Source organism: Plutella xylostella, chromosome 20 (genome assembly GCF_932276165.1).
Source record: "Plutella xylostella chromosome 20, ilPluXylo3.1, whole genome shotgun sequence".
NCBI lineage: Eukaryota > Metazoa > Arthropoda > Insecta > Lepidoptera > Plutellidae > Plutella > Plutella xylostella.
In genome coordinates this window covers 1,590,020-1,645,875 of record NC_064000.1, presented here as the reverse complement: position 1 = coordinate 1,645,875, position 55,856 = coordinate 1,590,020, and the positions used below count along the sequence as shown (strand labels likewise).

General features: G+C 39.4%; 3 protein-coding genes and 3 long non-coding RNA genes across 7 annotated transcripts; 3 read left to right on the top strand and 3 right to left on the bottom strand.

Moving 5' to 3' along the window:
- Nucleotides 1-3,153: 3,153 nt before the first annotated feature.
- On the top strand, nucleotides 3,154-12,976 carry LOC105391229 (myrosinase 1). Its single transcript, XM_048628061.1, has 11 exons — nucleotides 3,154-3,185; nucleotides 4,127-4,227; nucleotides 5,276-5,423; nucleotides 6,902-7,068; nucleotides 7,365-7,625; nucleotides 8,142-8,230; nucleotides 8,548-8,688; nucleotides 9,111-9,287; nucleotides 12,003-12,155; nucleotides 12,349-12,440; nucleotides 12,729-12,976. Exons 1-11 carry the CDS (start codon nucleotides 3,154-3,156, stop codon nucleotides 12,814-12,816), a joined length of 1,449 nt encoding a protein of 482 aa, XP_048484018.1. The 3' UTR covers nucleotides 12,817-12,976.
- Nucleotides 12,977-14,621: 1,645 nt separating this feature from the next.
- Nucleotides 14,622-16,548, top strand: LOC125490093. Of its 2 annotated transcripts, none has more exons than XR_007267433.1 (3): nucleotides 14,622-14,760; nucleotides 15,780-15,901; nucleotides 16,436-16,548. It is a non-coding gene; the product is annotated as an uncharacterized LOC125490093 (long non-coding RNA). The 2 variants fall into 2 exon arrangements; XR_007267434.1 differs by having other exon boundaries at nucleotides 15,780-16,036.
- On the bottom strand, nucleotides 15,107-16,869 carry LOC125490091. Its single transcript, XR_007267430.1, has 4 exons — nucleotides 16,728-16,869; nucleotides 16,258-16,391; nucleotides 15,767-15,826; nucleotides 15,107-15,424 (listed from the first exon to the last, which is right to left on the bottom strand). It is a non-coding gene; the product is annotated as an uncharacterized LOC125490091 (long non-coding RNA).
- Nucleotides 16,870-25,016: 8,147 nt separating this feature from the next.
- LOC125490049 lies at nucleotides 25,017-25,664 on the bottom strand. The gene has a single exon (XM_048628060.1). It carries the CDS (start codon nucleotides 25,662-25,664, stop codon nucleotides 25,017-25,019), a length of 648 nt encoding a protein of 215 aa, XP_048484017.1.
- Nucleotides 25,665-29,871: 4,207 nt separating this feature from the next.
- On the top strand, nucleotides 29,872-30,292 carry LOC125490096. The gene is made up of 2 exons (XR_007267437.1): nucleotides 29,872-29,968; nucleotides 30,187-30,292. It is a non-coding gene; the product is annotated as an uncharacterized LOC125490096 (long non-coding RNA).
- Nucleotides 30,293-34,810: 4,518 nt separating this feature from the next.
- On the bottom strand, nucleotides 34,811-46,973 carry LOC105391215 (myrosinase 1). The gene is made up of 12 exons (XM_048628059.1): nucleotides 46,759-46,973; nucleotides 46,206-46,318; nucleotides 42,399-42,546; nucleotides 42,007-42,173; nucleotides 37,953-38,213; nucleotides 37,764-37,852; nucleotides 37,302-37,449; nucleotides 36,378-36,544; nucleotides 35,949-36,101; nucleotides 35,598-35,689; nucleotides 35,253-35,390; nucleotides 34,811-35,052 (listed from the first exon to the last, which is right to left on the bottom strand). The coding sequence occupies exons 1-12, from the start codon at nucleotides 46,806-46,808 to the stop codon at nucleotides 34,971-34,973; spliced, it is 1,608 nt and encodes a 535-aa protein (XP_048484016.1). The 5' UTR covers nucleotides 46,809-46,973; the 3' UTR covers nucleotides 34,811-34,970.
- Nucleotides 46,974-55,856: the final 8,883 nt, after the last annotated feature.

The following is a 55,856-nucleotide window of genomic DNA, read 5'->3' as shown; positions in this document are numbered from 1 at the left end:
TATTTAAATACGCGGATGGATGGATGCATTGTTTGTTTCTATTTCACGGGATTTTGTTAAGATAAGACGAAGTGATGCACGGTGGTAGCTCAGTCTGGTAAGCGCCCGCTGCTCACGCCAGAGAGATGTATACCATCGCTCTTACGGTGAAGGAAAACATCGTGAGGTAGCCTACATAAAATATCTAGATTTAGCACGTCTAGATATTTGAACCCACCAACCCGCAGTGGACCAGTGTGGTTGGAAATGGAAGGCAGTTTAGACCTTGGGGATATGCACAAAGGTTCCATTAGAGACAGCCAGGTGCAGGTACCTACACCCCCACAGAGAATAGAAGTGATGCACGCGGGAACTTGTGAGAAACCATAAATTTATACAGGAACACACAAACACATAGATAAAAATAAATAATTAACATAAGACTTTCCTCTTATACATACATAATATTAGGTACCTAACTTAAAATAATAATCCTACTAGGTTCAATAGAATTTCATGGCACTGACTGTACTATGTAATAAATAGTTCCTATATTTAGATACCTTTGAATTGCTTAATTGAACCAATATATTTTATGTGAATTTATTTGATATCTTTATTGTTTTCCCTCTTTGGTTAAATTTCAGAAATAGTAAAACTGCCAATTTTATATTGGGTGCAATAATATTTTTAAACGTTATCTTAGATTAGGATATGAAAGAATGATAACTGACTGAAGTTTAAATCCGCCCCGAGAAATGCACGGATTAACTAGTCAGTTTTGGATATCATACTCGCTGACTGCCCAGGGTACCTGGTTATTTATAAATCTTTGGTAGGGTAGGTAAGTACCTAACATAAGCCTTTCGTGCACCAGTATGTCAAATGCTGGAGTTCAGTTAATTAATTCACTAAAGACTGTGGTAAGACATAAAAAAACGTGTCACGCATAGTGCGTAAGTACAAAAATTCAAGTTTACTTTACATACATACATAATAATATACTAAGTAATTAAAATATACATTAAATAATAATAAAAAGTAGGCCTTTACCCGTACAGTCAGCTTCATATCTTCATTATGTGCGGTATTGGCAATAATCGTCCTGCTGATTTCCGTCTTGGAAGCCGCCGCTTCAGCTTAGACGCTGCTTCATAGATAAGTAATTCATTTATTACCTATACACAATACAAAATTAAATAAGGTACTCTTATTATTGTTGTTGTATGTTATATTTATGCAATAAAGTATATAAAGTATATATATATAAATAAATAAATTATGCCTGATATAGGTACTAACTCCCTTATGCATAGAAAAGTTATAGGATGTTTTAGGGGCCGTCCATTAATCACGTGAGGCTCAAAGGGGGGGGGGGAGGGGGTACTGAAAACCTCACGAAACATCACGAGGGGGGAGGGGGGGTTCTCGTTAGACATCACGTGTATATAAATTTTTTGTCAAAAATTAGGTAAGTATTTCTGAACCGATATTTTGGACGGCGCAAAAATTTTAACGATTTTTAGTATGACCTATATTTTTTCTAGTCAAAAATTGCCTTTACATAGACTTTCAAAAAAATACACGTGATCCAGGGGGGGGGGACGGGGGGTTGGTCCCAAACCTCACCAAATATCACCAGGGGGGAGGGGGGGGTCAAAAAATGAGAAAAACGACCTCACGTGATTAATGGACGGCCCCTTAGCTGTTGAACTGTTTTGTCCCTCTCCGTCAAATAACAAATTGTTCGTTGACAATTACAGAGGACAAAACAGTTCAATAGCTAAAACATCCTATAACTTTTCTATGAATAACGGGGTTACATTTTTTCACGAATTTTCAAATTTCGTAGAACAAAAGTGGTTCACAATGACCTCTTGAGTCATTTCCGTCTCACCTTAATAAGTATGTCACTTTAGTAGCACCCTGATATGTATAGCGGCTGCGGCCAATAAACCTTAAAGATTATAAGTATGGAAGGATGGATGTTGTATATCTGTCGCAGGCAACTGGTTTAATCTCCTGTTTGATTGAACCACTAGCCCGTTCATTGGATGGCGCTGTTCAGTTGTATGACTAGGCCGAACGTTGATTGTACAAGCATCACAAAACGTCCAACTAGTTAGCTGACTTAAAATCAGTCAGGTGGTGAATAAAACAAATATGGCGTCTAACAGCTAACAGCTGACACAAAAAGCACCTATATTGTTAGTTTTTTGCAAATAAATTAGCTTTAAAGTGCGTTATTTGTGTTAAAATAGTGTGCCAACATGGATTTACCTATTATTACGCCGCGGGCGGATAGTTTCAAAGAAAAATAGTGGCGAAACTGGATAATTATGAACAACAATATGAAGGAACGTTTATTGTTATTGTTTAGTTAATTAGTGAGATAAGTGATGATGATGTCCTCCTCATCGTGATCCGATGACGGCGACCTCAGGGGCTAGTAGGACTTCTTCGGCGGTGGGCGCGAATGTGACTCGCGAAACCCAGCTTCGTGGCAAAGGTCCGGTTACAAGCATTGCAGAATAGTTCGCCACGGCCGTTGTAGGTGTAGTTGTAAGTGGGCTTCGGACGAGTCTTGCGCTGCAGGCGGTTGGAGTCAAGAGTTTCTAGTCGGGCTTTTTCGAACTCATTTACTCTGGAGTGGACTGTGGAGCGCCATTCGTTGCGATTGTGGGCTGCTTTTTCCCAGCTGTCAGGTGGAATGCCAGAAGCTTTGTAACATAGTCTTTTTGTTGACTCTTGTCTGGTGATGTTCACCCTAATCAGACATTACAAAGTTGCTATACTACTTATATCCCATAAATCCCATTCAACGACTTCGCTGAATGACGTTCAGTCAAGACGTCGAACGTTACAATCAACGACTTGACGAGTTGTCCTTTAGTCATACAACTGAATAGCGCCATCCAATGAACGGGCTAGTGGTTCAATCAAACAGGAGATTAAACCAGTTGCCTGCGACATATCTAAGGATGTTTGTTACTTTCATGGAAAATCAGCTAGAGTTTTTTATTAAATTTGGCATGCTTGACTCGTAGGCTGAACCTTTTAAGATGCGGGAAATTTATAATGATAATCCGTTTCATTATCACTTCTCAAGGCGACTGTACCTAATCTTAATTTACATAGATCTCAGATTAAGATCAAATCTAATCATTCTGCGAAATGCTGACTCGCAGCGTGCTCGTATTAGCAAGGTGTGTTTGTTATGGTGTCGTTCATTAAATTGTCCTTTTAAATGCTAGCGACCATCTATCGGTATTGTACGTATCGGACAAACGGATTTTCATAAATGTATCTAGAAGCAGCTTCGACAAAGCCGATGAAGTGGACGCACTTGTGTGAATTTATACACAAAGAATAATGCATTCAATGCTTCCGTTGCGTACGATGGCGAAAGGTAGACGCTTACCTTTAACCACCAGCCGAAAAAGGCTATAAGTTTGCGTCGAGCTTATCACGTGGTAATGAAATAATAAGAAGAGCCGATTATAATTTAAGTTTGATCGAGAGATGACTGAAAACTATATGTGTCCTTAAATTATGTTACTTACATCGAAATCGGTTCAGCTGTTGTGGCATGGCAACATGTAAACCAACTTTGTGGGAAGTTGTTTAGAACAACAGGTAGGTGTTAAGGTAAACATAAGATTATTTTGATATGAATTCGTATCGATCATGTAACATTTTAACCGGCTAATCTAACATAACATTAACTAAGTACCTACATCGTAGAACAAAAGTTGTTCAGAATGTCACAAAACTATTTTTTTTTTGTTTTCTGCTGGTTAAGTACCTATGGGCCGGTTCGTAAGGACCCGGTTTTATAATTGGCAGCGGTATTATTTACTTATCTTATTCATGTTGCTTATCATTTACTAGATTGATCACACTTATTGAGTTGATCATGATCATTGTAATTACCTATAAGGAAGTCAGTAGTCAGTAGTATTAGCAGTAGTATGTAGTGATTATTAAATTTATTATTAGGTAGTTGCGTATATAATATAAAGTCGTAGTGGCGTTACGGATAAGGCCTCGTCCTCTCACTAAATTTTTAACGTCCAAAGCATCAAAAGCAGTACCTACATGATCACAGGCGACTATAAACTATAGACTGTTCTCCCCATCTTCTCAGTGTGTTGTCGTCAGCATGGGGCGAGCTGGCGTTCCCCCCCGGGTTCAGGTGGGGCGCCGCCACCGCCGCCTACCAGGTCGAGGGCGCATGGAACCAGAGTGGTAAGGATATAATTTTTTTTAATATAATATTAAATTGGTACTTACCTACTATTTATCACAATCCTACAATGTTTGTTTATTTCCATTTACTTAATTTAAATCGAGTATCGAGACGGTATCCTCGGCCCAGCACTCGTTGCGTGTTTTGAAACTATACAAGGCCAGAACGCAGAGGTTGGGACTGCTCGCGTATATTTTCAAATTAAAATAGTACCATGATTTACTTGAAAGTATACAAGGCCGTTACGCACTAATCGCGTATATTTTCAAGTAAGTTGGGCCAAAATTATGGCTTGAAAATATACTGTAGCAGTTACCACTGCGTACTAATCGTGTATATTTTCAAGCGCCAAGCAGCAATGCGAGCACTTGAAACTATACGTGATTAGTTACAAGGTAGTTATTTTGAAATGTTGCTCTCTCTTTCTTTCGTGCGAAATAGTAATAAGTCTATTGCTTTCTAAATATTGCATCATCATTCCGCACTTGGCATTGTTTTCGTAACGTGTTTTTTGTTTAAATCGTACAGTTAAAAAGTAAATTGATTTAAATTAAACTGTAGAACTGTTGTAATTAGTAAAAATGATCTCAGAAGAGGGTGTGGAACAATTCATAAAAGACAATTACGGTGAATTCAAAACTTGATGAAAAATATGTCTGTAACAGGTCTCTAGGGTAATACCTACTACACTCACGAGCAATGAATAAGTCCAAGTAGCAAAAAGTCAACACCAAATTTTTTTAAACATTTAATTAAGAATTTGATCAAAATTTACGTTTTTAGTTGTTTATAATAATAGCGCTGTTAAATGTACTTTAATATTGCCGACGGCGTCATTAAGCTAGTCTTTTCCGTTCAGGAGCTATCGTCACTGGAACTTTTTCATTGCTCGTGAGTGTAGTAGGTATTACTCTTAATTCATATAAATAATAAGATATTAGTATTGTTACTTGCAAGTATGATTGCTATAAATATTGCTAGCCGTTCATTGGCCGAGCATCAGCCGAGGATACTGTCTAGCCACTCTGACGTTCTCTCATGTCCCAGACAAGTCCCCAAGCGTGTGGGACCACTTCATCCACTCAACCCCTGACCTGGTGGCGGACCGCTCCACCGGGGACGTGGCCGCAGACTCCTACCACCTGTGGAGACGAGACGTGGAGATGCTGGAGGAGCTGGGGCTGCAGTTTTACAGGTTAAAGCCGAGTTTAACGGTAGTATGTTCGGCTAAGTCCGGTGGTAGAAAAACAGAGCGATCCAAATGTACCTACTCCGATAGAGCACTAGACTCTACTTTTTTCAATGGGCGAAGCAGATAAAGTTATATGCAGATATAGTTATGTAGGTAGTGAATAACAACTTTGACCAAGATTATGTTGTCAGTAAGTATATTGAATCTCTCTCTCTCTCTCTCTCAGCCTTCTGTAGTCCACTGTTGGACATAGGCCTCTCCTAACGATCGCCACCCCAAACGGTCACCCGCCATCTGCATCCAGCGGCTTCCCGCTACCTTCCGCAGATCATCAGACCAACGGGTTGGGGGGGGCGACCGACACGCCGTTTGCCGACACGGGGTCTCCACTCCAGAACCTTTCTACTCCAGCGGTCGTCGGCTCTGCGGGCTACGTGGCCAGCCCATTGCCACTTCAGCGTGCTAATCCTTTTGGCTATGTCGGTAACTTTAGTTCTCCTGCGGATTTCTTCATTACGAATCCTATCTCGCAGGGACACGCCTAACATAGCCCTTTCCATAGCACGCTGAGCAACTCTGAGCTTGTGGATAAGCCCTTTGGTGAAGCACCACGTCTCGGCTCCGTAAGTCATCACTGGCAACACGCACTGATTGAAAACTTTTGTTTTCAGACACTGAGGTATGTTTTCAGTGAAGATGTGTCGTAATTTCCCGAACGCTGCCCATCCGAGTTGGATTCTACGAGCTACCTCTTTATCGAAGTTGGATTTACCTAATCGGATCACTTGTCCTAGGTAGGGATACTGATCGACAACTTCGATGGTGACACCTCCTACAGTTACGGGCGATGATGAAACATGTTCGTTCGACATGACCTTTGTCTTGTCCATGTTCATTTTCAGCCCAACTTGTTTAGAGGCATCATTGAGGTCTGTGAGCATTTCGCCTAACTCCTCCAGCGTTTCCGCCATAATCACTATGTCATCAGCAAATCGTAGATGAGAGATATATTCGCCATTGACGTTAATGCCCAGTCTTTTCCACTCTACAAGCTTAAAAACATCTTCCAGTGCACAGGTGAACAGTTTCGGAGAAATAACATCTCCCTGTCTCACGCCCCTTTGCAACTGGATCGGTTTTGTGCTATGTTCGTGTAATCGAACTGACATTGTGGCAGCATTGTACATACATCTCAACACCTCGATATAGCGATAGTCTATATGGCACCGCTGAAGGGATTGAAGCATCGCCCAGAGCTCAATAGAATCAAAGGCTTTCTCATAGTCCACAAACGCTAGACATAAAGGTAGATTATACTCCTCGGTCTTCTGTATAGTATATTGAATGCCACGCGCAATTATCTTGAAACCCACGTGTCTGAAGTTAATTACAAAATGAGAGTTACCTATAATAATGGATTAATGTAAGTTGATGAACTAGGAATATTCTCTGCATTACCACTTTCTCCTTCCTGCTTCCAGATTCTCCATATCCTGGACGCGTCTGGTACCGAATGGATTCGCCAACGTGATCAGCGAGGACGGCCGGCGGTACTACGACGACCTCATCAACGGCCTATTGGAGAGCGGAATAGAACCCATCCCCACCATCTACCATTGGGACATACCGCAACGGTTGCAGGATTTGGGTAGGTTCTCATCAAAATCATAGTATTTTCTTCGGGTACCGAAGTTAATCATACAGTCATCATCCATTAATAGCTATGGACCTTCACCAAAGAGCCTTTCTCATGCAACTACTATCGCTCACCTAAAGTTCTAAAGACTAAAGTAGTAGTAAAGTCTAAAGCCCAAAGCCAAAATACAGTCGAACCGAGAGGATTCCTCTCATTTTTATAAAGTCTACTATACTATCTTGATTGGTACATCAATAATTGCCTACCCTCAATATCGAAAGAGTAGTCTTAAACATTTCATATTCCAGGTGGCTGGACCAACCCACTCGTATCAGATTGGTTTGCGGAGTACGCCAGAGTGGTATTTTCCATCTACGCAAACCGAGTCAAGTACTGGGTGACCATCAACGAGCCGTCAGTGTTCTGTGAGTTTGGATACGGAGCTGGTATGATAGCCCCAGGGATCAAAGACCAGGATATCGGCAAGTACATGTGTGTCAAGAATGTGCTGATGGCCCATGGGAAGGCGTATAGGGTTTATGAGAGAGAGTTTAAGGGAAAATATTCTGGTAAGTAACTAATTTGTTGTACCTACTTAACTAATCGTTGATTTCATCCTAACTAATATTATAAATGCGAAAGTAACTGTGTCTGTCCGTCTGTCTCTCTGTCTGATACTCTTTCACGCCAAATTTACTGAACGGATTTGAATGAAATTTGGTATACATACGGTCTAGACCCTAAGAAAGAACATAGGCTACTTTTTATCCCGGAATTCCCACGGGAAAACTTTTTAAGGCGAAGCGAAGCGCGCGGGAACAGCTAGTATTTTATATTACTTGATATTGTAAGCTGTGGTTACCTGTACTATCCTTTTAAGCTGTGGTTACCTATAAGTGGATGGTCACTTGGCCTGAAACATCTATTGTTAAATTAATTAAGCAGTTTTTCTAATGTTATGTGTACCATCTGTTGGTGATCCTTAAATAAATAAATAAGCATTTTTTTACTCTAGACTATTGAAATGTTATGCTAGAAGAAGTTGCCATAATTTCCAAGACAATTTAAACATTTTTACTTTTTAGGAAAACTATCGATGGCTAATCACTTTATGTGGTATGAAGCTGAGACGGAGAAAGATTTGGAAGTAGCCGAACTAATAAGGCAGTTTCAGGTAACTAAGTTCTGTTTAACTACCTACTTATAAATAAATTAAAGATATCATAAGAGTAAATTTTAATACTTACCTGATATGGAGAATCTTGATATACCTACTCCTACTATAGCATAGATATATTAGCCGCCGCCGCCTTACCTGCATTCCATAAATCGCTTCTACAGCTTTTCAAAGTGGCTAACTTCGGAGCACAGCAAGACAATCATTTTTAACTCTCAAATATAGACGATGTACTTACTTATTGATCATTACTTATTAAATAATTACAGGAACAAAGTAGTACTACTACCTACTAAGGGGTTATTTATTTCCAGTACGGCCTGTACTGCCACGCCATATACTCCCAGGAGGGCGGCTGGCCAGCGGCGGTGGAGCAGCAAATCGCCGACAACAGCTACAGAGAGGGCTACAGTTTCTCCAGGCTACCGGGGTTCACGCAAGAAGAGAAGGAATTGGTCAGAGGTAGATGCCTATGCGACAATAAAAACATCACCTATTTGAGGAGACCAATAGCATTCATCAAGTTCTTAACCAACACATTGGATGATTTCTCTGCTGGACAAAGATACTTCTCCTAAGAAGCATACCTCACCCTACGTTCAGAGTTCAGACCTGTACCTACTTGCGTTAATTCCCCCATTGCTCAACGGGTCTTGATTATTACGATGTGTAATATTGATATGATACTGATGCATGATGTCGATTCTGAAGACAGAAATTCTAATTTTAGAGCTGTCAATACCTTAATTTCTTTAATGAGAATTCGATTCTATGAGTGTCCTCGTAAATGACATTTTCAGCTAGCAAAATGTATAGTTAGCAGCGTTAAAAATAGAATTTCTGCCATCAGAATAGGTACCATTGGTATGTACCATAGTTGTTTCCAGGTACCTTCGACTACATGGCAGTGAACCACTACAGCAGCAGGACAGTCCGCAAGCAGCCGTCAGCGGAACACATTCCTGCTTCCAACCAGTTCACGGCGAATGCTGAGTTTAACGCCACCTATGAGGGCAAGGAGGACTGGCCTAAAGGAAACTCCTTTTGGTTCTTGGTAAGCCTTTAATAACTTATACCTTCCCGAAAGTTTTACTAACTACTGATCACAGGTCACAGGTCTTTCTCTAGGAGCGCCACAGCATTTTTCCACGCTATTCCTTATCCAACCACCACTGGTGTAATCAGTTCGTGAGAATGCACTCGGGGACTCCCTAGAACACCCAGATTACCTAGATTCTGTAAGAAATTCCACTTGAAAACACTTAACTAATGAAGTTTTATATAAACTTAGAGTCTATAGCTGATCGGCCCCATCATGTTATGTTAGCGTCATAACAGCAATTACTTAACTGAATTTAAGAATAGAATATTATAGCTGTTCTCTGTTCCTCTCTATCAGAATCAGAATCAGAATCAGAATCAGAATTTATTAATAAAAAAGAAATTACAACACCAATTACAGTGGTCTCCACACTAGGCTAAATGCCTGTATAGTGGTGACCCGCGGAAGATATTATCAAAAACGATTTACATAGCGTGTAGGTTACATTTAGTATTCTGTTTTTAAACTAATTAATAGTAATATTATATAAAAGCAATTTTGACTTAAAATTAAGATGTTTTAAACTAGTAATAGGAACATAGAGTTTATAATTTAATTTAACTTAAAAAATGTGATGCATGTTGTGTAGTTGTGTAGTGGGTGTGTTTGAGTTCATGTGAGAGTGTGTGGTTGTGTGTATATGAGTGTGTGTGTGTGTATGAGTGTGTGGGTATGTGTATATGAGTGTGTGTGTGTGTGTGTATGTGTTTATGGGAGAAGACACTATGAACTATGAGGAAGTTTCGAGGAGAGATTCTGTTGTTTCATAGTCAAGTGTAAAGAGGTACTTTTTTAGGTTTATCTGTGCCTCTTTAATAGTGCAGCCAATAAATGGGCACACTTTTATGAGCTTGTTAAGCAAGAAGGGTTGCAGAAAAGTTGAAAAACGTTGGGCAAAAGTGGTTCTGCATGAAGGGACAGCTAGGCGGATAACACGTTTATTCAGGATTTCAGAAAGGGTAGGGAGCGACAGCAGGTGTTTGTATGCTGCAGTTGCAGACTTTGCAATGAAGAGCTGCCGAACAGTTAGCACCTCGAAGTCCCGGAAAAGATCGAAAGTTGGGTGTTGAAAGTGTTTTTTAAGGAGCACTTTTAGAACACAACGTTGTGCCCTCTCTAATTTCAAAAGATGTGTCTTGGCGGCGCCACCCCAGCATGAAACACAGTACCCTATGATTGACTCACAGAGAGCCGTGTACACCAGTTTATGAATGGTTGTGTCACTTAGATCTCTGATCTGTTTCATGATGTATATCAATTTTCTGCATCTGCCAACCACTCCCGATATATGCGCGTTAAAGTTGAGGTTCTGGTCAAGGATGACACCTAAGTACCTGAGAGACTGAGCTCGTTCAATATTGTCCGTGCAAGAACATTGGTGAAAGTCGGTAGGGGAAGAGCAAGTATGTAACCTAATGCTTTGAAGTGTTTCATCTGGAGCTGATGCCTTCGTTTTGTGAAAACAGATAAACTTTGTTTTGGTAGGGTTTAATGTTAGAAGGTTGTTCTTAAGCCATGCTCCTATATCAGCCATTCCCAATTCTGCTTTGGCTAAGACGCTTTGCCAGGTAAAATCGTTGAAGATTAAGGCTGTGTCATCGGCATAGCAAAACACCCTGCATTCTAGATCTGCGTTAAGTGACTGGTCGATGTCATTAAGATAGGCTATAAAGAGCGTTGGTCCTAGAATGCTGCCCTGCGGCACTCCAAAGGTAATTTCACTGGGGTCACTACAGCGTTCTCCTATTCTTGTTAGTTGTGTCCGGTTCGTCAGGTAGCTGGAAAACCACTGTAGGGCGACACCTCTGACTCCCAATCTAAACAGTTTCTCTTGGAGAAGTGGTATCGACACGGTGTCAAAAGCTTTGGCGAGATCTAAGAAAACGCCAATAGAGCATTTTCCAGTGTCGAGGTTGGCTGTAACAGATTGTAAAAGTCCGGACACCGCGTCTTCAGTGGATTTCCCATTTCTAAACCCAAATTGATGAGGGGAGAGTAACTTTTTAGCCTCTAGGTATTCCGTCAGTCTCTTGTTAGCAATTTTTTCCAAGAGTTTTGAAAAGGCATTTAAAAGTGATATGGGTCGATAGCTGTTTGCAGATGTTTTATCACCAGATTTATATATTGGAGAAACCAGGGCTGTTTTCCAACATCTAGGGAAAACCCCTGAAGACAAACTTAGATTAAAAACGTGTGTAAGAGGTGTTAATAGGGAGTGAAGGTTCTGTTTTAAAATATGGTTTTTTATTCCATCAATACCTGGAGCGCTGTCATTTTTAAGTTGCCTTATGAGAGTTGCTACTTCCATATGGTCAGTAGGTTGCATAAAAAAGCTGTCTTTTGTTAGTGGGACGTTTACTTCTGTGACTAGCTGCTCTTGAGTTTTGTTCAGTTGAAGCAATGTCTTTTGTGCCAGATTTGGCCCAACAGAGACGAAGAAATTATTACAGTTATTGAGAGAGGCTTGGCTGGGTTGTGAGGATGACAGTAACTCAGTAGCGGTTACGCTATTCTTTTTTGACGGTTGGTCGCACAAAGTTTTTATAGTTTTCCACAGACTTTTGGGGTTATTTTTGTTTTCTTGCATTTGCTGGTCAAAATAAGCTTTTTTTAACTTCCTAGTGAGAGAGTTACAGAAGTTGCGATACCTGGTATAAGTATCACCAGATAAACCCGGCCGGCCTGCGTGACCTGCTGGTGTGGCTGCGGACAGAGTACGGAGACCTCGAGTACCTCATCACAGAGAACGGGTACTCTGACGTCACCACCAAGATCAATGACGATGATAGGGTCGACTATCATAGGGAGTATTTGAAACAGGTTACAACTTCAGCTAATTCATACATCTTATGGGCGACGGTGTCATACAGTATAGGTTTGCTTTGTTATGGTTTGTTTGCATGGTATTTTTAATGTCAGTAAGTATATAGTATGTTCTGCCACCTTACCACCATTGCTGGTAATTACTCATCATCAATTAAACATTATATCTACCCTTTTATGTTGCCAACAGGTTCTTTTGGCCATAAAGCAAAACGGAGTGAATGTGACCGGCTACACCGCGTGGTCTCTGATGGACGACTTCGAGTGGGTGGAGGGATACACGTAAATAAATATACATACCTACAGAATAATAATATACTTAGAAGTATCATACTATTGTACTTACCTACTACTTTACAAACCCTATAACCCGACATTTTTTGAAAACATGAAAATGCATCAGGGAAATTGTTCGCTGCCCACTATCGTTTTAGTATGCCGAGTGTTTACAGTCTGCCAACATTTTGCTCACTGTACGTTCTTACCTCCATCATTTTCAGCGTACGGACGAATCATTTACCTACTGGGGACACAGCTTAGACCCGGTCGTTAAAAAGGCTTTACTTTCAGTCTCGGCTTCGGCCTCTACCACGTAGACTTCAGCCGGGCGGAGCGCCACCGCCGTGAACATAGCAGCAGAAGCAAATTTTTTGTATGAGTGAATTTGTTTTCATGATCATGAAGAAATAAGAAAAAGTAGCAAAATTCTGTTATCACTACATGCTAGGGGATGCTGCAATGAACCTATATACATATTACACATTTAACAGTGTGCTCGAAATTAGTCAAAATTATTAATTATAAGGACACTCAATACGGCCAAATATTATTCATGATTATGAAGAAATAAGAAAAAGTAGCAAAATTCTGTTATCACTACATGCTAGGGGATGCTGCAATTAACTTATTAACTACTATTACACCATTCAGAGTGCTCCGGCAGATTAATTACATTACAAGTTAATGTCACTCATTAAAAAAAAAATTACAACTAAATCTACCCACATGAGTGTGTAAATAACGGATATACGATGGTAAATACATTATAAATCTATATATGTCATCTTTGTGTTTGCTCAATTGACTTCAAAATAATCAATCAAAGAGAAAGCGCCTGAATACATTGTACAGCAAATTGCGCAAAGAAGCCGTAAATTTATCGTGGTGTAATTAATCTCTCGGAGCACGTTGGTAAATGTGATATATGTCTATAAGTTCATTGAAATATTCTCTAGCATCTAGTGCTAACAGAATTTGGGTAGATTTGCTTGTTCTTCAAAATCATGAAAAAATTGTCGCTCATATTTGCGGTTATGTCGCTATATAATGTAATTAATCTCTCGGAGCACGTTAGTAAATGTGTTGTATGTCTATAAGTTCATTGAAGTATTCTCTAGCATGTAGTGCTAACAGTATCCCGCCACAATGGGTTATTTCTTCATAATCATGAAAAAATAGTCGCCCATATAGGAAAATATTATGTTATGTTAATCAAGTGAAAACTTGATAAGAACTAAATCTACCACTCATCGAGTGTATGTAATGGATAGACGATGGTATATAGATCGTAGCAATAACTACTTTATGTACGTATATGGTCAAGGGACTTCAAAATAATGAAAAGTGTAAGCATCTGAAATATGTATTAAGTAAGTTGTCGGCTAGGGAATAAAGTGAAGGAATTTTTCACTTAAACAATTATCAGCACCTCAGCCCAGTTGGTTACAGCCTCGAACTAGATCCCTGTGGTCTGTGGATCGAATCTAACTAAAGCAACTAAAGATCTTTTTTCTTTTTTTTATTTTAATGATGGTTACTTTTAAAAATACATACAGTAATGAATGTAACCAGTTATATTACAGACTTATTTTGGGTTCTTAATATGTAGGTAAATAAAAGATGCCAAGACAAATTTATTTTATTTTAAGTATACAAATCCACATTAGAAACTACATCAACACAATCATGTTAAATTATTTTATATTGTTATAAGTAGGTATGATTAAAATCACAATGATATTTCTAAATTTATTATTTATCAATCAGAATATGGATACAAGTAACAGTTAAAATCGATAGCTTGAATTATACCATAGCTCTTTTAAGTAAGAGCATACTTTATTAAATAAAACAGAATAAAATGTGATCTACTAATAAACCTAAACTTAAATAGAACCTATAAATATTAAAATAACTAACTCATTGTTACTACTACTCGACAACAGGTGTCGCTATTATTACCGCTACTCGGCAACAGATGGCGCCATGTGTCCAAAGAGTTAAAATAAATACAGCTGTTTTCATTTTTATAAACATACGTATTCTTTAGGGTTTTAATTTCTGTCTTGTTAAATATTCTGCTAATTCAATTATTAAACTACAATATTGGAAATAATTAGTGCGCATGGCATTAATGAAGGTCAATGCGCATAGTCAAAACATTGCGCATTCGCATTCGAGTCGATCGACCTGCGAACGGAACGGAACTGTCAGTGCTAACAAGAGCCTCTTCGTTTCGTTGTGCTGTTTTTGGTGCTGAGTGTTTGTAAAAAGTTACTAGCTTTTGGTTTTGTTTTGGTGCTTGTGTACAATAGAATTACAGGTAAGTCAATACAAAACTTAATAGATAATATCCAATTTTTACATAGCATTGATAAGATCTTTGTAATTTCCCCCGGTTTAATTTTTGAGAAATGCCACATCAGTTTCGGCTATTGTGGTTATAAACAGTCATTCCCTTTCTTATATGACTGTCTCTGAATATGTAGGACTTGAGATATGTGTAGGAATTTGTTTACCTACGTTGTAAATGCTCCATCAATTCTGACTGTCCCTTTTAATTCCGTGCCTTATCATTAGCAAGCAATTTGTTCACCAACTATAAATACAGGCTACTCCCACTATTGTACCCATAGGTAGAAATACATTATAACAATAACATGCAATGATAAAAGATAGATAAATTATTTTTCATTATTACTTGCCTTATCTGGTAACCTGTATGATATATTTTGTTGATTATGTTTCTACCATTTCTTTTGGGATAGGTGTTGGTTTGTTTTATTTAACATGCTCTCGGTTTTATTTTCTAGTAACTGTTAAAATAAAACTTAGAGCTAAAAAGTTTTCTGGTAGTGATTCTAGGATTTTTAAAAAGTTGCCTATCCAGGTTGTCTGTTGATCAAAATCCATTTAGTAGTTTTGTCGTCACATTCGCTGGGTACTTCGACATGTCGATGTTGCATCGTCATCTTCACCCAGGTGATCTGTTGGCAAGAAACGATACATTAATAAATAGGCGTGCCAAATAAATAACATTGCTGTGTGAACTAAAAACTATAAAAGTTTCAGTTTTCTCGCATACAAAGTGGCGCCTCTAGCGGAAACTATCATGAAACTTTTTTTGACAGATAATCTATGCAGGTGACAGAAGAAAACAAAAAAATTTTCGTTTACGTAAATTGCAAAACCCGTACTAGAGGCCCTGATACAGGATGTGCTGCACCATGATTTTATTTATTTGGCTTTCCTATGCATTATGCTGGTCTTCAGTTTCAATATCATTTAAATGACTTTATTGTTTTAAAATAATGTATTTCTACACTTACCTTCTCATTATAGAGGCATGGCCCGGGGGCAGCGGCGGTATTCCCGAAAAAATAGGAAAGCTGAAATTTAGAAGAAAAAAAATATTAAATAAAGATATAAGAAGAGATGTAAGAAGGCAAGCTGACAATGGGATGGTATGTCTGCAAAGCCAATCATAAAGAACCAAATAAACTGCTTATGGGCTTATGGTTATATTAAACCGATTGCATGTATCTATATACTCTAAGCATGTATCATATTTGTTTTCTCAGCCTCACACTTTAACTCAGGTAAGTTCTGAAGCACATTTACTGATTCTACACTATGTTTGAATTCAGTTTCATGAAATTGATTATTCAGTAGACTGTGAGGATCTACACCTCTTGACAGACAGTCAGCTGGATTTAATTCAGTAGGAATATAGTTCCCTTTTTCAGGTACCTGCTCACATTCCCAGAACATATCTATTTTCCTATTTAAAGACTCTGTTGAGACAGCCTCAGATACTGACTTGCAAAAGTTACTTGGTAGTGATGAACATCCCTCGCTGTTCAATGGTGCAGTGCCAGCAACAATGTAGCCGAACTGAGTGTTATGTAGAAACAGCTGACCTGGTATCACTGGCAGTCTCTCACGCAGTAGGATCTGAAACATGATGTCACATCCAAGTAAAATATCTATATTTCTAGGTTCGCTGAAGCATCGGCAAGCTGAATGTGAGATGGTATGTTGATGTCCTGTACATTGACACGGAAATGAGGCATTGAAGATGTTATGTTGGGGACAATGCATGATAGAACAGTGAGTTTATAATCACTGTTGGCTGACTGGATAGCAAATCCAAAGTTTGAAATGTGATGAATTGATGATTAGAGATGAGAAAGCGTTTAAACTGAATAATGGTTAATTGATAAAGGATAATATGAAATATTATAATCATTATATCAAGATTTATAGTCATCAACAAAAACTAGGAAATACCTGGATCCTCCAATCTCCATTGGCCCACAGACATCGGCATGTTTATTACATCCAGGGGTCCACTGCTCCTTGCACCGTTGTGACCAAATGGCAGACGAGACTGCTTTCCTTCACAGAATACAGGCATAATAATAAGGCATTAGTTTTCTTCACTTGCTGCCAAGTCTGCCAACTGATGATCTGCTTCGCCGCCATCTTGCCGCTATGATGGCATTTTTATGGCAATCTGTCGGGTGTGCCAACAATTTCTGCCAGTATCATGTAATGACATTGCATGTGTATTTATTTATATTGTAAATATTGATACCCCTGTTCTTGAAAACTTTACGAAATGTTATATTTAAGCTGTGAATTTTATTCTTAGCAGTGCTGCAAACCTTATATTGTTGACTGTGCTACTCTCTGCTCAAAAAAGCACTTCCTAGCTCGGTACTATTGTAGTTTACTGCAAGATCTATCAACTTTGTCGTCACTACGTCATAATGTACTCTGTAACTACGTCACCCGTAATGGTGATTCCCGAATTTTCTATTACCATTATCATAGGGAAGTATTTTTTGGCAAACCCGCTAGTATTAGGCATCCAATCCACTCGTCATCCACTTTAAAACCTGTTCCAGACAATTTCTACGCCGCGCCGTTTCCATTATTAGATTAGCGTCACATAACTAATTCATAATTAATAAATAAGGTTGTCTGGTAGAGATTGCTATAAGCAATAAGGCCGCCTTTTTAATCTGTTTTTATTTTTAAGTTTAATTTTGTATGTTGATCTATTTTGGTGCAAATAAAGAGTATTGTATTGTATTGTATAATTCGTCATTGACTCGCTGGTGTCCAGACGAATTGATTTCAGGTTTCGCAATAAAGTTATTCTTCGAGAGAATCCGGAATCGTCGAACATAGTTCTCGACATCAGAACCATTAGGGCCGATGTAAAATTTTTGCGAAAATCACTTTTTTAAAGATCCTTCTTTCTTTTAGTCTAACACACGTATCTCTATCTCTTTTTGTTCAAAACTTCATTTTCCTAAAAGTGGTCGCATATCCACAGTACACTGGAACCATACGGACTTTTTATAATTTCAGACGTTATGGCTGTACAAATATGAAAATAATGTTATTTTATATACGGTCGGTTGTAAACAACAGTTCAAAAATACCTGCAAATAGTTCGTCCCATATCAATAACGTACCCTTTTGTCCAACTAAATATTACTTATATGCGGTCAAATTTTCACGTCAGACCTTATGGTTCGAAACACATTCAGTTAAGTTCATACAACCCCGAACGGCCCTCAGAGTCAGGTTCTGCTGTAGCTGGAGCTTCTTGCAGTTGGTCATCGAGCATAGTGCGTACCACGCCGGAGCAGCGTAGGTAATACGGAAACGCATGTATGTTTTAAAGATCCTCAGCTTCTTGCGCAGGGGGAGTCGGGAAGCCAACATGGGACAGAGCATAGCCCGTGCGGCCTTCGCCTAGTAGACTGAGTTGACCGCTTGCACACTCATGGTGAGCGTGCGCTCGATCGCCACCCCCAGGTACTTGACTGAGACGAAATGACTTCGGAGTTGCAGCTTCTTAGCCAGGTGCGGCGGACAACATCTCGGTGCCCACGTTGCCCACCACTTTTCCAGCCATTCCGGCAGGTGATCCAGTTTTGATACGGCCAGGTTTTCGCCGCCTTCTTGTTTTCCGAGTTTCGCATTAAAGTCTCCCATCACCACCGTGAAATTAGTAGTGAACTTACGCAGGGCAGACGATACGTCTTCATACGCAAGTTCGACCTCATCATCGGTGTGCTTAGATGTGGGTGCGTAAACCTGTATGACCTTCATTGAGTATCGTTTAGATATTCTCAGGATGAGGTACGCAACCCGTGTCGACACACTTCCGATTTCAACGATGTTGTTGACGAGGGACTTGTTGACGATGAACCCGACACCCCCCTGGGACAGTTGGTCGCCCTCCCGGTGGTACAGCACGTTTCCGGACTGGAGAATTTCCGTATCCTCTCCCTCTCGTCGGACTTCGGATAACCCTATAATGTCCCATTTTAATTTGCTGATTACCTCTTCCAGCTCCTCTATCTTCACGTCTTCCCTCAGTGTCCGTGCGTTATATGTTGCCAGGTGCAAGGGTCGGTTGGGCTGGTAGCCGACTCTCTGCCGGAGATTCTTCGCACCCCCTGCCCCGCCGTTACCGTAACCGCTACCGGAGTCCGGGATAGCGGGGCTGCCGGAGACTGGGGGCCGGGGCTTTGTTTGTTCCATCATAAGGAGGTGTGTTTGCCATAATCACCGCGCTTGGCAGGCGTGTTGGTGATTCTCCTTTTTTACGGCGGGAGATCGCCGCCTCTGCTAGGAGAGGAGGTCGGGTCGATTTACCGCCGCCCGACATTCGGCGTTGTCACTCGTTAGCACCACCCAGGGGACACGTGTAGGGTAACTAGGGTTTGTACCTACGGACGTGAGCGACAAGCCCCCCTATGTAGACATACACAAGCCAAAATTCAACTTGAATACTATTTTCCCCGAACCATACAGTCTGTGGTTATAATACGCATTTTTTAAAGTTAATTTTATTTTCTTGACCAAAAGGTCCGATGTTAACAAAAGCCTTGCCTTTTAGTCTAAAATCTATACAGCCGTAAAGTCTTTTATTGACGTGAGCCTCTAAGTTACTATTTATATTTATAGTCGAAAAATGGGGCTGATATCCATACTCAAAGATACAAAACTAGATTTTTTCGCTAATATTGCATAAATATTGTCTTCAAATGAAACGATTTTGTATTTTCATTAACTAGCCGAGCGAAATAATGTAGGTATTTCGACTCCAAAACAAACATCTTTGTTTGTTTTAACGGTGGTAAAAGTTTATTTTGGCTCTACTGAAAAGTTTCAAAAATGGACATCGGCCCTCTTGGTTCTGATGTCAAGAGTTTGTAGTTTCTTCCACAAATCCTTCCCTTCGTACTCGTAGCACTTTTGATGTGGATATACAATGACGGGTCGATCATTAAAATTAACTTGGCGTTGGTGTAGGTATAGGTACAATGTACAATGGGGGTCGCTAAACATATCACTTTGGACTTATTTCGTTCGTTAAATAAATAGATCACCAATCGCATCACAAGATTTCTTATATATTATATACCTATGAATATGGTCACTACAAGCTTATGTTGAGTTAAGGTTTTTTCATTACTTAAAATAGGAGAACCCTTTAGTAGGTAGAAACAGAAAAAAGAAACCGACTTTTTTACGTTTGGGAGACTTGGCATTTTTTACAAGTTAGGTATGTTTTTGTTTTGATGGCATTATGCTTTGTCCCGCTCATACTCTGTGGCCGTCTCTTTTTAACTCGGTTACCGCGCTATCGTTGTGTAAGTGAGCCTGACTATGTGTGCGTGGGCTGCGTGGCTATCGCGCACCGCCGCCGCCGCCGCCACCACCGCGCCGCGCCGCCGCGCAGACAATGTATTTTGCCGAAATACCTACCTACCTACTTTGTAGTTGGTCTGAGCTTCCTACCTATTTGATGTCGAGAAATTTGACAGTAAGAGAGTGAAAAGTAATATATGTTTGATTTTGTTTTAATTATAATATGACCTACGTAAGTACCGAAGTTCAGCAATTTCGTGAAAAAATATTCAGCTCATCCCTACTTTCAATAGTACTCACATACCTACCTACCTGTAAATTAATAGGTTCCTTCATTAACATACCTACTTAACTAGAATAGAACCGTAAGTATTTATTTTAAAGTAGGTACATCAGCATGGTCATTATGTATGTCGTTGATAACTCTTTTCACCGTAAGCAGACTGTCAAAAAGCAAATTTTGATACTATTCGCATTATGTAAGTCCGGTTGGTTGCCAATAATGACGTCATCATGGGTATAGACTTCAATCCCCACCGGCCGCCATCTTGTTAAAATTATATATATTATGCGAATATTTCATCGAAACCCGAGATTGGTATTTTGTATTGGATAGTTGGAATCATAAGTACAAATTTGGGTGGCCCAACTGTCTTGTCTTGGGCAACTAGTAAACAGTAGCTTTTAAATAAAGAATTAAATTGCTCATATTATGTCCAAATGTGAATTTTATGAGACTAAACCCAGAATTCATAAGTATATAGTGGCTCGTGCATTCGTAATGTGAAATTTGAAACGATTTTCTCCTAGCTTAGCGCGAGACTATTATTATTCTAAGGGAATTTTCTATGAAAATTATGAACATAATAAAACTTTTTTCTATTTAGGTAATGCATTCATATGTGAATTTGAAATTAATATAGGTAAGTAGTTAGTTAATTATGCACTTATGTGGTACTTCATAAAAATATGTATATCTCGGTAGTCTCGGTACCCAAGTGCATCATGGAATCTATCATCATTCATCATAATATTCATAGTCCATAGCTGGATTTATGTCTCCTTATAGGAGCGGAATAAAATGTTGTCCTTCATCTTCCTTTAGGTACCGGTCACCTACCTATATGTCGGAAATCCAGCTAGTCTACGTGATCAAGACAACTACTTATATGTTTTTAGATAATTTAGTTTACATGTAAGTACTTGCTATACAGTGAAGGTAATATCTATGGACAACATTTCAAAAAACCTAAGCGGCTATAAATCGAAAACCATTTCGAGATTTAGCTTTAAAGGCCACAAAAAAAATATTTTTGAATTTTTAGGATATATCATTTTGGAGAAATTCATAAAATAGTCTAAAAGTGCTGATGATGTCATTCATTAGGTGCGATGCATTTTGTTGCTCAAAGCCTATATAGATGAAAAAAAAAAATAACTGTCACTTTCATTTTTAATTGACGTTGACGTTTTATCGTGACGTTTTGTTGTTTATTTGGGTCATTTTCATAAATTCTGTTCTGACACTTTTAGACTTTTTTTTATTATTGATCATATAAAATGGTTAGTACGCATTAAGAGATGACCCGCTATACAGGGTGACTGTTAAGTCGATGTATTCCTTTAAATGGGTTATAGACGGAGGCATTTCCAGTCGATTAAACCCCATAATGCACTATCCGAAAGTTAACCATTTCTGAGTTATTTAAGTTTTAAGTTTTTTTTAGGTTTTTGCCGAAATTTATGTTTAAAAGCAAAATATTTAAAAAATTTACCATTCTTTTAATACTTTTTTGATTGTTTTGCATCGATGACACCTTAACCAACTAACTATAATCATTAAATGCGGAATATTCAACTTAATTTAGACACAGTGCTTCAAAATAGTTGAAACATTAAGAAAATGTTAAGAAAGGTGAAAACAAAAATGCTAAATTAAAAAAGAATTTTATCTGAAAAATTTTCAGGCACTACAGCTTAAAAACATAGTTAATTTATAAGCTTTAAAATGACATATTCAAATCTAAAATCGATTAAGGTATTTCCAAGATATAGCCAAAAACAACTGCATAGGCGGACAAATCTCAGTAGGGAAACGAACAAGATTTGTTCCAGTTTTAAGGTAAAATGTCTTATAACTGGACTTTGTAGAGCTCTGAACCTTTTACTAATTATTGTTCTCCGATAACACGGATCCTCAAAAGCACAGATCGACGACAATGTTGCTTCACCGAAATAATGGTTGTCCGATAACTCGTTAGCCGAAAGTATTATTCAGTAATGTTTGGTAAAACAAATTAATTCTTCACAACCCGGTTCCCCAAAGCTACTGTTTGACGACGGTTAATTCGCCGAAAACATGATTTTCCAGTAGCACTGACCGATAATGATTGTTTTAACTTCACCGTGTTCAAACACTGTGCCAAATGTTTTAGCTGAAAAGTTTCACCGAATAGTAGGTATTATAGGAGATGTCATTTTTCGGTTAAACAATTTCACATGCTGTGCTGTCGAAAAAGCATTCTATCGTTACCTTAATCGACTTTAGATTTGAATATGTCATTTTAAAGCTTATAAATTGAATATGTTTTTAAGCTGTAGTGCCTGAAAAATTTTCAGATAAAATTCTTTTTTAATTTAGCATTTTTGTTTTCACCTTTCGCTACATTTTCTTAATGTTTCAACTATTTTGAAGCACTTTGTCCTAATTAAGTTGAATATTCCGCATTTAATGATTATAATTAGTTGGCTAAGGTGTCACCAATGCAAAACAATAAAAAAAGTATTAAAAAAATGGTTAGTTTTTTTAAATATTTTGCTTTTAAACATACATTTTGGCAAAAACCTAAAAAAACTTAAAACTTAAATAACTCAGAAATGGTTGACTTTCGGATAATGCATTATGGGGTTCAATCGACTGGAAATGCCTTCGTCTATAACCCATTTGAAGGAATACATTGAGTTACCAATCACCCTGTATAATAAATGTCCCAGAGCATGCCCCGGCCTACATAGCTGAAAAATTTTGGGGTATATTATATTTATTTTAAAATAGTAATATATTATGAATTCAATTATGCTTGACTTTAATGCTTAGTAAAAATATTATTTCATGATAAGTATTTTTTTATCATCAGAAATATCAATGTCACACTTTTTTGTCATTTGAAAATGACCCATTTGTTGGTTGGCACGTAAACAAAGTTTATGTCACTTGTCAGTTGTCAGTGTCATTAATGTTTTTTTTTCGAGACTAAGGCAAAGGACTAAAATCGAAATTGAGCCTAAAATGCCTACGTCACTTCCGGTTTTAAAATAATAAAGTTTTAAGTTAAATATAACATGGAAAAATAAATGTACATGAAAAATAAAAAAATACAGGTCCTCTAATTTTTAACAAACTTTCCGAATAGCTAATAAAAATATAGGGTAAAAAATGAAATGTTGTCCATTGAAATAAAATAATAACACAATTATTGATTGTGTGTTATACTTATTTATCAATTCATTATGACTGACAAGATATTTATCAACTATCTACCTACACACAAAATCAACACATCCGCAGTGAATTAACTATGATCAACACATAACTGTCAGCGGTCAACATTTATTATTTTCAACATTTATTCGCCATTTCTAACTAAATAATGCGGCAAATTAAAAAGCCCTAATGTCAGTACTTGTAGTTTGAAGTGAAATGAAGTTGTCATTTAGTCGGTTAACCAAATCACAGAATATTTTCATAAAAATTTTTCAACCTCTAGTCTAGTGTATCGATAAATCTCATACCTATTATTCGTTTAGTGATCATGACCGAGATAGCCGATGCCAAAAAATGGTTAGAAACCCATCATAGATTTATACGGTTAGTAATCGCGAATCTTTGACACCCGAGTTACATAATGGCCCGGCTGTTGCCTATTATTCGTTTAGTGATCATGACCGAGTTAGCCGATACCAAAAGACGGTTAGAAATCCATCATAGATTTATACGGCAAGTATTCGAGAATAGTTGACACCCGAGTTAGATAATGTGGGTGCAGGCATAGGCACGTTGAAATGAAATCTCATCATAAAAATTGCCATGCGTAAAAAATCAATATCTACCATTAATTTAATCGCATTTTATGATTATAAAAGCAGTTCTTTACGAATCATTGGGTTTTATTTTTATTGATAAATAGGTACGAGAATTTTATCGATATTATAATAAATAAATGAAAATTTCAATAAACCAATTTATTCCAACAACTTATTTTGTGGGATTTAAAATCGATATTAATCTTATCAAGTATCGAGGAACGACTTTTTTATTCAACGTTGAAGAAAAAAACCATGTATGTGTGTAAGTCTTGTCACTTTTGACAGTTACTATTTTCTTTTTTCTGTTGAAAACTTTAGCCGAAACTGTCTGAACTGTTTGAACTGAAAAAGTCTCAAGAAGTTTCTTTTAAGTATCCAAAGTAAGAAAAATGTTGAGGATAAGTTGGGTCCATAAAGTGACGAACGAAGAAGTTCTGCGACGCGTCGGAAGATCCCGAGAACTCACCTTGACCATAAAACTGAAGAAGACAAGCTATCTTGGACATGTGCTCAGACACGATCGATACAGACTTCTTCAGGTCATTGTGATGGGCAAGGTAGAGGGGAAAAGACGTGTGGGCAGAAGGAGAAAGTCGTGGCTCCGTAACGTAAGAGAATGGACGGGAGTGGCCAGCGTAGAACAGCTGATGCGCTTGGCGAAGAATAGAGAGGAGTATGCAGAGCTGACTGCCAACCTCCAGTAGTGGAGAGGCACTAAAAGAAGAAGAAGATCCAAAGTAAGTATCAATATACCTAGATGGTTTGAATATAAAGATTGCAATCATCATCATCATCATCAGGTCCTGGGATCCCTAATCAGGGACATAGGGCTCGAAGTGTAGATTTCCACTTTGACCGGTCCTGTGCCACGCCTTCGACTTCGTGCCAGCTCATGCCGAGGGCGGCTGCCTCCTGCACGACAGTGCGACGCCACGTGGTTTTTGGCCGTCCCCTCTTTCGCTTGCCAGATGCAGCCCACTTTGTCAGGGCGATTTTGGGTGGATGGTCTTCGGATCTCCGCAGCGTATGGCCAATCCAACTCCACTTCTTAAGCCGGATTTCCGAGTCAATTCTCCTCTGGTTGGTCAGTCTCCATAACTCCGTATTCGAGATGGTTCGCGGCCAGAATACCTTTAGTATCTGTCTAAGGCATTTGTTGACAAACACTTGTAGCCTTCTTGTTAGGTCATCTCTTACGAACCACGTTTCGCAACCATATAAGAGTACTGACTTGACGTTTGACTCGAAAATCCGAACTTTAGTGCGGCGAGCGATGACGGAGGAGTCCCAGACGGGCTTGAGCTGCGCAAAGGCTGACCGGGCCTTGTTGATGCGGGCGTCGATGTCGGCTTCGGTTCCGCCGTGTGGGTCCACGACGCTGCCGAGGTACGTGAATTTGTTCACTCTCTCCACGGCCTCCCCGTTTACATGCACGGCGCAATCATCCGACGTGTTGAGACGCATCTCTTTAGTTTTGGAGCAGTTTATGCGTAGTCCATCCTTTTCTGCTTCTCTGGCGAGGTCGTCAATTTTGGACTGCAGGTGTTGGCGTTTAGTCGATAGCAGACAAAGATCGTCTGCAAAGTCGATGTCATTTTGCAATACTCAGAAGGTATTGTACCTAATATGAAATTTATTTACTTATGTCGAATTGATTTAGAATTACTACTGACAAAGCTATTTATGGCATTATACACAAGGCACATAACCTATTTCTCTACCGCGAGCCGCACGCACCCACCCATTCACACGCTGATTTGTCCGCGGACTTGTCGCCAGCGACAAATCCGCTGGATTGGTACGCCCGTGAATGGGAGCCTTTAGAAAGTTGTTAAAGCGGGCTGCTTTCTATGACTATTAATGATAGGGTAATAATTTGGTGCTACCCTTTTAATTACAGGGTGCTTCCCCTTGGTGACGAAGATGCCGCACCGCCACTGTGACAAATAGTGCTTTGCCCGACGGAATTGAAATTATGTGTAAGTGTGTATAATTATTAATGAATAAAAGTGTTATAGGCACTGGATAGATATAAGCCTTAGTATAGATAACAAAAAACTTTATTCATTTTTGCCTTATTCAGATTCTACTGAGAATGAAAAGAGCTGCAGCCCTACTCCCACTCCAGTCAAAAAAAGGGCGCCATGAGTATTAAAAATACAAATTATACATACCCTCTATGAGGGGCCTATGTCCAGCAGTGGATGAATATTGGCTGATGATGATGATACATACCCCTATACGCACTCACGCCTTGTACTAATGTACTCCCTTGCGGGGTAGGCAGAGGTGCATTGCTGCACCCACTTTTCGCCAGAGTGTTATGTTAGTCCCAATGTAATAGGGGGCGGGCCTATTGCCATGTAACGGGCACATCCAAGACCCGAGAACAAATATCTGTGTTTAAACAAATATCTGCCCCAGCCGGGAATCGAACCCGGGACCATCGGCTCAGTAGTCAGGTCACTAACCACTACGCCATTCGGTCGTCTGCCCTATATTCATAGAAATTAAAAAGTACATTATAGAATACCTATATAGTTACATCCATTAAACATCTTTCAAAATTTCAGGAACTCCCAGCGCAGAGGCTGAAGCCAAAGGAGCCATGATGGTTTTGCAGCGCGAGCAGATACAATGCGATAGCAAGAAGGCGGACACCATGGAAATGGTAGCTGCAGCAAGAAATACACAAACTGCTGTAAATTAGGCCCACAATGCCAGATGAATGGCATTCATAGAAGCAGGACTTGAGTTGTGGAAAAATGTAGATAGTATTCCTAATCGTAATTCATTAATGAATCCTACTTAATATAACAAAAACATGTCTTTAAATGCATCAACATGGTACCTAAGTTATATACTTTTTTCTAGGCTCTTGAGAAAAAGGAGGAATAGTTCTAAATATGTAATAACTTGATTGTTACTGAATGATTATGAGAATACTCAAAGACTTATATGGGAAATAAGGCTTTTATCATTAATATTATTAGTTTTATTAAAGCTTTGTTGTTTTCCAAGATGATTTAGTCAGCAGTGGATATCTGACTTTAGAAAACATATACTTAGGTAATTTGGTTATTCTAGGAAAGAGACTTAAATAAACAAACTGTGATTAATTTGTTGTTTAAATAAATATAAAGTGAATGTGTATAAAATGTGTTTAATTTAACAACTTACAATTTGAGGGATGTTGAAGGAATGTGCAAGTATATGTTTGCTTTCGATTCATCATGCAATACACCCTTATATGTATCTCTGACTACACTTAGGGTGGGTTGCACGTCAACTCAAATCCCTTGAAGATTGGTCTCTCTCGTCTCTCGTCTCTCGTCTCGTCGTAACGCCATCTGTTGGTCAGTAGCGTGCAACAACACTCATCGCAATAAAATAAAAATAATTTAATATGCTGATGTAGTTTCTAATGTGGATTTGAACAATATAAATACATTTTGTCTCGGTAACTTTTATTTACATACACTGATAAATAAAATTATTTTAACTAGCTACTGGATCAATATATAATACTTAAATGTAATTATTATTTCAAAGTAAGTTGTCATTCGGTATAGTTGATTTATGATGTTTATTGATACACTTAGTAGTTCATAGCATCATGATGCGTCATCAATTCATAATCAAATACGTAGGTTAGGCCTAATGCTAATTAGGGTAACGTAACGTACCTAGGGACATTTTGGACTACCCCAACTTTGAATAAAGCTATCGCAGCGTACAACTAAGATATTAATGTGAAATTTTCTTTATTCGGTAGGATATATAATCTATTATCACTAGTATTTGTGCTAAAGCTTTAGTGTGGCCAGATTTTATTAAATTAAGATAAAAGTAAAAAGGCTTGTTTTGACCCAAGGTACGTTACACGTTTGTACCTTGGGACACTGTTTCCTATAGCTTTGTACTATGGAAAATGCAAACTTCTAAATAACGCCTTATATCTCTGTTCTTATTGATTTACTGCATCTCTCTTCTGTCTAGTTTCACTCTGGCACTAATAAGAACAGAGATATAAGGCGTTATTTAGATGTTTGCATTTTCCATAGTACAAAGCCATAGGAAACAGTGTCCCAAGGTACAAATTTAATCGTGTCCCAAAGTACAAAAAAGCAATATTTAACCAAAATTTAAATATCATTATTTTTAATTAATAGGAATCTTTCAGATAATTGCCATGCCATAAAATTAAATAACTGAAAAGTTATACGTGACATCCATGTCTTTATTTTGAGCATGCCTCAATGAGATAAAGCAACACAAAAAACTATACAAAAGCTACTTTTGACTCCAAAAAACTTCATATTGTCTTCAACACACACTCGATGCTGGTATGATCACGAGACTCACTAGTTTTACCAAGCGAGTAAAATACTATACTTAGGGTAGAATTTTAATGTGTTTGTTTAGCCGGTTTTTTAAATATAATCAATGTCCCGAGGTACAAGCGTCCCAAGGTACGTTACGTTACCCTATCATTGCGTCTGCGTCATTTTACACATAATATGTATTAAAGAGTACAAGATAGTTAATTAAAATGTATATAGATGGCGCTTTTATGAGATGTGTCACCCATAAGTTATACTTAATATATAATTATGTTTGTACACACCCAGCTTGCTGATTTTTATTCTTATCAAGGTTTAACTTTATTTACAAAACATAATATTTTCCTATCTGCACCCATTAGCAAAATTAAATTTAATGTTGAGCAGTTTAACATGTCGAACATCCATCAAAAACATTAAACGTTAAATCCCAAAACACTGCACACTATCAAAATAAAATAAAAGAAGAAAAACGCTTTACACTATCAAAATAAATAAAATACAAAAAGAAAAACGCTTCACACTAATAACATAAAACAAAAGAAAGTTCCGCGGTGTGTCGCGAACCAACGACTGTTAAGTACAAACGTATAGATCTCTTAACCAACTAGACCACGGTACTGATAATTGATTCAGTGAAAAACTCCTTCACATTCTTTCCTAGCCTGACTATTTTTCAGTTACTTACAATTTAATTCATTATTTTGAAGTCCCTTGACCATGTACGTATGTAAAGTAGTTATTGCTACGATCTATATACCATCGTCTATCCATTACATACACTCGGTGAGTGGTAGATTTAGTTCTTATCAAGTTTTAACTTGATTAACATAAAATTTTCCTATATGGGCGACTATTTTTTCATAATTATTAAGAAAAATACCAATTCTACACGATACGCTTAGCACTACATGATAGAGGACACTGCAATGAACTTATGGGCATACAAAACATTTAACAGCGTGCTCCCGGAGATTAATTACATTACAATTACTTCGGCGTTATTAAAATCGCTGCCAGCCAGCAGCGATTTTGGATGACATGACGTCATCGTCACACACCCGCGCCTTAGGACATGCAGCTAGCAGTTTAGCAAAACTGGTAACTGCTGCTAGCTGCACTTTATAAGGCGCACGCCACGCCGTAAAGTAATTGTGACGTAATTAATCTCCCGGAGCACGTTGGTAAATGTGATGTATGTCTATAAGTTCATTGATATATTCTCTAGCATGTAGTGCTAACAGAATTCTGCTACAATTGCCTTTTTTTAAAACATATTCGGCCATACAAAAATTGCTGCTAGTTTTTGCTGCTATATTCACAGACCTCGGAGCGCCCGCGCACGCCGCGCAAGTCCGCGCGCTACTACGCCAGCGTCGCGCGAGCCAACTCGCTGGACGTGCCAGAGACTCAAGATGTCATGTTGTAAGTTTATTTGTGAATGAGCCACGCATTACATTAAATTTTGTACTCACTTGATAGGTTGCGAGCCGTATCGCCATTTTAGTACAATGCAGTTAAAGTACACCTTTAGATCCTCAGGGATTACAGTCGTGATGATGTAATGTAATGTAAAGTTATTTGTAAAGATTCCTTTCTGCTTTCACCTTTCTAAGGAAAGTAACTAGTTGTTTTCTTTTCAGGAACGGAGCATATTCGTTTATTTACCCCACTTGCACTCCAACGGTGGTCGTCGTGGTCGCATGTTACCGCATCTTTACCTTTTAATAAATTGTATAGGTTGCATTTGTACCGAGTTATATACTATTTAAATAAATAACTGCCAATTTTGTAGGTGTCCTCTGTGGGGTATTTGGATATCATTGTATGTGGGTACCGTATAGTTATAATAAAGTTAGTTAGCGATTACTGCTTGTTTCATTGACATCACACTGGCGACGGGAGTGAAAAATAAACAAATATTAATAAATACGCGTGTGAAAAGTGGTTATCAGAGTGATTCGTTGTGTAATCGGTACTTTTATTAACGTTATAGTCGGAAAGGTGACGATAATAATGCCGATCGGTAAAATTGAGCCATTCGATCTGAATTCCAAACAATGGCCGGCCTACGTGCGTCGTGTCAAACAATTCATTTTACTGAACGAGATAAAAGCCGAGTTACAAGTACCTATGCTGATAACGGTCGTAGGCGAAGCGACTTATGCATTGATGTGTGACCTATGTGCTCCTGAAGACCCTGAGACAAAATCATTCGACACATTGGTGAAACTCGTGACCGACCATCTTGAGCCCCAACGCTCGGAAATAGCGGAGAGGCACGTGTTCCGTCAGAGGCGGCAGCGAGCCGGCGAAACCCTCACGGAATATCTTCAACATTTAAAACATTTGGCGGTCACGTGTAATTTTGGCACCAAACTAGAAGAAAATCTCCGTGATCAATTTGTGTCGGGTCTCGGAAGTGACGTCATGAGGTCAAGGATCTTTGCCGAGAAAGAGATCGACTACAACAAGGCAGTGGAGCTAGCTCTGGCGCTGGAGGCAGCAGACAGGCACGCGGAGGTCGCAAGCACGAGTGGCGGCGGCGGCGGCGGCGGCGGCAGCGCGGCGGGCGAGGGCCTGCATGCAGTGCGGGGGCGGCGGGGCGGCGGCGGGGGCGGCGGCGCGGGCGCACCAGGCGCAGGCGTACGCTCCGCGCGCCCCCCCGACCGCGCCCCCGAGTCTTGCTGGAGGTGCGGCAAGGCGCACCGGTCAGATCGGTGCAAATTCGCAAATTACAATTGTGATGAGTGTAACCAGCGTGGTCACTTAAAGGTGATGTGCAATAAAGTGCGTTATCGGGAAAGTGCAAGGTCAGTTAAACGTCAAAATTATATGAGTGAGTGTTCGGATGACGAATTCTACCACATTAAAATTACTTCACAAGGTAATGAACCCTATTTTATTAAGCTTAAAGTTGACAATTGCATCTTAGATTGTGAAATTGATACGGGGAGCCGTATCTCGGCGATAAATTATGATTGTTATTTGAAGTTGTTTGGGCATAAGAGTTTACAATCAGATAATTTAATTTTACGTAGTTATGCCGGGTCACGAATTGATACTTTAGGGTTTATTTCTGTAACAGTGGAATTTAACGACGTCAAATCAAGTAATTTGTCATTATATGTAATTAAAGGTGGGGGTAGACCGTTGCTAGGCAGAGATTGGTTGCGAGCATTGAATGTAACACAGATCACTATGAATGAATTGGTGGATGATCCTTTCGTGAGCCGGCTAACTAAAGATTATCCAGAGGTTTTTACTGACAAGTTAGGGACTTGTAAGAAATCATTTCGTTTAGAGCTCTCAGATTGCAGCGGTGTGTACGTGCGCGCGCGGCCCGTGCCGCTGGCGCTGCGGGCGCGCGTCGAGCGGGAACTCGAGCGCCTCGAGCGGGACGGATCCATCTACCGCGTGGAGCATTCCAACTTCGGTACTCCGATTGTACCCGTCATCAAAGAGAACGGGGATATACGCATTTGTGGGGATTACAAAGTAACAATCAACCCTAAGCTAAAACGGGATTTTTACCCGTTACCGCGGATCGAGGAGCTATTCGCTAAGTTGAGTAACGGGGAAGAATACACAAAAATCGATCTTCGACATGCTTATGAACAAGTTATGTTAGATGACGATTCACAACCGTACACAGCGATAACAACACACATAGGTACATTTGTGTATAGACGTACACCGTACGGGTTGTCCTGTGTGCCGGAAAAGTTTCAGAAATTAATGGAGGAGACGCTGCACGGGCTGCCGGGCACGGTGGTGTTCTTGGACGATATCTGTATCACGGGGGCTGACCGGGAGGAGCACTTACGCAATCTGAGGGCTGTACTCGACCGATTACGTCACATGGGTTTAACCGTTAAGTTATCTAAGTGTAGTTTTCTACAAAAAAGTGTAACCTATCTAGGGTTTATTATTGATAAGGAGGGATTACATCCGGATCCATCCAAACTCGAGGCGATAACCAGAGTACCAACGCCGAATGACGTCACGCAATTAAAAAGTTTTCTCGGGTTATTAAATTACTATGGTAAATTTATACCTAACCTTAGTACTATTTTGCATCCTTTACATGCACTTTTAAAAAAGGACGTTCGTTGGACCTGGAGTTCGCAATGCGAGAAAGCATTTGAAGATGCAAAACGTGCATTATTGAGTGATTGTGTACTAGCTCACTACGAGGAGGGGCGGCCGCTCGTGCTGTCGGTGGACAGCAGCTCGTACGGGGTGGGCGCGGTGTTGGCGCATGTGTTCCCGGACGGGTCGGAGCGCCCGGTCAGCTGCGCCTCGCGCACGCTAAATGATGCCGAGAAACATTACAGCCAATTAGACAAAGAGGCTTTAGCCATCTTCTATGGTATAACGAAACATCACCAATACTTATTTGGTCGAAAGTTTGTGCTCCGGACGGATCATAAGCCGTTGACATACATATTTGGGGACAAACATGGCATTCCGCAGACAGCGGCGAGCAGGCTGCAGCGGTGGGTGGCGCGGCTGGCCGGCTATGACTATAAGGTCGAGTTTGTGAAGTCACAAGACAATGGTCCCGCGGATGCATTGTCGAGACTACCGTTACCGTACGAGCGGCGGCTCCCCACTGCACAAACAATTGATTATATATTTTTGATGGGAGAAATATTGCCAGTAAATTTTCAAGATGTTGTTAAAGAAACTGAAAAAGACCCAACTCTTTGTAAAATTGTGTCTTATGTAACATTAGGCTGGCCTGTTTCCGCGGCTGATTGTAAAGAGGGAGAAAAAGAGTTTTTTGATAGGAAAAACAATATATTTGTGAATCAGGGTTGTTTATTGTATAAATATAGAATTGTTATTCCGTTGTCATTACGACGCAAGGTGCTGCAGGAAATCCACGAAGGTCACTTAGGAATGAATAAAATGAAAAACATTGCTCGCGGGTATGTATATTGGCCGAATATAGACCGAGACATCGAGGAGCTGTGCCGCGCGTGCGAGGCGTGCCGCTCCGTGCGGGACGCGCCCGCGCGCGCGCCGCTGCACCCCTGGGAGTTCCCGCAGCACCCCTGGCAGCGCCTACACGCTGATTTCGCTGATTGTGCCGGCAAACGCTTCCTAGTTGTGGTGGATGCCCACTCAAAATGGATAGAAGTAGTACAAATGTCAAGTACCACAGCTAGTTTCACTGTGAAGGCATTAAGGTCTATTTTTGCACGATTTGGTTTGCCTGCGCAATTGGTTACAGACAACGGGCCGCCGTTTTTGTCAGACGATTTTAAAACGTATTGTTTAAAGAATTGTATCAAACACACGACATCGGCGCCATATCGACCGCAAGGTAATGGGGAAGCGGAGAATGCGGTAAAAACTATTAAAAAATGTATTAAAAGGGCGGTATTTGAAAGCGAAGACATTACGATCGCTTTGGACAAATTTTTGTTTAACTATAGAAACTGTGAGCACGCGACTACGGGGGTGGCCCCGGCGGTGGCACTGTGCGGGCGCAGGCTGCGGGGCCGGCTGGACGCGCTGCGCCCGGGCGGGGCCGCCGCCGCCGCCGCCGCCGTGCGCGCGCGCCAGGACCAGCAGGTGGCGGCTGCCGGCGGCCGCGCCGCTGACTTTCAGGTCGGTGAGTCAGTTCTTGCACGTGACTATTCACAGAGGGGAGATAAATGGGTCGAGGGTCGAGTGACAGCGAAAACGGGTCCGGTTTCGTATACAGTGGATGTCGGGAAGGGCGCAGAATGGCGTCGACATCAGGACCAGGTCATTTCGGTACAGAATAAGCATAAATATTCCTTGTCGCGTACTAGTACTGGTAGTGCGGGTTCAGACGGTACTTTGCTTGAGTCAGATGGCGGCGATGTCGAGTCGCGCTCGGCCACTGCGGGGGTGGATGCGGAGGGCGACACGCGCAGCGAGGCACCAGGCCCCGAGGCCCAGGGCCGCGCGGAGCCCGCGGGGGCTGCGGCCGCAGCCACCGGCCTCACTCCGCCTCCGCCTCCGCTGGGAGCCACCGCGCGCACACAGCGCGCATACCAACGATCGATTAGGCATAAAATATTAGAAATAGATTAAAATGTATTTGGTTAGTTATAGTTTGTATTAGTACTTAGTAGTTTATGTAAACTTATAAAAGGGGGGACATATGTGGGGTATTTGGATATCATTGTATGTGGGTACCGTATAGTTATAATAAAGTTAGTTAGCGATTACTGCTTGTTTCATTGACATCACACTCGTCAAAGAAAATAGGAATAAAATAACCGTGAGTTAATAAATTAAATTGATTATATTTATGACCACCATAGGCCTATACAAATCAAATATACTACTTACTTATAAGTAGCTAAGTACCTACCTTACTATGTAAATCATTGGGGTGATTCTTATTCTAAAGTACCTAAGTAGGTAAATAATAATTTTTTTGGTGTTAGGTATTTCGGAAGGTGAGCAATGCCATCAGCAGTACGAAGATTCGCGTGGAAGAGGTCCACATCTGGGAGGCACCGTTACTGAAATAAACAAAATTTTGATGTCCATTCACACAATCAAATTTTATATCATGTCATGCAACTCATGCATAGCGCCATAATGCATTGAGCTCATTGTGACCAATATTTGTTCTTAAATTTTGCATAATTTACTTGCTTAGTTGCTGAAATGAAAAGTATTCAGAAAAATAGTTACAAAATTAATCAGGTAAGTAGCTTACATCATAATAACATCTTGAGGCTCTGGCACGTCCAGCGAGTTGGCTCGCGCGACGCTGGCGTAGTAGCGCGCGGACTTGCGCGGCGTGCGCGGGCGGTCCGCCCGGCTGAAGTCCACCTGGTATAGGCCGAAGGTGCTCCTGGGAAGAATAGGTTAATATTTTAAGATGAGAGAGAGAGAGAGTATGAATAAGTAGAAGAACAATGCGAGGCCGTCATGTAATCCAATTTTGAGCATTTCAGTCATCTTCTCTCTCTGATTCTGAGCATCATCGTACAGCTACCTAATAGGTAGTCCTAAAAAGTAAATAAGTATGTGGTTTTTTAAGAATGTGTGTTAGCCTTACTTGTATCCTTCCACCCATTCGAAGTTATCCATGAGGGACCAAGCCGTGTAGCCGGTCACATTCACTCCATCTTCCGTTATTGCTTGATGCACCTGCATAGTAAATTAACATCTGGTTAAAGTTATGAATTGGTTAAATAGGTAAGTACCTACTTATATTGTTCTCGAGGCATGGATACGCCTGGTTAAGAGTTAAATTCGAGACATGGATATTTACAATAAGGCCTCTGTTACATTGGGTCTTAACTCATAGCACTCACACAAGTGGGATCAGCAATACACTTCTAAGTAGTTAAGTAACCTATTTCAATTAAGTATTCCTTAACCTAGGTTAAGAGCATTAGCCACTTACCTGCGTTAAATATTCCCTGAAGTAGTTGATCCTGACGTCATCGTTGACGACATCCGGCACGTCGGAGTATCCGTTCTCGGTGATGACGACCTCGTGGTCTCCGTACCTGGTCTTCAGCCAGGAGAGCACGTTGCGGAGACCAGCGGGGTTTATCTACGAAAAAATAATAGATTCAAGTTCGAGCAAGACCAATAATAGGGCATTTAAATTGGGCTACATAGTGGCATGATGACCTTCTTATTCTTCTCAGCATAATTTGGTCATCACTGTGGTGAAATGATTAACTAGCCAGTCAGATTAGTCATTGACTGCCAAGGCTGCGCCGCACTGCCTAGACTGTTTTATAGGTTCCTTATTTAAAGACGATGACGTAGGTAGATATTATATAATTTACAGGCCAACTATTGATGTAATAATTTTTTTCCTCACCAAGAACCAGAAGGACCTTCCTTTCTTCCACTCAGGCCGGCCCTCATACGTGACATTGAACTCGAAGTTGCCGCTGAACGGGCTGGACTGAGCCGCGGGGACCCTCGCCCGGTGCTGGCGGACCGCGCGGCTGCTGTAGTGGTTCACCGCTATGTAGTCCGAGGTGCCTTGGAGAGGAAAAAATGTATATGAAGAGATCGTAAGAGACAGTTTATTTGTACACAAAAACAGGACACATAGTTTAATTATGGATCTTATTGTAACACAAAGAATTCCAGGCAACCTAAAGATGGAAGGATATGTTATGAAATAGGGTCAAGTATATCCACGTCGTCGATACCTAACAGGCCTCTTTTCGACGTGGATTTGCCTCAACCTAAATAGTTACCTATGTGTAATAGTTAGTAGGTAAACAGAAAGGGGATGGGAATCATCCCTTATGAAAAACTTTTGCATTTGATTAACTAACTACATTGTAATAAACTGTATTTATAACAACTCATTCGCAAGCGTCCGTAGTCGAGCGGGCCTCAGTGATCGTAACTGATTGCTGAGGTTAAGCAACAACTGACACGGTCAGCCATTGGATGGGTGACCAATTTCAAGTGGTGCTTTTCTGGACGCTTCCGTGCTTCGGACGGCACGTTAAGCCGTGGGTCCCGGTTGCTGCTTCGGCAGCAGTCGTTAAGCCTAGTCAGAGGCCTTCGGGCGGCTTGAAAACATCTGACAGTCGGGTTGCCCACTTACCCGACAACTCTCTCAGCACAAGCTTGCTTGTGTTGAGGTCCACCAACCCGCACTTGGCCAGCGTGGTGGACTAGGCCTAAACCCTTCCTTCATTGGAAGGAGACCCGTGCCCCAGCAGTGGGGACATAATGGGTCGTGATGATAACAACTCATTAGTAGTTACGTAAGTAATCATACCTCTAGCCAAGTTCTTCTCTTCCTGCGTAAAACCAGGAAGTCTGGAGGAGTTGTACCCCTCCCTCCGGCTGTTCTCTGCGATGTGCTGCTCCACCGCGGGCGGCCAACCGCCCTCCTTGGAGTATACCGCATGCAGGTACAGGCCATACTGCAGATAATAAAACAGGATGATAGTTAGTGTGAAATTATAGTTACATCATGACCCATCACGTCCCCACTGTTGGGGCACAGGTCTCCTTCCCGAGTTGTTGTGTAAGTGGACAACCCGACTGTCAGATGTTTTCAAGCTGCCCGAAGGTCTCTGACTCCCGAAACAGCAACCGGGACCCACGGCTTAACGTGCCGTCCGAAGCACGGAAGCGTCCAGAAAACCACTAACTACTTGAAATGGAAAAATTAAATTATACCTTGTTGGAATGATAAATTATGCTGTCAGAAAAGGCCTACTAAAGTCTACTTTACCTGAAATTGCCTTGTCAACTCTGCAGCTATGCCATCAGAATCTGTTTCACCCTCATACCAGACGTAATGGTTTGCTAACGACAGCTTTCCTGGTGAGACAACAACAAGAATATCATTATAGTTAGTTAGGTACCTTTCAGAAAACCATACCACTTTAACAGGAACGTTAACTAAGTAGCAAAAACTTACCATTAAACAAATGTTTGAACTCCCTCTCATAGACCCTGTAAGCCTTAGCGTGGGCCATCATTATATTCTTAATACACATGTATTTCCCCACTTCAGGCTCCTTGATCAAGGGGGCGACTAGGCCGAGGCCGTAGCCCAGCTCGCAGACCATGGTGGGCTCGTTGATGGTGATCCAGTACTGCACGCGGTCTCCGAAGAGGGAGAAGGCCACGCGTGCGTAGTCTGCAAACCAGTCGGCTACCAGGGGGTTGGTCCAGCCACCTAGGAACAGAAGTTGTGCTTACAATTTCAGTACCTACCATTATGAGTATACATAGCTTAAGGAGTGGAAAGACAACACTCTGTCTTCTTCTTCTTCACTTCTCATCCACGCTCTTTCGGCCAGCTGTCTAAGATGAACGTTGGTCTTTTGTTGCCAGATATTCACTACAAATTGTGCCTCTAACACCTAAAAGGATAATCTGAAGTCTTATGTAGATTCTTGCAAAGACATTCGAATCGCAATTTCTCAGCTGCGAGCTACTGGACTTAGCTGGAGCGAGGCCAAAAGTACAGCCAAAGATAGGCGGAAGTGGAAGACGTTAGTGGAGGACTACTAAGAAAGATGTAGATGTTAATTGTAAACTAAGTCTTAATGACTGGGCAACATCGGGAATTTATAAGAGCAGACGTAAATTATATGATCTCTATGAACAGCGTACATTTACTCATGACGATAACTTTAGAGATTATGTAAAGAAATATACAAAGATATTCAAAGCCGTTTGCCACCAAGCTAAATCAGATTATATAAATAGAAAGATTAAAAACTCTAATAACAAGATTAAAACCGTATGGAATATCATTAATACTGAAACCGGGAAGAATAAACCACGTGATTTAAATTTTGAACTTAAAATTAATGATAAAATTGTTTCATCTAGTGAAGAAGTGGCTTCCGTCTTTGAAGATTTTTTCCGTAGTATACCGATAGCTACAACTGAGAACCTTGATTCATCTTGCGCTGAAGCTGAACGTTTGCTAAGAGGGAATGCACCGCCTTGCGATCTCGACTTTCAATTTCATGGTATAAATACACAGACTATAATTAGCACTTATAAAGAATTAAATTTAAAAATGACAGAAGATTTATGGGGCATGTCCGTTAAAGTTATTAGTCATGTTATTGATATCCTAGCACCCCACTTGGCTAATCTTTTTAACAGATGCATTGAGGTCGGTGTATTCCCCGATTTGATGAAACTTAGTAAACTAATACCGCTTTTTAAATCTGGTGAGAAAAATGATCCCAATAATTTTAGGCCTGTATCAGTTTTGCCAGTACTGAGTAAAATATTTGAAAAAATTATGCTACATCAAATGCTTTCGCACTTTAGTATTCACGGCCTTCTCCATAACCAACAGTTCGGTTTCACCAAAGGTCGATCTACAACTGACGCTGGTGTCGCGTTGGTCAAACACATATTTAGTGCTTGGGAGGAGCGTCTTGATGCTGTGGGTGTATTTTGCGATCTATCGAAAGCATTTGATTGTGTGGATCATGCCACTCTAATTATGAAACTTAAATATTATGGGCTAACTGGCAAAGCTCTTACATTATTGGAATCATACTTGAGCAACAGAACTCAACTAGTTGACATAAATGGAGTGCGTTCGGCTGGCTGTCCTGTCAGTATGGGTGTTCCCCAAGGCTCGATTTTAGGACCATTCTTGTTTCTTGTATATGTTAACGATTTACCGTTTTTGGTAGATAAATTATGTGAGATAGTACTGTTTGCTGATGATACTTCACTTATATTTAAGTTGAAGCGACAAGAAGTCAATTTTGACAATGCAAACAGCACTCTTTCCATAGTTGCTAATTGGTTCACTGTAAATAATTTAGCTCTTAACTCCAAGAAAACAAAATGTATTAAATTCACTTTGCCTAATGTAAGACAAGTAGAGACATATTTGACATTGAATAACGATAAGCTAGAGTTAGTAAATGAAACGGTATTCCTGGGTATTACAATTGACTCAAAGTTGCAATGGGGACCCCATATTGAGAGGATAGCCGGTAGATTGAGTTCTGCAGCTTATGCGGTTAGAACCATTAGACACGATACCCGTTTTCTAAACTACGTATTATTTTATAGTGCCTGTCATTCCCGACGACTTGGTCATAAACAACAGGCACTATACCTTCAGTCAGACGGCAGTCTGACATCAGGGATCCATGGAGCAGTGGATCTAGCCGCTGCAGCTTATAGCCACAGTACTCACAAGGAGAGTCGCCTCGGGGTGGTGAGACCCCCCCTCCCTGATGTCCAGACAGGTGCCGGAGCTGTTGATGGCACGCTCACTTCCCGTACTCCATCCGGAGCACTCGTGTTTGGGATCCACACTAGGGACAATGGAGAAGCCATTTGCCAGATCTCCACTCTGGTACCGGAGCTGTAATGCGCGCTCACCTCCCGACATGCAGACCTACATGTCTACCCATGGAGCCTACTCAGCTGGGTCGGCCGGCGCATGCTATCCTCACGCACTACTTGATGTCCAGTCAAGCACCGGAGATGTCAGTCCTAGGACCAACTATAAGGGAAACTCACGTGCCCCGTGACTCTTTCGCATCAACGGCCCTCGTCCTAAACCGCTACTTGAGCCACTAGCTGCGCACGGGGGAGACGCCCGGTGACAAGCATACCGGGCAGACGAACGTTGTCCCCCCCTGTAGCTAACCAACTGCCACTACGAATCCATACCCAAGTCCGGATCCACTAGCAAGCTAGTGGAGGGCTCGAGATCCGGACGCCCGTAGTACCCTGGTCCAAACAGCCGGACTCGTAATTCCGGCTGCGCAACCCCGCACACCTCGGGTCCTGGTGGCGGGTGAGAACCATTAGACAGTTAACAGATGTAAATACAGCCAGGCTTGTGTATTTTAGTTATTTTCATAGTGTTATGTCTTACGGAATTCTATTGTGGGGACGAGCGGCTGACATTAATCAAATCTTTGTTCTGCAAAAACGAGCAATTCGAGCCATATATGTATTAGGGTCTAGAATTTCATTAAGAGATACGTTTAAGGAAATAGGTATACTAACTGTTCCATGCCAATATATCTATGAAAATATTATGTATGTTCGTAAAAACTTAAATTCATTTAGTAAAGTAGGAGCCACTCACGGTATTGAGACCAGAAACAAAAATAGGTTGCTTTTCCCCACACTCAGACTTTCGAAAACAAACACATCATTCATGGGGAACTGTATACGTTTTTATAATAAATTATCAAATGAAGCAATAAACCTTACTGAGCAAAAATTTAAGAATTATGTTAAAGCTACATTATGTAGTAAAGCTTACTATAGTATAAATGATTATTTAAACGACAAAAACGCGCGGTCTTGTCCACCTCAGCTAAGGCTATTGAAAAAATGAAATGGATATAGGTACTTAAGTAAAATTGTAGGTACTAGATATTTCTCGCAATGTCTTCAAGCGACTAACCCGTGCTCATTTTCTCAGCAAGTTAGATAAATAGCATTTTCGTGTACCTCTTTGAATATTATTATTATGTATGTATATATTTATATATAATTTATAGTATAATATGTAAGTATATTTTATGTATTTCTATTAATTTAATTATCTAGTGACTATATTTAGTTTTTCCTGTTTCATTTTTTTTTTTTTTTTTTGCACCTTTCTACTTGTTTTCTTGTACCTCCTGTAGGTTGGCTGGTAGAAAATGCTTTTAGCATTAAGTCCACCTTTTGTACACTTATGTTATATTTGTGCAATAAAGTATTAAATAATAATAATAATAATAATAAGTAAAAATTGTAATAGATTATAAGGAACAAGTTGAAAAGATGCTCGAGGAGTTTCTTTCGCCATTTCTTTCCTTCTCAATGACGGGGCCTTTGTGAAATGGTGGTAGATGACTATCGACAAATAATTGTAAAATTTTACGTCGATTAAACCATATGATTTTTTTTTTTTTTTTTTGAGGCCCTCTGCACCTTTGGGGTACCATAGGACTGCGACTGCAACAACAACAACTCACCTAAATCTTGCAATCTTTGCGGCAAGTCCCAGTGGTACAACGTGGGCATGGGTTGGATGCCGTGTGCCAAGAGGCCGTCGATGAGATTATTGTAATAATTCTTGCCATCTTCGCTGATTGCGTTCGAGAAGCCATTTGGTACCAGGCGAGTCCAGGCTATGGAAAATCTGAAACATGGTGGTGAAAGGAATACTTATATCATTCCGCCTATATTTTGCTAAGTTCTTTATTAACTAGTAGGAAGAAAGAAAAATCGATCTGCCAAATGTCTGATGCTATGCTACCACCCGTATTGATGAAATATCTTGATAGATAGAATGTACAGTATGTAGAGAGTGGTATTATCTGGTAATGAAGATACACTGAATATTAATCAGTGGACTGAAATTCACCTGTAAAAGTCAAGGCCTAGCTCCTTTGCCATTTGTATGTCTCTCTTCCAGAGGTGGTAGGAGTCGCAGGCCACGTCGCCATCGCTGCGGTCCTGCATTAGGTGGTTGTACTCATGGACCACCTTGTCCCATATGCTTGGTGATTTATCTAGAAGGACGACGTCGTGAGTGAATATAGGGCAAAACACCCAGTAACTGACCATGTGCCAGTAACTGACCACCTTCCTCTTCAACTCCAATAAATAAGAAATATAGCCAAGCAGGGCCATCTAGCGAACATCCAGTCTATTTTGTGGTTCATTGAGAGCATTACTGATACAAAAGATTTTGCCAGCCGCCAACAGATGGATAGTGAGCGATCGAAAAAGTTCAGTTGGCGCGCGAACCAAGTAAATTGCAGTTGTGACTAACGTATTTGTTAAGGTAAGTGAATTTTTTGATCGTAAAATTTACCATGAAAAAAATTGAAATCATTGAAAGAAAAAATTATATCATATAGATTTAATTATAAAGATAACGTTTTTGATAAGATTCAGCTTGTTATTTCCCGTTTGATTGATTTTAATGGGGTGGACAGTTACTGGACGACAAAACAGCGATTTTCCAATAACTGACCACCTATGTCGGTTATTGGGATTTTCGGTTGAAGCTGAATTTAGGCAAAATAAGAACGTAATATTAAAGCCCATATGTGCCATTTTCTTGTGTCAAAATATGAGCATTCTATCTTCACTCCTTCCATTTACTGACATAGGTGGTCAGTTATTGGGTAAATTGGTGGTCAGTTACTGGTATTATTATATATGATATATTTTTACAGCTTTCAGCGAGATGAAGAAGCGCCAAGATAGCAAAAAAAGTATAGAAAAGGCAATTCCACTTGTCTGAGACAAACTAGGATCAACAAGACATTCCAAAATAATTCAGGGTGAAATGCAAGCACCTTTTAAAATATAGAAAATTCAAACACAAAGTCCAAGTTTGTTCCAGCTAATACCGAAACTGATGAGGAAGATAAAAACGCTAGTGGAGCATACTATCAGCCTAGGATAATGTGGATTCTCCAGGATAAAGACAGATGTCACCATTTTTCCTTAAAGATAATCCTTGGAGCAGTCCCTTCAAGAATGCAAGACCAGGAGACAAATGGCTTTCACCATCTCACTATATAAAAAGATACTCAAATGCTATCTTCAGAACAGCTGAAGGCGTGCCTAACCTATGCCAGCGCTTGTAAACCAGATGAAATTGGTTCCCCGAGCACAAAAGCACTTGGCAAACAAGACCTCAATGACGCTATTAATGACCCAACCCGAATATACGCTACCGACGAAACGTGCCTCCACATTTTTCCAAAGACAGGCAAAGCCACTTCAGCAAAATAGGAAAAAGAAAGCATCACTACAATGCTAGCACCCTCAGCCGGTGCACCAACACGCCCTTCAATGGCATTATGAACGGCCAGCGGATTTCAAACAGAACGGTAAAATTGGCACACAAGAAATGGGGCATTCTTCTATAAATTGTAACCACGACCAACACCCCAGCCATTTGGAACCGATACCACAACTATCCGGAATCCACTGGCAACGCTATACTATAATTGGCAGTCACTCAGAAAGTACAGCGATGTTCTGCTTCAGTGACGCCTCTTTAACGAGGCAAAGATTCCCTGTCCCCCTTGTAGAAATGACTACTCCTGTCTTTGGCCAAATACTTACCTACGAAAGCACGTTTCAACAGCATCCTAAATATTCCAGTTGAATCCTCAACAAAGTCATTGAAATCCCGTTCGTCAAGGCATCCATCTTTGTATCCTGAAAAACTAACCTCCAATATCTGATTCGGTCATAATTATAATGGCTAGCCTCAATGACTCTTTTGGCCGCACTGAAAGTCTCTGGTGGGGTTTCAGCAATAATGAAAACCATCTGTCTCTGGTCCTACATCCTTGAAAGGACCGGCGGGGAAAGGGCCTACTTTTCCGGCGGGGAATTTATGTTTTCCCAGGCCGACAATACAATCCGCCACGATTCCTCCTCCTCATCAGTTGATACCGAATATGGAAAAGACCGGCTTTAGCGCTTGGATTCGCTACTTTATATTTAAGAAAATGCTCGTTTCTGACACCATGAATGCTTCATGGGCCTGTCCCACTGATCCTGGCTTGTTCCGGACAAACAAAATAAATCGCCCTTTCTGTGACTTATCTGAAGGTACTACATTGGGGCCACTTAATCTCCCTGAAAGCTGTAAATTTAAAATGCGTGTTCACTATGTGCATGTGTGTTTATTCCTTTATTTTTAGTATTTAACAAAAATGCATAAACTTGTGTTTTTAATAAATAAATGGTTGATTATTAGGATAAGATATCATTTTAATTATGCATTAATCTGATTAATTAATTTAATGCACTTTTCAGTTAAGAAACCTTGAGCAAAAGTGATGTGTCACACATTAAAAGAGACCAGAGGATCGGTACTATTACATGAAGTAATCAAATAAATAAATAATAATAGGATTTAATCATAATTCCATTTTTAAACCATTTTAAATTGGTGGTCAGTTACTGGCATCGAGTGTGGTCAGTTACTAGATTTTAGTGGTCAGTTACTGGGAAAATCACTACTTTTTGTTTGCAAAAATATATAAAAAAATGAGTAACTTCTACATGTTTGCTTTTTACTCAGGAATGTAGCTCTGTTATTCTAGTTTCTAAAACAAAAATCGGATTTAATAAGCGATAAGAATTGAGCCCGCTACAAATAAATTACTGGAACAACTCCCTTAAGGTGGTCAGTTACTGGGTGTTTTGCCCTAATATCTTATAACTAGGTGAGACTCATGAGAATATAATTACTTAATTAAGTTAAACTAGTGTTTATTTTCTCTCTGTGGTTACATATTTCAGTTTTTATGACCTAAGCTTAGACCACTAAGAAACCGATACGAATGCGTTCCCAGTAGGTAAACTGTTAGCCGCCGACTGAGTTAGCGGTTTATCAAGTAGGTCGAGTGTTCACAGTTTGTTGGTTTGTTTTGTAGCGTTATGCGCCTAGTAACCGGCAGTTTTCCTGCTGTTATATATACTTAGGTATTATCTTATGTTATCAGTTATTATTATCAGAACCTACGAGTATTTACATCTCCCAGAGATTCGACTCATTCATAAGAAAATATTTATAATATCTAGGGGCGGGGTCGCCGGTCAAAAAATATTTTTATGAACCAGTGACCTTTTGATTCGATTAAATCAATGAACGTAAATGGATGGACAATCACAGTTTTTATTTACAAATATTATTGGTAAGTACTTATTTACATACTTACTTATAGACATTTTTACTACTAAGATAATGGTAAGTACTCACGTATTCATCACAACAAGTAATAGGCACCTAAGTAAGTACTTAACTCTGTTCTTTAATCACTTGATCACAACCCATCCAGTCCCTACTGCTGGGGCAGGGGTTGGCTTCGAAAATATAATTTATAATTAACTATGTAGACGGGGCAACAAAGCTGGCAGCTATTGAAGAAGTTAAAGAACTGTAGTTACTGAACCTACAATCTACATGCAGCGTCGAATTTCATAACTGACTTTCACGTCAACCTTTACCTACACAAGCATATAATTATAAAATGGTAAATTAGTTAACCAATTCTAAAATAGCGGGAAAAAACCGTTGGTATCACCATGGTACTGCCACAACGGGAACTGATAAGATTCTACTTTATTCTGGGTAAGGTAGGTAAGTAAGTACTTAACTTGCAAATGTTTATAACCATTAGATCTCAGTACTCACCACTCTGGTTCCAGGCGCCCTCGACCTGGTAGGCGGCGGTGGCGGCGCCCCACCTGAACCCAGGGGGGAACGTCAGGTTGCCTGAGGCAGCCCGCCCCAACGGTGACAGGGAACTATGAAAAAAATATACTGTATCAGCCTAGAACTCGTTATTGAAGACCTAAGACATTGAAGACATCTAGGATAGAATGTATCTAGGTTGGTAGGTAGAGGTATATATATAAGGTTTGATATTTGCTTATAAGTACTTGTAAGTACACTTATTTATTTCTTGAGCTTAATACGTTTTTTAAAGTAACTTTGAGTAATAGTTAGGTACTTAACTAATAAACTTAAATGTATTTAGTTGTAAGTACTTACTTACAGTTTTTGGCCCACAAGACTGTTTTTAAACAGTTTAGTTATCTGTTGGATTAATCTTAGGTGCGTCTTAGGTTAACTTTCATTCAGTCCATAGTATCTAAGTTACGGCTATACTTAGGTAGGTAAGGTAACTACTAAACCGCTGTTCTTATAAGTACCTATATGTAAGTACTTACAAAAAAACACTAACCTTATGAACACAACCAACTGCCAAAAGTTCATTGTGAAGAATGATAACATCTACTTTACTTTAGGATCTGCTAGCAATGTTGTTTTACCCAGTGAAGTAGATAGATAACTAAATTACTTAATTATGTTTAAAGAGTAGTTACCCTTATCGTAACTATTCGTAACTACCGAGATTAGCAAATTCATTCGTCAAACACGGATCAAAAGAACCGGGTGCATTCACTATGATAATAAAATATTAATGAAGAGGTCTTTCTTCATTAATATCTATCTGCCTAATATTATGAGGGACGGTGGTCTAGCTAACAACTATTCGTGTCTTTGGTGTTCAGACCCTACTGGGACCGTCATGGTGGGGACCAGATGATGACGATTGGTCAGCCAACTTTTGTAGCGCGGAGTGCCTGGTTGAGGTGTCAGGGACCGGAGCTGACACATATCTCAGCCACCTCACCAGCATGCCTTATCTTTAGAGAAGTATGTAAGTACCTACCTACATGTTCCTTGGCCTTGCCGCCATGCCATGGTCTCCTCGGAACCATCCTAGAACCTCCTCCGAGAATTAGGTACTAACACAACTAACCTTTCATATTATTTGTTTATTTTATTAACTAGGTACTTAACTATTTCTTCAGAACTAAGTTCGGATTTTAGTGAACTAAAGGGCCGGTTTTTCAATGCCAGGATAAAACGTCAAATAACTATCTAACGAATAATTTTATTTGGCTGTTTATCGGCCTGGTAGTTGTTTAACCATTTATTGATTTATTCCATAGATCTATCTTACCGATTTTTCTATTTGAACTCAGGAGAGATGAAACAAGTATATGCGCAGACACTAGTGCTAAAGCAGGACAGACTACTATTTCAATTGTCAGTGTCAACTATCACTGTCAAGCCACAAGCCTCACTGACTGTTTGGTTTGGTTGTTTTGATTTTGGTATTTAAATTTGTTATTTTTGAATCACAATGGTTTCACAAAAAAGAGAGCGTTTAGCGAATTTTAATAATGCTGAAGTTACTGTGTAGTGAGTTTGGTAGATAAATTCAAACATGTCATAGAAAATAAAAAGACAGATGCTGCAACAAATAAAGATAAGGAGACTGCATGGAAGAAAATTGAGTTTTCTTTTAACTCCAGTGGTATAACCACAAGTGTCCGCTCATGGAAAACCCTTAAGTTAAAGTACGAGGGCATCAAAAAGACAATGAAGAAGAAGTCTTCCCTGCAAAGGCAAGAGATGTACAAAACTGGAGATGGGCCCTCAAATGCACCTCCATTTATCGATGTAGAAGAAAAGGTGTTAGGCATTTGCTCCAGCATTACCATTCAACATATCCTTAATTTAGAATTAACAAATAAAAACTGAAAGAAATAATTATAACACCTATGTTTTATTATCATGTACTGGATGGTTTCTCTATTTTCTCCTCAGCCTATAGCAGTCCAATACTGGACATTGAAGATCATCCCGCCAAGCTGGAGGGATGTCTTAGATACATATACATAGCATAGGTTACCTACTTATCGTAAAATGAAAACCTATATGTACCTTAATATTTATTTATGAAGGAAGTGCTGCTACATTCCTGTTTTATAAAATTAATGATTGAAAATAAATCAACATAATGTTTCTAGTCTGGTGCCTTTCGGCGATGAAATTCTTTTGCATCCCCCATACTATAATGATGAGGCCTCGTTTTGACGACTGTGACTTTCCTTTCAAATGGATTAATATATTCGTTCATTACTGCCTCTTCTTCGATCGCCATATCATCAATATCATCGAAAATATCCATTGAAAATGACGATTATTCTCTGCGCTCGGTAGTTTAGAATTGGTATAAACGCAAAAAAGAACTTACAATAACCTCAAATGTCAAATTATCAATCGAATAAGCCCTATCTGGCGGCCCAAGCAGCAGATAGATTTATTCTCCAGTTAACTGAGTTATTGGACGAATAAGCTCTATCTGACATTTGAAAATAAATTCGTGCGCCTGTGGAGCCACGGTGGACCGGCTAGGCCGGCACGGCCTCCATTGTGTTCGCAGCGCGGGGAGGCTCTCCCGGCATCAAGCCATCAACGACATCGTCCGTAGAGCTCTCGTCACAGCTGGCGTTCCAACGGTTTTAGAACCGCCGGGTTTATGCCGTAGTGAGGGGAAGCGCCCGGACGGTCTCACTCTGATTCCGTGGGAGCGGGGCCGGTCCGTGCTATGGGATGCGACGTGCGTCTGCACATTTGCCCCATCCCACGTAGGCCTAACCGCAGTAACCGCTAGGGCCGCTGCAGAGGTGGCTGCAAGGCAGAAAAGCAACAAATACAGACAGTTGATGGCCACCTACATCTTTGTCCCGTTGGCGTTGGAGACCGCGGGGGTCTGGGGTGAACAGGGAAAGGCCTTCGTAAGGGCGATCGGTCACCGCTTGAGGAGTCGAGGCTACGACAACCGCTCTGGGGCATACCTGATGCAAAGAATATCCCTGGCTGTGCAGCGAGGCAATGCTGCGAGCATCATGGGCACATTTTCGTCAGTTATGTCTCGGGGCGGTTTATTCACTTAATATCTAAGCCTCGTTAGTTTTATTTTCTTTTATTGTTGTAATTAGTTTATTTTATTTGTATATAGTATATGATTATTAATACATCTATTAAATACGGTCTGTAACAATTAGTTAAAATCCACTTCCATCAGGAATTCAGGACTTTAGAGTTTTACTGTACAGTCCAACTGTAAAGTCATGAAAACGGAAGTATTTAGTAGAATCTTAGAAATTTTAAATTAGATCTGATTTTACTCCTGATTTTAAGAAAAGCAATATTTCGCTATCTGTCAAATAAACGCTATCTATCTGTCTATCTGAGCATTGAAAAATCGGCCCTAATACCTCGTTTACATTCAGCCGAAGTGAGCAGGGAAGTGGGCAGGGAAGGCGGCAGGGAAGTGAGCAGGGCAGTGTGTAAACGCGATACTTCTCATGCCGCTGCCATTGCCACTCGCGCTGCCCGGCGCTCTCCTAAATGGCGGTTTTTTGTGCGGAAGTCAAAGGACCGGCAGCGCGAGCGGCAGTGCGTGTTTACATTCAGCTCCGACGCTCAGTACTCGCCGAGCGCCTGGAGGAGGTTCACTTGTACTTAAGTTGATTTTCTAATAAATTTCGGGGTTTTAACATTTCATTTCATTTATTCATTCACAAAATTACATTGTATTTGAATTTACTATAGACAAAAATATAATATAACATGCATAAAAAATAACAAATTAGAACAATAATAAATTCACAATAATAATACTTAATTAAATATACCCAATTACAAATTACAACAAAATTTTATATTTATATTAAAATAAAATGTCATGCACATTTCTAAAATTAATAAAATCGTCAACAGAGTAGAAGCACCTTTTCAACAAGAAGATACGCAAAGAATTTTTAAATTTTGTTATTTCGTCAATTTGTTTTAAGTCAGTCGGTAGTTTATTATATAAGAGGACTGCCTGATACCGAGCGCTATGTCTCGCAATTTTAAGCCTGGCATTCAAGGTATCAATGCGAATGTCTCGTCTTCTTGTTTTGTTCCGTGCTTTTTTATCATCAGGCGACTCATATCTGGGCAATTTTTTTGCAAGGTTAGTGAGCAGTACGAAAACATACAAGCAAGGCACAGTTAATATACCTAACCTAATAAAGTGTTCCCTGCACGAGTCCCAGGGTGCCATGCGAGCCATAGTTCGGATGGCCCGTTTTTGACATGTAAAGGCTTTCTTAATATTGTACTCATGACTCTGTCCCCAGAACATAATACTGTAACGTAACCTTGATTCCACTAAGGCGTAATATACCATTTTGAGGTTGTCTAGGTTTAATTCGTCTCTTAGGCTTCTGAGAGCGTAGCAAGCAGAGCTGATTGACCCCTCAATTGATGTCAGTTCATGCTTCCAGTTCAAGTAACAATCAATGTGTACGCCCAAGAATTTGACAGCGTCTACTAAACCTATTTTGTCTCCGTTAAACTCAATATTCATATTGTCATCATTTCGCGACGTGTTTCTAAATAGCATTGCACTGGTCTTGTTTGGATTTAGCTGGAGATTATTGCATCGAAACCACCTATTAAAAGCATCTAGTGCTGCCAAAACATTTTGGTTAAGTGTTTCAATGTCATCAGCATATATGACAGCATTTGTATCGTCTGCGAATACCACTAATTCTGTATTTGGTACATGTTTTGACATATAGCTAATTAGATCGTTGGTAAATGTGATAAAGAAAATTGGTCCCAAAATAGAACCTTGCGGAACGCCTCTTGTAACTTTGACAATGTCTGATTTGCAGATCTTTTCCTTTCCGTTTTCTTCAAATTTTAACTCAATAAATTGATATCTGTTCTCTAGATAGCTCTTAAATATCTCAAGTGCTTGACCTCTTACTCCATAGTGTTCGAGTTTCTTAAGCAATATTGAGTGATCCACTGAGTCGAACGCTGCACTCAGGTCAAGGAAAAGGCCAACAACTTTCCTCCGATCATTTAATTTTTTCACAATGTCATCAACTAGGGAGTCTATAGCATCACTTGCACCAACACCTTTCTGGTAGCCAAACTGCCTATGGTTTAACACTTTGTTTAAGCTTAAATGAACTATTAGTCTGCTTTTAAGAAGTTTTTCATGTATTTTGGATAATGTTGGTAGCAGTGAAATAGGCCTATACTTGTTGGGGTCTGATTTTGAGCCTTTATTTTTAAAAACCGGCAATATTTTGGCTATTTTTAGCTGTTCTGGAAATATGGTTTTTTCCATGCAGTTATTAAAGAACATAGCCAATGGTTCAGCCAATACATCAATGTTGTCTTTAACAACGTTTATGGGTATTTCGTCATATCCACATGATCTCTTATTTTTCATGTTAGCAACTAATTTGATAATCTCATCTGGCGTTACAGTTTTTAAATGCATGTTTTCATCTATTCTTTCTGTGCTGTCTGTTAATATAGTTTGTGCTGTATTGCAATTATCGGTGGTCACATTTTCACTATGATCAAAAAGTTTAGAGAATATGTCAACAACACATTTTGGGTTATCAGTCATTTTATTTTCGATTTTAAGTGTTAGTTTATCTTTTGGTTTGTATTTCTTAATGTTACGATGTTTATTTATCACATTCCATATAGATTTTGATGAAAACTCTGTCTTTACAAGTTCTTTATTAAAAGTATATCTTTTTAGCCCTCTGATTACCTTGCGATATTGGGAAATGTATCTATGGTTGTACTGTAAAATAGATATGTCAACATTATGTTTATTTGCAGAGCTCAAGAAGCGCTTCATTTTGCTAGAGACCCTTATACCTTTTGTGACCCACCTTATTTGTTTCTCTTGATTCATGTAAATTTTCTTTTGGCGCTTTTTAAAACTAGAATGGAAAATTTCAGTAAGCTTATGTAGAAAACCATTTATACCCAATTCATTCCACTTTTGGCTTGAAAATTTTCTCTCTGAAAGTATTTCTATTTCTAGTATTGTACACTCTTTGCTCTTTACAAATATACTGATGATTACTAACGTTATAATCCGAAGGTACTGTTTGGGTTTTGTATGTTCCTGCGATACTTGCATGTCCATCTGCCAGATTATTATGATCAATTTCAATATTAATAATGTCGTCAATAGATAGGTTTGTCAGAAAGTTGTCAATGCATGATTGAGAATCATTACGGATAAAAGTTACTGCATCTATAAGTGGTCTGAAGTTATAACATTTCAATATATTTAAAAAATCATTCTTAAATCTACTATTAGTCAGAAGGTCAACGTTGAAGTCGCCAACTAGGATGACCTTCTTGTTGAAAAAGTATTCCAATAATGATTCCAGCTTCTTAATAAAACAATCAAAGTTCTTATCAGATGGCGTGCGATACAAACACAGAATTATTAAGTTTGTATCAACATCTTTTAAACCACTGACCTCAAAAATTTCTGTTTTATACAGCTTTTTACAAATTTCAAGCTCCTCATATTTACAATTTTGGTGTGCTAAGATAAGAGATCCGCCTCTAGATTTACTAGTTCTTACATTATAGGCGGCCATTTGATAATAATTCAAGTGAAAAAGGGGAGCAGAAGATTTATTTAAAAAATGTTCGGTCATACAGACATATTTTGGTTGCTTATCTAGACCGCTAATGTACATTTCGAACTCGTCTTTTTTATTGCTAATACCACATACATTTTGATAAAATATATTAACTTCTTTGCAGTGTAGACTAGTAGAGTTTAGAGGATTATAAGAGGTATCTTTAATGTCATTGGAATTTTTAAGGTCCGTGGAGCATTTACTAATGAAAAAGCTTTTCACAATTTTCAGTATGAACAGTGTTTATGGCAACTTCAGGAGACTTTAATATAGACTCCCGTATTTCCTCTACATTACTCTCACCATTATTACAGTCATGGGTTGTTTGTGTGGACTTTTCGGCGGTCCCTATGTTGGGGTTACCACCGTTTACATTCTTGGCCACATAACGATTATAGTTTAAATGATAACCCTGCCTCAATATTTCTCTTAGCAAGATCTGACATTTATGTAGTTTATTCTGTGTATTTATGTTTGCAGTTCTGAAGTCAACGAAAGTTGTATGTTCAAAATTATTACATATTATTCTAATTACATTATTCAGTTTCTGTTCGTTTAAAAACATACTTTTACAGACCTCACCAAATAACACATTAGTAAAATGTAGCAAGTTCAAGTTGTAGAAGAAGAAGGACTGCAATTTAAGCGGATTTTTATCACTGGATTTTGTCAAAATAACGACGTAGTCATCTTTTGTAAAATTTTTGCAGATACTTTCACATTCCGCCATTATTTGGTCCAATGTAGCGTTCGGTTTTAAAGTTGACGTCACTATAAAATCTTCCCCCAAAAGTCTTTGCAGGATTGGTCGCATTCCCCTTCCTTCATCGTCCGAAAACAAATGAACTCTTTTTTTGTTATGGCAGTGCGTAGGTAGTGGACAAACCGTGGCCACGTCTCACGTCACGTTTTTTTGTTAGTTGCAGTTTGAACTAGTATTGATTTATTCATTTGTATGGATCGCTGAGTATCACATGTGGTTCCCACCTCCAGATTTAATTGATGTGATAAGGGAGTTGAGCTTACAGCTACATTTCTATATTCCAGACGTTTCCTAAACCTGTTTAAAGGCGTTCCTGAATGGGTAGTCTTCGGAGTATGGCTAGTTATGGGTTGATTTGTAAGTTTCATCAGTACTTCAACTTTTTTACTAAGTTCATCTATTTGTTTTCTTAATTGGTAGTTTTCTTCATTAAGGTTTCCAATTTCCTCATGTGCACTCTCTAAATCGGACTGTGCGCTAGTCAATTTATCTTTTAGATGTGATGTCTCTGTTGTGTTGAAATAATCATTTCCTGGCAAGCTTTTGACCGTCGAATTTAGGAGGAAGCTGCTCTTTTCTTCATTAATATGAGATAAATCTTCAAATGAAGTACATTTTTGAGGTTTTCTTAAAGTAATATTTTCCATTTCTATAACCTGATATATTGTCCGAAAACAGAGACGATATTTTATTTCGTGTAACGGAACGTAAGGTTTGGATATATTTATTTCATCTGGCAACACTGTGATGTTCTGTGATGATGGCGCGTCAACTTCACGTCACTCAAATGTCAATGTTGTTGTGATTGCGCTTGCGCATAATGTTTGAGTTTTATTGGTCCATAATTTGAAAAACGACTATGAAATTCAAAAAAGTTAACCGATTTTAATGTTTCACGGCGAAAAGTTTATCAAGATGTAGTCCGTCTCGTAGTTATTAAGTGAAAAGAATGTCGGGAACTCACTCGCACAGGTTAGTTGGATGATTTTATAAAGGTTTCACCACTTGATAATGGAAACTAGGTTATAATTTCTATTTATTTCTAACTGAGGTACACAACAGCGATGTTTACGTTTTGGCGTCACAGACCAAGCTCGAACATTTTTTATCAAGAGCTAATTTCTTACGTACTATGGGTACATTCGAGTAACGCATGTGTCTTTTGTTTCTACTACGGATAGTGATCGTTTAGGTAATGAAAATGAAAATGAAAATGAAAATGAAAAATATTTATTTAAAATTTAAGATTACGATACAAAAAGTATAGGTTGCAGTGTTTGGTAACAATTTAAAGGTGGTGATATAGCAAGGGCTACCACACTAGGCTAGGCCTGTGTCGTGGACAGCCAGTAAACAGTTTAACAATTTGTTTAAATATAATCAGGTGGCGTAGTTTGACAATTTGAAATTTAAATTATACAAAAACAATCTTTACATTTATTACGATGCATGTCTTCGAACGTAAAAAAGTTAATAAAGGAAACAAAAACAAAAATAAAATAAAAACAGTTTCTCAATTTAAGTAAAAATGTTCTTAAAAACTATAAAAACAAAACCTTAAGTAGGTAAAACTTAAAAATTAGTGCAATATTTTAAAAATAATCAATGTAGTTAAAATTATAAATCAGAGTGTGATGTGGATACCTAATTGAAAAATAAAATAAAATAAAATAATGTTGAAGTTATATCGTATTTGTATAATATATATAATTATGCATGTATAATATATATAATAAATGTAGGTATGTATAATATATATTATATATTATGTATATAAATAAAATGTAAGGAAGGCAATGAAGATAAGTAACTACCTATATATTAGTTATTATGTTTTGTATGTCTATTCTATTCTATGTTTGGTATGATTTTAATATTTTTTCAGTTTCTTCATAGTTAAGGCTAGATAGCCATCGTTTGGTTTTCTTTTTGGCTTCATGTATTGTGTCAAGTTTTATATTTATGTGAGATTGGATTTTATTATATATATGGGGGTGTAGGTACTTGCTGAATCTGTGAGCGAAGTTGGTATTTGTGCGAATAGTTGGTAGCTTGAAGGTCCGACGAGAGAGTCTGTCATAGTAGTCAGTAGAAGAGATAGATTTACGATGTTGAGATAAAGTGACTTTAAGGATGAATAATTGCCTGATTGAGAGAACTCCACTTTCTTGGAAGAGCCTAAAGGTTGAGAATCTT

Bases quoted from the DNA above. Each gene is read 5' to 3' on its own strand.
- LOC105391229 (XM_048628061.1), top strand. From the start codon at position 3,154: ATGCTGACTCGCAGCGTGCTCGTATTAGCAAG. The intron at 3,186-4,126 runs GTGTGTTTGTTA...CCATCTTCTCAG, and splicing joins AGCGTGCTCGTATTAGCAAG to TGTGTTGTCGTCAGCATGGG. The intron at 7,626-8,141 runs GTAAGTAACTAA...TTTACTTTTTAG, and splicing joins GTTTAAGGGAAAATATTCTG to GAAAACTATCGATGGCTAAT.
- LOC125490049 (XM_048628060.1), bottom strand. From the start codon at position 25,664: ATGCGTCTCAACACGTCGGATGATTGCGCCGTGCATGTAAACGGGGAG.
- LOC105391215 (XM_048628059.1), bottom strand. From the start codon at position 46,808: ATGTTATCATTCTTCACAATGAACTTTTGGCAGTTGGTTGTGTTCATA. The intron at 42,547-46,205 runs GTGAGTACTGAG...TCGTCCTTCTAG, and splicing joins GGGCGCCTGGAACCAGAGTG to ATAAATCACCAAGCATATGG. The intron at 35,053-35,252 runs GTAAGCTACTTA...TGTTTATTTCAG, and splicing joins CCTCAAGATGTTATTATGAT to TAACGGTGCCTCCCAGATGT.